Genomic DNA, 72089 nt, shown 5'->3' with positions numbered 1-72089 from the left:
TGCTTATTAGAACTGTGACTTTGACTGTCTGAAAACTATGAGGATTTAAGTGTTAGTAGAAACAATTAAAGTCAAATGCAATTCATTAATGGCTATAATGGAATTTATTATATCAGTTTTCTTAACTCTAGCAGATTTGTGCTGGGCAGTACAGTATGGCTATCTACAGCAGAAAGCCATCACAAATGCATTATTAAGTGACTTGATTATTGGTTGCAACCTGCCCCCTGTCTATTGTGGAAAACAAGCATTTTCGGCACTTTCTGACAGTAATAGTTTCTGACAAAAACAGTCGTTTCTGACAGCAAATACAGCCCGGTATGAACAATTTTTGATGAACAGTTACATCAAAAATGATGATGATGGTGATCATCTTGATGACCCAGAGCTCTGGCACGACTTAACCTTGGAAGATCAGGAAACAGTAGGTGCTGCAATGGCAACAAAACAGCACCTGCAGTGTTTTGCGCACACACTTCAGCTGGTGGCGAGAGATGGGTTGTCAAAGACCAAAGTGGCATCTCCCCTTCAAAGATGTGTTTGAAGCTGAATTTTTTAAACAGAAAGTGATCCCTGCTGCTGTAATCACAAGACGGAATTCAACACTGAGGCAAGTAAAAGCAGTTCCGCAATGTTAACATCTAAAGTTGTTCTTGAAATGCCTGGGCACAAGGAGAGTGGAACCTGTTGAAGGAGATGGTAGACATTTTGAAGCCTTTTGGATTTGACATTACATGAGAACACGATCAGTGCCGTTGTTCCATCCGTGCTGTCCATCAATCACCACCTTGAAAAACTGAAGCCTCAAGTTTGTTTCCTGAATGGTCTGGTCAGGAGTCCCAAGCATCTTTGAACAAAAGATTTTTTGGAATTTTTATCAGTGTGCGAATGGCTAGAGCAGAAGATGGGATCACTGCCCCCTTTTCAGATCCAGTGTACCTGGGCATTTAGTATATCTATATCTATATATATGTATTAGTGCTGTTGTGCGCGGTTATGACGTTAACACCATAAGGCAAACCTACGTTAGCGGGATAGCGCGGATTGCGTGGGGCTGGACGGCATCAACACGTTAGCGCGGTTAGCTCGTTAACGCATTAGCGCCGTGCAGCCCCACGCACAGGGCGATCCGTACCCGGGGCTTAATGGCGTTAATATAATTTTAGCACTAATATAGATATACAGAGATTAAACAATAATACTAGTAAAAATAAAATAAAATGAGTAAATAATTAATTAATCAATTAAATAATTAGTTAGTTAGTTAATACATTAATTAAGGAATTAATTAATTTAATTAATACAATAATAAAAAGAAATCTACTAAAGCCCACATATAGCACTCCTGAGGATCGGAAAGATTTTCTTCCTAAAGATTTTTTTATATACAATGAAAACGTCTGCCCAAAAAGTAAAGCTGACTAGGCCACTCCAGGACTTTCAAATGCTTCTTACGGAGACACTCCTTTGTTGCCCGGGCGGTGTGTTTTGGATCATTGTCATGTTGGAAGACCCAGCCTCGTTTCATCTTCAAAGTTCTCACTGATGGAAGGAGGTTTTGGCTCAAAATCTCACGATACATGGTCCCATTCATTCTGTCCTTAACACGGATCAGTCGTCCTGTCCCCTTGGCAGAAAAACAGCCCCATAGCATGATGTTTCCACCCCCATGCTTCACAGTAGGTATGGTGTTCTTGGGATGCAACTCAGTATTTGTCTTCCTCCAAACACAACGAGTTGAGTTTATACCAAAAAGTTCTACTTTGGTTTCATCTTACCACATGACATTCTCCCAATCCTCTGCTGTATCATCCATGTGCTCTCTGGCAAACTTCAGACGGGCCTGGACATGCACTGGCTTCAGCAGCGGAACACGTCTGGCACTGCGGGATTTTACTACAATTACGTTTGCTTGACTCTGTGGATTCTTTTAAAAAACAGTTAAAAACTCTTCTGTTCAAACAAGCCTTTTGTTGATCTACATATTTTATTTTATTTTTTTTACATTATTTACATTTGATCTTTTACATTGTATATAATGTCTATTGATTTTATTGTTTATTTTAATATTTTAATATTTGTGTACAGCGCTTTGTGATTGCCTGTCTGCGAAAAGCGCTTAATAAATAAAGTTTACTTACTTACTTACTTACTTACTTACTTATTCCCTGCCGTTGTAGTGTGTTACTGATGGTGACCTTTGTTACTTTGGTCCCAGCTCTCTGCAGGTCATTCACCAGGTCCCCCCGTGTGGTTCTGGGATCTTTGCTCACCGTTCTCATTATCATTTTGACCCCACGGGATGAGATCTTGCGTGGAGCCCCAGATCGAGGGAGATTATCAGTGGTCTTGTATGTCTTCCATTTTCTGATGATTGCTCCCACAGTTGATTTTTTCACACCAAGCTGCTTGCCTATTGTAGATTCACTCTTCCCAGTCTGGTGCAGGTCTACAATACTTTTCCTGGTGTCCTTCGAAAGCTCTTTGGTCTTGGCCATGGCGGAGTTTGGAGTCTGACTGTTTAAGGCTGTGGACAGGTGTCTTTTATACAGATGATGAGTTCAAACAGGTGCCATTCATACAGGTAACGAGTGGGGGACAGAAAAGCTTCTTACAGAAGATGTTACAGGTCTGTGAGAGCCAGAGATTTTCCTTGTTTGAGGTGACCAAATACTTATTTTCCACCCTAATTTACGAATAAATTCTTTACAAATCCTACCATGTGGATTCATGGATTTTTTTTTCACATTCTGTCTCTCACAGTTGAAGTGTACCTCTGGTGCAAGTTACTGACCTCTGTCATCATTTTAAGTGGGGGAACTTGCACAATCGGTGGCTGACTAAATACTTTTTTGCTCCACTGTATGTAATCTGCTGGTAGGTTCTTACACGGAAGGCAAGAAGGGTCTGCATCAGAATACATGTCTGGAAGCTCTTAAGAACAAATTGAGGATCCAGGTATACCTCTAAGAATGGCCTCCCATGATTCATCACCAGTTGCTGAACCTATGTCCGCTTCCCACCACCTTTTGTTTTGCTCAAGAGATCATGTCATTAATTATCATTATCGTGTCATTACTTAACCCATACAGGGTGGCAATTAGTCTGTTCTTTGGTGGTGACAGTGATCAAATATTGTCTGTCACCATCTGGTAAATTTGGAAAGGAAGGAAAATCTCCAGATATCTGAAGAAATTTGAGTTTGAAAAATTAAAGGTCACTTAGTTAAAAGAATGGGAAAACATTTTCCCTTAAAAACATTTTAAACAAAAATTTAATGCCTTTTGTGTGCCATAATTGATAATAGGCATCCAAAGAGTAAACATGGTTTACCAAAGATGCATACACATGATGTCCCTTTAAGACCAATTGTCTGTATGATCAACACGGTCACCTATAACATCTCAAAGTTTCTGGCTTCGAACCTTTAACCATCTGGTAGGCAGCTCTGAACACCACATCCAGAAAACCTTGGATTTTGTTGAGAAGATGAGAGATTTCATTATGGAAGCAGATGAAACAATGGTCTTGTGTGATGTTGCATCTCTCTTCACTTGCGTTCCAGTCACTGAAGCAGTGGAGGTAGTTCATAAGGGATTACAGGATGACCCCAACTTCAGCAACAGACCTACTCTCGGCACTGACCAAGTGTGTTTTCTTTTGGAAGAAAAACACCATTTTCACGTACAAGTGTCAGTACTACATGCAGAAAGATGCGTGTTCAAGTCATTGGTTCAGGTATGTGGACAATATCTGAGTGAAAATCAAATCAAGCGAAAATCCTTAGTGATCTCGTATGTGTCAGGAGAATTGGAACACTTGAGGCACATTTTTTTTAAACACTGCGCCTCTCCAAAACACACTGCACAAAATTTGGTCCACCCCAAGGATCGGGTACCCTGACACAAACAGAGTAATATAGTGTATGATTTTAAGTGCTGGGAGGATTGCCATGATTCATACATCGGGGAAACAAAACGACCTCTGGCTATGCAGATGGCACAACACAGAAGAGCTAACTCGTCAGACCCGAACTACAAAGTCTATTTACACCTAAAGACCAGTGACCACTCTGAGGTGGAGGTGTGGTCTCTGGCTCAGCTGCAGGGAAGGGTGGTGCAGCAAGCTCAAGGGGCAGTTCCAGGGAGGTTGGTGGGACAGGTGTGTGGTGTTTTGTTAATGAGATCGCTCTCTTCCTTTATGATTTAGTAAAACTGGAGCGGCGTGTGGGAGAGGAGTGTCGGAGTGCAGCTGGAAAGCTGCATGAGTGGGTGCTGAGCCAAAAGTAGAGAGATAAACTGTCAGTTGTGTCTCACTACAATAAAAGAGAAAATCAGCACAGACAGCATGTCCACCTTTTGCACACACTCTTTCAATGATGATTATGTACACATCCTGGACAGGGAAGAACATTGGTTTGAGCGTGGTGTCACGGAGGCAATTTACACAAAAAAGGAAAGACCACCTCTGAATCAAGGAGGGGGGCCTAAGTTTACATCTTTCCCCATCTTACAATGCTGTGATTGTAACCATTCCCCAACGCTCTGTGAATAGTACTTATGGTCCCTGATCAGTGGTCTTTGATCAATGTGTTTTCATCAGTTTGTTGATCAATGGTTAGGACAGTTTGAATATTAATGATAAAAAAACTGACCTCACAGGCCATTGTTCATTCAGTGAGCTAGTTTCAGTTATTGTGCAAATGTACTGTTTATAATGTACTCAGTACATCAGTGTTTATAAGTCTGAAGAAGTCACTTGGATGAGTGATGAAATGTTTCTCCAACTGAAACGCTACATCCAGATGAACAGAATCAACCTTTTGGGATTTACTTACCTGGATGACTGAGCATGCATCAAGACACGACCATTTCAATTATATTGAGCCTTCCAGCGACAGACAAAGGAAGGTCTTTCCATCTGTCAAAATCAGATTTACATTTCTTTAAAAGAAGAGAAAAATTTTTTGTTAAAGTGTTTGCAATTTACGTGTCACTTCCACTCCAAGATATTTGAAAGAAAGATATTTGGCCAGGGGCTCTATAACAACTGCAAAGAGGAGTGGGGACAACGGGCATCCCTCGCATGTGCCTCCACCAACTGCCACCTGGTTGGAATAAAGTAACTTTATCCATGAAATTAAACCAACCCCAAAGCCAAACTTATGGAGTGTAGCAAGTAAAACTTCCCACTCGGTCAAAAGCTTTCTCTGCCTCAAGAGATAAGATGATTTCAGTGCTTGGATGGGTAACTCCAGCCCACAATTTGACTACATTTTTGTCACTCAGAGCAGATTGGCAGCCATAAAATACAATCAAGGCTTTTGAGTCAAGAAGGATGATATATTTTAGCATGTTATTTCACAAGTCACTAGCTTATCAGTGTGCAGTGTCCTTCAATGTGCAGTGTCCTCACTGTCCCTTGTCACTTATCCAGCATATGACCATCTGCCACATCCAGTTTTAAACACAAAGGAGACAGTAAAAACACTCAACTGGAGTCTTTATAGTGGGAATTCAATAACCACTGGGTGGTTCACTAGAATGACTGTGATGTGCTATGTTTACTCTGTTATTCTAGATCAAAATAACTAGTATGAAATAGCCCTACAGATTTCTGCTTCTAACAAACATTGTTGAGATAACAAATAAGCAATTTCATTGCTTTACTTCTGCCTGATTGAAATTGCATGCACCACTGTGGTGTAGTGATTAGCACAGCAAGAAGGTCCAGAGTTCAATTCCACCATCAGGCCAGGGCCTTTTTGTGTGAGAGTGAGTTTGCATGTTCTCTGCATGTCTGCATGGGTTCTGTCCAGGTACTCCAGCTTCCTACCATAGTCCAAAGACATGCAGTTAGTGGGGTTAGGTTAGTTGGCAATTCTAAATTGCCCTTTGGTGTGAATGTGAGTGACAATGGTTGTCTGTCTGGCAACCTGTCAAGGGTGTAGCTTGCCAGCAATCCTGAGCCAAAAAATAAATAAATACAAGAAAAATGGTGGCACACTACCAAGAACATGCTTGGTAGCTGCAAAAGTCCTGAACCCAATAAAGTAACTCTGGAAAATCCTCAAAATACCTTTCATAGGCAACCTAGTTGAGCAATTTCTACAAGAGCCATCTAAAAGAACAGTGTGCCAAGCTTGAATGATGAAGCTTGAAGCTGTCATTGCCTTCAAAAGTACTTAATTTAAGTAATAATTTTGCTTGCATAAGAAAATTAGGTATTTTATATCTGTCTATTTGTTTTATTCATTTGACTTGAATTGGAACAAGTCCCACTTTATCAACAAATTATTTTTTTAGATTAAGAATGAAAATGAAATGAAAATACTGCACGAATTTACTGTGTCAGTAAGGAAATTTGGCATATAAAATCCTACTAAATAGAATGTACTGATTACAGATTCAGACACCTATTATAATATGCTAATATGAATTCCAATTTGTCACACATTTTTCCGAAGCAAATGTTGAGCTATTCCTCTAACTGCCAAAACTGCTACCTATTTATGCTTCACAACGTGAATGGGCAATCGAATGGAATATAACGTTTGAGAGCCAAAATGACATGAATACACCATACATGTATTAGAAATTAAGAAACCCTTCATGAAATACTAACAAAGTGAAATCTATTAATTTGAGTTGTTGGACAGGAAATTGTCTCCTTTCTTTGATTTGCATAAACAGACCAGGTGGATGAGTTATTTTGCTCCTCACATCATCAACCACAGATTGAGACCCACAATGAACCAAGAAGTTTTACACTTTATTACATTACTTATTATTTTTTTTACATTACATAGTTTGCATTTAGGTTCATTTTTGTTCTTTGTTTGCTTTGGTGTTGAATCCAGTCCTTGGTTACAACAGATAAAAGCTTTTTTCAAAGCTCTCTGTTTTCATGATTCTGGATTCAATTTTATTTATACAGCACCAAATCACCAAATCACAACAACAGTCATCTCTGTACCTTAAAGTGTAAGGTAAAGACCCTACAAAAATACAGAGAAAATCCCAACAATCAGATGACCCCCTATAGACAAGCACTTGGCAAGAGTGGAAAGGAAAAACTACTTTTTAACATGAAGAAACCTTCAGCAAAACCAGGTTAAGAAGAGGTAGTGATCCATCACAACTGGTTTTGGGTGGGAGGAGGAAGACAATACAAAAAATACATACTGCAATTGAACCATATGGTAATAATAACTAATGATTAAATGCAAAGTGGTGTATAAATACATAGTGAGTAAAAAAAGTGAGTGAAGAAGAATCACTGAGTGCATCATGGGAAGCTGCCACCACCCTAGGTCCTTTACAGCATAAATAAACAAGGTTTTTAGGATCACCTGATCAAGATTAAAATAATCAGTTGTCATAACTGCCCAAGTATTTGAAAAAATCCTATTACAATAATTTGTTGGTAGTTTCCAAATGCCTTCAGACTTGAATTCTAAAGACTTTCATTGTGATTGGTAGTAATTTATAGTGAAAGTTACCTTAGAACATGTGTTACTGCTGATTTTATTAAATGAAAGATAGTTCCATAGTTTAGGTAAATAAAGAGTTGAAAGACATGACACACTTACTCCACACCACCATAAGTACAAGTATAAGTACATAGGTATAAGAAAAACTGCAACAGCAAACTCATTTTTCTATTCTGGGTACTGTGGGCAACAAAACTATGGATGTTAAACTATTTGAATGTCATGATAAAAACAAGTCCAATAGCCATATGTTATACAGATACAATTGTGTACTTTGATCATTTGATCAAAAATACCAACCCTTTGGAAAAGAGTTTGGCAGTGTCCACATGCAAACTCTGCAAAGCATGACATCTGTAAAAAGTCCGGTGATGAAGCTGAAATCAAAGACAATAAGAAAATCTCATTGTCATGCATGGTCACAAATGATGCTATTTATCCTTGCATGGGAAATATGCACTCAATAATATATCTGCACAGGATGTTCTTCGTTTTTTTCTGCATAACATGTGTTTCTGATGAGGCCCGCATCAGCCATGTAGTACCACACTTGCCACTGTAGTCAGTCCCTATCTGAATATATGTGAGTAATATGTGATTATAAAGCGAGTAAGAGCTGTATGATCAATGACAATGAGAAATACAATGATGTCCATATACTGTAAACACATTTAGTTATGCTAGCTTAGCCTGCAAGGGGGCTTCACATGATGCACTAAGCATTTTTCTTTTCTCACCTCTTTTACTCAGTATGTATTTACACACCACCTCCCTCACCACCAACTGGTCACGGCAGAAAGACTTTCCCACATTTTAAGTCTGGTCTGCTTCCAGGATGAGGCAACAAACATCCTTGAGTACATCAGGAAAATGTCCATAACTGACCGTGTGCTTAGTGAATACCTCAGGCAGCAGTAATCATGGCAGCACAGGAGCTTTGAGTTCTGAGCACAAGAGATGCAGGCTGTGCAAAGACGCCCCGAGACAATCCAGCACATAACAGCAGGATGCAAGATGCTAGCAGGCACAACATACATGGAACAACATAACCAAGTGGCTGGCATAGTATACAGGAACATCTGTGTCAAGTATGGCCTGAAAGTCCCAAGGTAATGCGATACGCCCCCCCGGGTGATTAAGAATGACCGAGCTAAGATCTTCTCTGACTTTCAGATATAGACAGACAAACTGATGATGACTAACGAACTGGACATAGTATCTTAGAGCATAGAAGCTTGAGAAATATCAAGAGCTGAGAGAGAAGCTCCAGAAGATGTGGAGAGGGAGGGAGGCTAGCTCATGTAGTCTGCAAATGCAAGAGAGATTATAGGACTCTTTTTAAGAAATAATTTTGTCAAATTTACATTTAATTTATCACTGTCAAAAGATCCCTTAAGGTCTATTTGGTACTGGTACAGGTCCACACCACATAAAAAAGCAACAATAACACCTTGAGAACATTTCATACAAAGTATGTTTCAGAACCTGGGCTGAGTTGTGAATCGATTTGTTATGTGTGTGTACTAGAGGACAACACACACATTTTCTGTAAATTTCCAAGACATTTTAGCAACAAGAACAGCATAGTTACATATGTTTGGCACATGCAGATTAAATGCAACATGTGCATTGCTCCTCAAATATGGATCTAGTGAAGAAAACCGTGTCTGAGTGTTTGATCAATTACACAGATTGGGATAATTCATTGTTCCAAGCCCCAGACTTCCAAGTTATTCAGCTGTATTAGGACATTATCAGCCTGTACTTCAGCCAGTTGGCTGTCACTGAAACACACACAACATATACATACATATACATACATACATACATACATATATATGTGTGTGTGTGTGTGTGTGTGTGTGTGTGTGTGTGTGTGTGTGTGTGTGTGTGTGTGTGTGTGTGTGTGTATAGATAGATAGATAGATAGATGAGTATGAACAGGACAATTCTGTGATGTTGAATGTTGAAAAGCACTTCAGTGGCTCTCCCTATTTCCCAGGAGGTCACCACAGTAGATGGATCATCATGTTTGTATTTGTATTGATCAACAAATAAAGATTTTCAAGATGGCGGCGCGCACAGACGCAGCGGCTCACTGCTCCTCACGTTTGGTGTTTTGTTTTTTACTTTTTCTACGTGTATCTCTGTGGATGTGTGTGTTTTTTATTATTATACATCGAGTAGAGTCCACCTACAGTCGTCAGGACCTTCTGAGTTTGGGATTACGCTGTGCAAGGAGCATTACATCGGACTACCGCCACTTTCATGGCATTCCGGAGGACATAATAAGAGCTCCAGGGTCTCCGTGGTTGGTTCTTCCCAGCGGCAAGACAAAGAGGAAACGTAAACAAAGGAGGCAAAAGTGTGGCTGCAGGGCGGGCCCACTAGCTCGGCTAAAGAAAAAGCCATTTAAGCCACCGCTTCCGAGTATTTTCCTCTCCAACGTCAGGTCCATAACCAACAAAATCGACGAACTGAGATTACAAATTGCAGTCAACAAGTGTGTACGGGACAGCAGCATAATATTACTCACAGAGACTTGGCTGCAGCCATCAATTCTGGACTCGGCTATTGAGCTAGCAGGCCGCACGGTCCACCATCACGACAGGAACGGCCACTCCGGTAAGATCAAAGGAGGGGGTTTATGCATCTACACCAATGACAGCTGGTGCAAAAACACAAAGACTGTAGACAGCCATTGTTCCCCGGATTTGGAATATTTGACTGTGAAGTGCAGACCCGTCTACATACCTCGCGAGTTTACTGTTGTCATGGTAACGGCTGTGTATGTACCACCCGATGCTAATGCTAACTCGGCCATGGAGGAGCTGCACAAGACAATAAGCAACCAGCAGAACTCCCATCCAAACGCAGTGCACATTATAGCTGGGGACTTCAACCATGCTGATTTAAGGTCAGTATTCCCCAGATTTGAACAGCATATTAAATGTGCAACGAGGGGGGAAAACGCATTGGATAAAGCCTACAGCAACATCCAAAAAGGCTACAGAGCAACCCCTCTACCACATCTAGGTTTGTCAGACCACATGTCCATGCTGCTGATCCCTGCATACACTCCCATTAGGAGAAGAGCCCCCCCAGTCACAAAAACTATGAAAACCTGGCCAGAAGGTGCATCACATCAGCTGCAGGACTGTTTTGAAAACACGGACTGGAGTGTGTTCAAACATCAGGACCTTGAAGAGCACACAACATCAGTGCTCTCATATATTAACTTCTGTGCCAACAGTGTCACTGTGGACAAACTTCTCCGGGTGTATTCCAACCAGAAACCCTGGATGACTAAAGAGGTCCAGGTCTTGCTGAAGCAACGTGACGCCGCTTTTAGATCCGGTGATGGTATGCAGTACAGTCCAGCCAGATCTGAGTTGAAAAGAGGCATCAGAGAGGCCAAGAGAAGGATCAAAGACCACTTCAGCACCAACAACTCACGACAGGTATGGCAGGGAGTTCAGCACTTAACCAACTACAAACCTTGCAATACCACGTTGACCGAGGGTAACGCGGAGCTTGCGGAGGAGCTGAACCACTTCTTCGCACGCTTTGAGGTGAAGGCACCAGAGGCAGCAGCAGCAAAAACATCGGACAGCAGCAGCAGCCCAAGCCTCATAGTGCAGGAATATGAGGTGAGGCGCACACTGAGGGCAGTGAACCCCAGGAAGGCCGCCGGACCAGATGGGGTAACCGCAAAGGTCCTAAAAGAGTGTGCAGACCAGCTGGCTGGGGTCTTCACTAAGATCTTCAACAGTTCACTGTCCCAGTCCTGCATCCCGCCGTGCCTAAAGTCAGCCACAATTGTCCCACTGCCAAAGCATACTAACATTAGCAGCCTCAACGACTACCGACCAGTTGCTCTAACACCTGTTATAATGAAGTGCTTCGAGAAACTGGTCCGACTTCACATCATGTCCTGCTTGCCACCCACACTCGACCCGCTCCAGTTCGCATACAGAGCTAACAGATCAACTGAAGATGCCATTGCTACAACGCTCCACACCACCATCTCTCACCTGGAAGTGCAGGGCCATTACGCCAGGCTGCTCTTTGTTGACTTTAGCTCTGCTTTCAATACAATACTCCCGGACAGACTAATAGTTAAACTGCTGGAAATTGGACTTCCTTCCACCACCGGCTCTCCACAAGGCTGTGTACTGAATCCCCTACTGTACACTCTGTACACACATGACTGTGTTAGTTCCCACCCAGACAACACAGTCATCAAGTTTGCAGATGATACCACCGTGGTGGGGCTCATCTCAGGGGGAGATGAGACTGCGTACAGAGCTGAAGTTCAGAGGCTGTCAGATTGGTGTGTAGATAACAACCTGGACCTCAATACCACCAAGACAAAAGAACTGGTAGTTGACTTCAGAAGGAGGAAGTCCGAGCTGCAGCCTGTCAGCATCAACGGGCAGTGCGTGGAAAGGGTCTCAATTTTCAAGTTTCTGGGTGTGCACATAGACACAGACCTACAATGGAGCTCTAACACCTCTGCGGTCTTATAGAAGGCCCAACAGCGTCTCCACTTTCTGAGAATCCTCAGAAAAATGGACCCGAAGAAGGAGCTGCTGACCGTCTTCTACCGCTGCTCCATTGAAAGTGTGCTGACATATTGCATCAGTGTGTGGTTCTCCAGCTGCACCACAGGACACAGAAAGGCACTCCAGAGGGTCATCAATATGGCCCAAAAAATCAATGGACATCCTCTTCCCTCCCTGAAGGACCTGTACAGCACTCGCTGTCTCAAGAGGGCACGCAGCATCCTACAGGACTGCACACACCCAGGACACCGGGTGTTTAAGCTGCTGCCGTCTGGCAGGAGGTTCAGGCTGCTGAGGTCCCGAACAAATAGACTCAAGGACAGCTTTTACAACAGGGCAATAGCCCCGATCAATGCAAATAGCTGACCTGACTGGCTACCTCCCTGGACTTTTTTAGGGGGGAGGTAACAGTGTTTAAAACAATAACAATAATAATATTTATATTTATAACAAGATGCAATAATAATTAATGTGCAATAATAACACTGTGCAATACACATACACTTATTCTTCTTTTTTATACTAAGTTAATATACTGTGTTGTGTTGTTTGTTGCGTTGTGATGTGTCATATCGTGTCGTGTTGTGTTATATGTAGTGCCGACGTAGGACAGTTTTCCAATTTCATTGTACTACTGTACTATGTATGACTGTGCAATGACAATAAAGAGTTATCTATTATCTATTATCTATTATCTATTATCTATCTATTAACATGTTTGTATTTGTATCTGATGGAAGCCATCATTCATCCAGACTAGAGACCGGCACTAGGAATGCACTAGTTTGTAAATCCCTAAGGCTGGATTTGTGCCTCTACCTGTTCTTTTGTATTTAAAGTAAATATGTTTGCCATTGTTGACACGAGGTCCGCAGACCGTCACAAGAGAAAGAGATAGCGATTTGCAGAGTGTTTTTCAAACCTAGGTAAGCGACTCATGTTGTAACTGATGTCAGATGCCGGAGATTTTGGCGGAAAATTAAAGCGAATGGTAGTTTACATTTGAACAAATTCCTTTAAGCTTCAGTATTACCAAATACACTTATCAATTGTCTTATAACTAACAACATTTGTCTAAATCATCTCCAACACCCTGGAGAACAACGGGGAGAGTTTAGAGGCTCTCCAACATTACATTGATCAGTGCTTCCAGGATCTCGTGATGAAGAAGGCCCAGAGTGCAGCTTCCCCCAAACCTGACACGCCATCATCATCATCATCATCATCATCATCATTTATTTATTTATATAGCACTTTAAAAACACACCTGGTAGACCAAAGTGCTGTACAATACTAATATGCACATAGTAATAAAACCAGACATAGCAATAAAGTTAAAAAACAATAAAAAATGAAAAAGATAAATAAAAAATAAAAAAAATAAAAATAATAATAAAATAAAAATGTCAGTTACCCACAGAGTTAAAAGCCAGGGAATAAAAATAGGTTTTTAATAAAGACTTAAAAACTGGCACTGATGCAGCCTGTCTAATATGGAGAGGAAGGTTATTCCAAAGCATCGGCGTGGCAACAGAGAACGCTCGGTCTCCTCTAAGTTTCAGCCGTGACTTTGGGACCGAAAGCATCAACTGCTCAGCTGACCGAAGGGAACGAGTGGGGACGTGGGGCTTCAACAAATCAGACAAATAAACAGGTGCCAGACCATTTAGAGATTTAAAAGCCAATAAAAGGACTTTAAAACAGATCCTGAATTCAATTGGAAGCCAGTGTAAAGAGGCCAAAATCGGAGTGATGTGATCAAATTTTCTTCTACCAGTTAAAAATCGTGCCGCAGCATTTTGCACTAATTGCAAGCGTGACAAAGTGCCCTGCCCAACCCCTGTTAAAAGAGAATTACAATAATCTAAACGTGAGGTAATAAAGGCATGAATAACGCTTTCCAAGTCACGCTTGGAAAGAAAGGGCTTAACCTTTGTTAAAGGTCTGAGGTGATAAAATGCTGATTTTACCACCCCGTTTACATGGTCATCAAAGGTGAGTGCAGAATCAATTTTAACTCCGAGATTTGTGATCGAACTCTTTAGTTGGGAAGTCAAAGCTGCAAGATCAACATCCAGAGTATGAGAAGAACGATTTGGGCCAAATAAAATTGCTTCTGTCTTCCGATCATTAAAATTTAAAAAGTTGTTTGCCATCCATGCTTTGACATCAGTAAGGCAGTCAAGCAGAGGTCCAGTTGGGAGACTATCAGAATGACTAAGAGGTAAGTAGAGCTGGCAGTCATCTGCGTATAGATGGAATGGCACTTTATGCTTTCGGAAAATCGCACCAAGGGGCAAGAGGTACAATGAAAACAATAACGGCCCAAGAATAGATCCCTGTGGAACACCCCAAAGCAGAGGGGCCACAGAGGATGAAGCCGACCCCAACTTAACACAAAATGTCCTATTTAAAAGATAGGACTTTAACCACAAAAGTGCCGAACCAGTAATTCCCACACCGTGCTGTAAGCGGGAGATCAGCAAATCGTGATCCACAGTGTCAAATGCAGCTGTCATGTCCAACAAGACCAGCACTGCATATTTACCACGGTCTGTCGCTATCAGGATGTCATTCATAACTTTTACGAGGGCTGTCTCCGTGCTGTGGAATGGCTTAAAGCCGGACTGAAAGATTTCTGACAATTTAGAGTCATTCAAGTAGTCCATCAACTGAGTATAAACAATCCTTTCCAGAATCTTACTAAGAAAGGGAAGCTTAGAGATGGGTCTAAAATTTGATATGACTGAACCTGGTTTCTTAAGTAAAGGATGTATGACTGCATGCTTAAATTCCCTAGGTACTTGACCAGACAAAAGACTAGTATTAATAATGTTCAGAATATGTGGTCCGATGATAGGAAATACCTTTTTAAGAAAACGGGGAGGAACAACGTCATTTGGAGAGCCACACGGTTTAGCATTCAACACAAGTTTCTCTAAATCAGATAAAACAATTGGTAGAAAAGCAGAGAACAGACTTGAGCAAGAACCATGCATGGCTGGGTCAGCAATAGGTAGAGTCGGAGGTCTCAAACTAGCAACCTTTTCCACAAAATAATTAAGAAACTTATTGCACATAACCGCAGAAGAGTGCAAAAGAATATAGCCTTCCGGATTAAGTACAGAATTTATAGTGTTATATAGAACACAAGGGTTATGCGAGCTGGCAGCAATAAGTTGAGAAAAATAGGAGTGCTTGGCAGCCTTTACTGCTCTCTGATAGACTTTCCAGCTAGTCTTAAGAGCTTCCATAGAGACGCACAGCCTATCTTTTTTCCACCGTCTTTCACATCTTCTACATTCTTTTCTAGCGGCTCTGGTAAAATCAGTTAGCCAAGGACTAGCCTTTGGCTTGCATTGTCTGAATATAAAAGGAGCGACAGCGTCGAGGACAGATTTACAAGCAGAATCCAAACAAGAAACTAATCCATCTGAGATGGACAACTCAGGAGGATAAGAAATAAATTGGTCAAACAATATGGAAAACCGCTCGGCAGTATCTGAGCCAAAAGCACGATAACATCGAGCAGGTACAGCACGCTTAAGAACAGGATTAAAAAGAACAATATCACATAAAATAGGCATATGGTCAGAGAACACCGCATCCTCGACAAGTACGTTTTGGACAGATAAACCATGTGATAAAACCAAGTCCAGTGTGTGACCACGTTCTTGAGTGGCACCTTTAACAGACTGAATAAAGTTAAAAGAGTTCACTAAGTCCAGAAAGTCCTTAGCCAGGGGCTTCCCCGGGCAGCAGACGTGTATATTAAAATCACCAAGTAAAAGGATCTGGTCATACCGTGATGCACAGTCAGCAAGAAACTCTGAGAACTCGGATAAAAACTCCTTGTTATATTTTGGGGGCCGATAAACAATCGCACACAACAGCGAAGACGAGTGGCCCAGTTCACACAAACAGAGTTCAAAACTGGTGTGGCGTGTTGATGGGGATAGCTGCTTAAAGTCAAGATGTGCCTTAAAAACAACAGCTAGCCCCCCTCCGCGACCAGAAACTCTCGGAACACTAAAAAAGGCACAACCAGCCGGCAGTAATTCAGAAAAGGCACTTAACTCACCGGGTGGAATCCAAGTTTCAGTCAAGCAAAGAATATCCAGTGCATGGGAAGCGAAAAATTCCTTCAAAATGAATGTCTTATTTGCCACCGATCTGGCGTTAATTAATCCCAACCTGAGAGGAATTGGCTCGGGAGCTTCCGAGGCAGCAACAACCAGATCCACAGGTCGGAGGTTTGTTTGGTCCACTCCACGCCAACGCAGATGTCGGAGAGGAGAGGGTTTTGCAGAACCCTTCTCGAGAGATCCCACAACAGGAACCAAGCAGGAGTCCACCGGGTCCAAAGCACGCAACGGCACCAAGAGTAGCGGGCAGGATCGACAAATTGAGCGAAGCTCATGAGGAAAACAAGAGATCCTGAGTCTCAGTTTGACAAGGCGACCTCCACGGTTACCTCGTCTCCTGCGTCGCTTCCGCACATCCAGTGGCAATGGTAAGGAGCGCCAGTGAGGTGGTGTTACTTCCAAATCGGGAGGCAGAAAGCCTTGGTTGTCATTTCCAAACCGAGCTAAAGCTTGGGTAGATGGGCCTATTTCCAATAATGTCTGGCGATCATAAAACAATGCAGGGCTGACATGTTGCACAAAATTGACTAAAAACAATAAAATAAAACAAATAGAAGAGAGCGATAGACGGCATGCCAAACACACAGGCGCCATCGTCAAAAAGACTTCACCCAGCAGATTCCCCCGGCACAACATCGCCAGCCGGCAAAGATATTGTCGACATACTGGAGTCAATCGACCAACGATTGTCCAGTTTTGATGCAAGGCTGTCCTTGGTGGAGATTCTTCACCGGGAATTTAAATCCTTGCGAGAATCCCTGGAGTTCAGCCAGCAGCAGGTGGAGACTCTCCGTCAATGGTTTAATTGGAATGTTTCAGGGGGTTTTTTTCTTCTCGTTTTTTCCCCCTCTTTTTCCCCGTCTTGTTTTTATGCTGCTCACCCTTGTCCTTGGTTTCTTTCTTTTTTATTTTCTTTCACTGCCTCGATCACTATGGAGTGCCAGGACTGCCATAATGAATTAATTAAATACACAATTAAATAATTAATTAAAAGTGGCAATAATTAATTAAAATTTGAATTAATTAATTAAATATATAGTTATGACACATGTAATTAATTAATTATTTTGATTTGATTTGATTTGATTTTGATTTTATTGATTAGCATTCAAATTCAAATCTCAGTGAAAACAGTGAAAAAAAAACAAACAAACAGTGAAAACAGAACAAAAATTTACCATAAAGAAAGAAAGCATGAGACAAGGCTAATCAAAAGGTATTGGCTGAAGCATTTGCTTATTACGCCAACCCTTTTCACAAAATATCTTTTTGTATGCAGCTCCTGTACACAGGGCTTGAAGAAAATAATAAAACAAAGCAAAAACCAAACAAACAAACAAACAAACAAACAAAAAAACAACAAAGAAAAAAAAAACAACTTTCCACCTTAGATAAGTAACTACATCAAAGCAAAAGAATCAAGAGGTTGTTTTTTTTCTCCTTTTTGCTCTTTTCATTCTTGATTTATATATTTTTCTATTACTCGATTTTTAAACATGTTTTTAAACAAGGAAAATGAACCACACCTTTTTAAATCACTGTCATAACTATTCCACAGGTTAACTCCTCTAACAGAAACACATCTCTGCTTTATATTTGTCCTTATCTTGTTTTTTTTAAAGAAATCTGTTCCCCTTAAGTCATATTGACTCTGTCTGACTTTGAACAGCTTCTGAGTACTGGGGCAAAGCAAGTTATTTTGTGCTTTATACATTATCTGTGCCATTTTATATTCAACTAAATCATAAAATTTCACACAGTTAATTAATTATTTATGTATTTCACATTTTAATTAATTATTGACACATTTAATTAATTATTGACACATTTAATTAGTTATTTAATGATATATTTATTTATTTCATTTTGGCAGTCCTGGCGCCTGGCTCTCATCATGAAATAATTTTATCTGTCAGCCTCACCCATCAAACTCAGGGGGCGGGGTTAACGCTGATCGAGTCAAAACCATTGCTTTGGCCTGGTGGCCATTGTTTCTAGCACACAACAACCGGCATGTGGAAGTTAACAGAACTGAACTTTGATAAACCCTGTTTGTGTGTCACCAAATACCGTTTTAATATTTTTTTAGCCGAGAATGTAGTGGTTTAATCTTCATGTGTCTGGTCGGTTTGTCAAGATACAGCTTCTTTGCAAAAGTGCTTCGATGATTTCGGAGATGTCTGCCCAGTCTCACGGCAAAGCGTGGGATAGACCCGCTCGCCTCGCAAGCAATCCCACCGACAAAGCGCAGGCCCCGGTACACAGCTGTAGTAAGCCCCGCTGACTTCTTTTACTGAGGTTATATTTATCGGTGTTTTATTTCCTGATGTTCTTATGTGTCCTACGTGTTTCAGTCGCCAATTCTGAATTATAACTAACATTAAAAACATGTTTAAGGAGGAGAGAGAGCAAATAAATCTGTTTAACATCTGATCTTTGGGTTTTTGTTCAGTAATCAGCGTGACCTGTGTATAAACGCATAAAAGAGATAACGTTGGTGTTTCTGTCATGTTGGCTTTAACTGTACAAAGGTTGCTCGACACTATGAAACACATACAGACTTCATGATGTTCGGCTAATATTTTTATTGTGAATATTAATCATGCTGACCTCGCTCTGTACACCACGCAGCGAGGTCAGCATATCCACGATATCCTCAGCTAACAGTTAACACAGAGTTTCCCAGCTGACTATCTAACTTCCAACTATTCCAGAGACTTGAAAATATACAGCATAAAGAAAAGTGTAAGAGACTCAGCAGCAGATTAGAATAACAGTTATACATTTAATAAATCACCAAATGAATCCAAGAAACGAGCAAACCTGTTCCGACAATTTGAGTTTGTATTCCCTCAGCTGCAGACTCGATTTTTTTTTTTTTTATATATTTTTATTACTTTTCCAACAACATACAAAGGTAGTTTCCAATAATATGCTGTTGTAAGAGAAACCCTTTTCCCCCACCCTCACCTCCCACTCTGCTCTCTTCCGAACAAAGAAAAAAAAGAACAAGCTCACATGAAATATATATACAATTGTACCATATGTGGCATTTATACATAATTCAAGAAAAAAAAACAAAAAAAAAAAGAAATAAGAAAATATAATCAATAGGAATAAACAATAAAAAATAGCATGCACATGCTAAACAATTTCCTCCTACTCCACTCTCCTACATAAGTTGTTCTATATTTACTACTTTTAAAAAATTTTTAAATGGCTTCCAAATTTCATCAAAATATATTAACTTATTTTTCAGAAAGTACATAATCCTTTCCATTTCCATACACTGTGTCAAGGAGTTTATCCAAGCGCCAATAGCAGGAGGAACTGATGTTTTCCAGTTTATTGCAATCATACGTTTTGCCTGTAATGTACAATAATCCATAAACTTAATTTGATAGGTTGTTAATTTAATATTTTTAGGATACACTTGTAGTAGCATCATTTCTACATCCAAAGTGATCTTTTTATTTAAAATTTGGTTTATTTTGTTCATCACCTCCTGCCAAAAGGCACAAACAATTCTACATTCCCATATACAATGAAAAAATGTTCCACGGGCTTCTCCACATTTAAAACATGTATCTGGTATTCTATTATTATATTTATTCAGTTTCACCGGTGTTACATATGTTTGCATGATCCAATTGTATTGTAGTAATTTTAAGTTACTGTTAATCGATTGTTTTTGTGCTTTTAAGCAAATTAACTTCCATGTCTCCTCAGAAATATTAATATTTAGGTCCTTTCTCCAAGCTTCCAACTTAGAAACTGATGTTTCTGAAGAGGCAGAAACAATCCAATTATAAAATGTTGAAATTAAGCCTTTATTACCACCTTTTTTCACCATAAACTCCTCTAGCTTACTTAACTGGGGAAAATTAAGGGATTTATTTTGCATAGATGAAATAAAGCTTCTAATTTGTAAATACTTAAAAAAGTGTTTTTGGGGGATTTGAAATTTTGAGACTAAATCCTCAAATGAGACCATTACTCCATCACAAAACAGATCACCCACTTTCTTAACACCTTTTACTGCCCAATCCTGAAACCCTGCATCCAACTTTCCTGGTACAAATAAGGCATTTCCCCAGATGGGGCTAAACTGAGAGAGATTGTTCTTAATATTCATCATTTCTTTTATTGTAAACCAGACTTCAATCATGTTTTGAACTATAGGATTATTTGTTTCTTTCTTTAACTGTTTGGATTTCGCAGAATATAAGTACAAATTTAATGGCATTTTAAGAGCATTTGCTTCCATCCCCACCCATGACGGGGTATTTTGGGATGAAAAATAAAATCTTATTGTCCTTAATTGAATAGCCAAATAGTACCAGTAAAAGTTGGGGCATTTCAACCCCCCTGTATCAAAGGGAAGGTACAACAAAGACAAACGAATACGAGGCTGCTTCTTGTTCCAGATAAACTCTCTGATTAGTGATGTTAATTTAGTAAATAATCCAGCAGGAGGAGCCAGTGGGACATTTTGAAACATATACAACAGTCTAGGTAATACATTCATTTTAAGAACACTTATCCTTCCAATAATAGATAGTGGTAGACTTATCCAACGCTCCAAATCTTTGGAAATTTTCTGTAGTATTATATTATAGTTAAGTACCACCACATCTTTTAATGAAGGAACTATTTTAATACCTAGATAGATGAATTCAGAGTTAACAGTAAAGCCAGATACATTCTGATTTACGTTTTGATTGTACCCTTGATTAAGTAACATTAATGATGATTTTGTTACATTAACTTTATACCCTGAGAAAACCCCAAACTGATCTAATAAATCCTTTACAGCGGGCACAGAATTTTTTAATTGCTTTAAAAATATTATGATATCATCAGCAAATAAAGCAATTCTATGTTCCTTTCTACCAATCCTAACACCTTGTATCTGTCCGCTGTTTCTAACAGCTATTGCCAGAGGTTCAATAGCTAAAAGGAATAAAAGTGGAGATAAGGGTGAACCCTGCGGGCACCCTCTTTTAATATCAAATTGTTCAGAGATTATCTCATTTGTCTTAACCTGAGCCACAGAGTGACAATGTAATAGCTTGATCCAATGCAGAAATACCTTTCCAAACCCAAATCTAACAATGACATCAAAAAGATATGACCGCTCAATTCTATCAAAAGCCTTCTCCGCGTCAAGCGAAAGAATGGCTGTATCGTCCTGCTCACTTTGATTATGAAGAATGTTTAAAACTCGTCTTACATTATGAAAACCCTGTCTATGTTTAACAAATCCATTTTGATCATCCCCTATAATAACTGGAAGAATACTTTCTAATCTTTTAGCAAAAATTTTACAAATAATTTTAGTGTCTGTATTGATTAAGCTTATAGGACGCATATTTTCACACTTATTATTTAGTTTTCCAGGTTTAGGAAGCAGTATTATCAGGGACTTCCTTAATGAGTCAGTAAGATTGCCATTATTAAAACATTCTATATACATATCTAAGAGGGGCTGTGCTAATTTATCTTTAAAATATTTGTAAAGGTCAATTGGCAATCCATCTGGACCAGCTGTTTTGCCAGCATTTAAGGAGTTTATTGCATCTATAATTTCATGTATACTAATTTGCCTATCAACATTTACTTTGTCTTTTTCTGAAATTTTTGGTATTTCAAGTTTATCTAGAAATAAAGATTGCATTCTAGTTACATTATTGAGTTCAGAGTTATATAGCGTTTCATAAAATCTTTTAAATGCATTATTTATCTCTAATGGGTCTACTATAGTATTACCATTTGAATTTTCTAATTTTGTAATTGCCTTTTCAGATTCCATCTTTTTTATACGCCATGCCAGGAGTTTGCTGGGTTTTTCACCTTGGTCATAGAATTGTTGCTTTAATCTCAATAAATTAACAGCTGCTTTTTCACTTGTCATTTCATTATATTGCGTTCTCAATAGTAATAATTATTTTACAATATACTCATTGTTTTGACCTGATTGAAAGCTAATCTCTTCTAACTTTTTTATTCTTACTTCCAGATATTTTATCCTTTGATTTCTTTCTCTTGTTTTATTACTAGTATAGCTTATAATTTGCCCTCTTAAGTATGCTTTAAAGGCTTCCCATCTTACACTTGCCGATGTTTGATCTGAGTTATGTTCAAAGTATTCATTAATTTGCTTGCCTAAAAACTCAAGAAACTGTTTATCCTGCATCCACTTCAGTTGAAACCTCCATTCAAATCGAGTCTTGATCAGTTTTGGTTCTATGAGAGTCAAAGTAACGACTGCATGGTCCGAAATTACTATTTCCTTATACTGGCAATCTTTTATAAAATGAACCAACTCATTTGATACCAAGAAGTAATCTATTCTAGAGTACGCTTTATGTGTACCTGACCAGCAAGAATATTGTAACTTGGTTGGATTTTGATCTCGCCATATATCACTTAAATTTAACTCCTTCATGAATTGTTTGATCACCTTTCGTGTTCTATTGTGAGTATTATCCATGCCTGAGGATTTATCCTTCTGTGGATTCAGAGCACAATTTAAGTCCCCAGCAATTATACATTTACCTTGCAAGTCTGAGATTTTAAGAAATAAATTGCTATAAAAGTTTGGATTATCTTCATTTGGGCCATAAATATTAATTAAATTTAGTCTAGTGGAGAGTAGATTTCCTTGTATTATTAGAAAACGTCCATTACTATCCTTAAGCACGTGCTCAACTTGAAAAGGTATAGATTTATGAATCATTATCATGACGCCCCTGGAATTGGAGGAGTAGGACGCTGAAAATATTTGACCTGGCCATCTACGTTTCATTCTATTTGTCTCACTATCTAGCATATGAGTTTCTTGTAGAAACACTATTTTGGCCTTTAAATTCTTAATCCTACTAGTGACTTGTTTTATTTTTACTAACGTGCGCAAACCTCTACAATTCCAAGAAGCACAGTCAATCAAGACTTCTGTCATGTATATTCACTTCTATTAACCTATACTATTAACTAAATCCAATCTCCCGCAGCTTCTTCCTCACACCATCATACTGGCGCTGTTGTCTATATGTCTCTGCAGGTAGGTCCGGCAGGAAGGCTATCTTGTTGTCCTTATACGACAATTTCTTTATTGTCCTAGCGGCTTTCATAATGCCTTCTCGATCTCTGTAGCTTAAGCACTTAATTATAAAGGCTCTCGATCGGTTTGCAATGGAGCTTTGCCTTGTATTTATCCTATGCGCTCTTTCCAGGACAGGAGGGGGAATTTTCAAAGTATCCGATATAAACTTCTCCATGAAAGACCGTGGATCTGTACCTTCTTCTTTTTCAGGAATGCCGAGGATCCGGATATTATTACGCCGACTTCTTCCTTCCAAGTCCTCCACCTTTTTGGAAAGAAATTTAGCCTGTCTTTCAAGACTTTCCATATCATTTTTCAATAAGGTGATTTCGTCCTCCGCGTTGGAGATTCTTTTTTCAGCCTCGTCAATTCGCCCTCCACATTTTTGTATATCAACTTGAACAGCTCCTATTGCTGACATAATTCCGCCCATTTCAGTATGGAACTCTTGCTTGAACAAACGAATAGCGTTCAATAAGTCCAAGGTAGAAGGCATATCTGAATTTGCCGGTTGTTTTTGTTGTTCGTGTTCATGCATAGCGTCTATCTGCCCTTCCTCCACCCCGCTTTCATCTTGTGCCTCAAACGTAGTTTTTTGTTTGTCTTTGTTAAATTTTTTAGGCATGATAGCGTTCTCTTATGATCCCAAGCTAGCTATATTAAACGTAAGTTCTATTTGGATTTATAGAGAGTATTTAAAGAAGAAAAAACAACTGAGCTCGCAAAGCACGGGTCTCCTCACTTTGCCGCCATTACCTCAGCTGCAGACTCACTGCTGTTTAAATGTTTGAAAAGGAAGATTAGATATAAACAAACGTCAAACATAGACTCAGTCTGCCTTCACATTTGATATGAGGCCAGCACGTATAGTGGCTGTGTCCTGTTTTAAGATCATACATGTAAAATTGTTGTCTGACCTCCGTCGATCCAGCCGCTCAGAGTCCGTGGTTACCATGGTTACTGCATAAGCAGCTATAATGTTAACAGCTGGCACTGAGGAAACCTACCGGCAGCATGGGTGTTTATGTTTTTCATTGCAAAAGAACTGTCTGAATGGTTAACTGAAGTTAACTTGGATAAATTATAGTTAAGGAGTATCACAGATAACGCTTACGTGAGCTGTGCGACTGTTCACCACTACACTGAAATCAGCAGGCTATTACTGAAATACACGTGCTATATCATAAACTATGATATAAATAGGGAGGTCCTATTAACATGTTTAGTTTTGAAGGACACCTTCCTGCCTTTAGTCTCCTTCATGGGCAGTATTAGTTTTCTTCTAACATCCAGAAGTCTGCACGATGTGTTTCATAGTTTGTAACAAACCTTTGACAGGTAAACATAACATGACCGAAAAAGCAAAAAAAAAAAAAAAAAAAGAGAGAGCGAGAGAGTGTTGACATAAGAAGAGAAAATGCTCTCAATTATGGAGACAGGCAAATGGTTCATTTATGTTTGATGTGTGTTTATTCCTCCCTAAATATCGTCGGTGAAGTTTGCCATGCACGTCAGATTTTCCTGCGCATTTTTATACCTCTGCCAACAGAGAGAGAAAAAAAAATCACATTCTAACAGACAGCTGGTGCTTAGAATACAGTTAAATAACTATTAAAAAACAGATGATATTTAGATGATAGTTCAGTCTAACACATGTGCCAGTGAACCATTAAACGTCTGTGAAACTATGCAGTTATGAAACGTAACTTTAACCTCAGCCAAACCGATTTGCTCAGTTGTAAATAAAACAGCGAAGTAAACGTGACCCGACAGACAGAACCTGAGTGAATAAAGTCCAGCGTTTAACCACTGAGAGCTAAAACTCAGCTGAGGTTTCAAAGCTGTGTGCCGGTGATTGGACATCAGCCGCTGATGAAGCTGGTTCGCCTATAAAGTGCTCTGTAAGGAAACAAGCTCCAGCAGCTCTGCGCTCGGGGAAAACACTATATTTACTTATCTTGTGCAGAAAAATGCGCTGACATTGCTTTATATCGAGCACCGGCTGCCCAGTTAAACTGTGACTATCACCAGGTAACGTAGGCGTGTTTCTTGAATTAGCAGCAGGTGTTAAACAGCTGACAGATGAGGAGGAGAATGCATGCAGGTAAACTGAGGGTCTGTTGAGCTGATCGCTGGTTTCGTGAGAAAAATGTCAGCTCGTTCTTTATGTTACAGAAGCACAGAGACACAAGACCAGGCGGAAAGAGACGATCGTTCGGTGAAAATGAGAATCTGCGAATGCAATATGTGGAACACGGAGAGTGGAATATGTAAACAAACCGGTTAACGTAACCCCCTGGGTGCACTCTGCATGCTAATTGTTAGCAGAGCTAGTGAAATCTCTGAAAACATCTGAGCACTTTTGCAAACATGTTCTATGTTGACAACCTGACCAGACATACGTCGCGACATTCGCGGCTAAAACACTGTTAAAAGTGTAGCTCGTGACAGAAAAACTACACAACCACCATTGCTGCCTGTGATTTGATCTGCATTCTGGGATACCTGGCTGCCCCAAGTCTACACAAGCAATCGATTATCGAGGATCGACCTGTTTTGACTTACTTTGCACGGCAACCAATCAAATATTAGAGAAGCTGCATGGGCAGCGTTAACCCCGCCCCCTGAGTTTGATGGGTGAGGCTGACAGATAAAATTATTTCATGATGAGAGCCACTGCCAAAATGAAATAAATAAATATATCATTAAATAATTAATTAAATGTGTCAATAATTAATTAATTAAATGTGTCAATAATTAATTAATTAAATGTGTCAATAATTAATTACAATGTGAAATACATAAATAATTAATAAAATGTGTCAATAATTAATTCATTAAATGTGTCAATAATTAATTACAATGTGAAATATATAAATAATTAATTAAATGTGTCAATAATTAATTAATTAAATGTGTCATAACTATTTATTTAATTAATTAATTCCAATTTTAATTAATTATTGACACATTTAATTAATTATTTAATGGTGTATTTAATTAATACATTATGGCAGTCCTGGCGTTCCATAGATCACCTGCTTCCACATTCATCCACAAACATCCTTTATTTCGACACATACACACAGCACGATCATGCACAATCATGCGCTCAATGGCAGCACATTTACATCAGTCAGACAGCGCACACAGACCTATAGGATACACACACTTAAGCCAAGCGTACTCATGTTAGTAAATATGCACACACATAGTCAAACTCAGGGAGCATCTCGCCACACATTTTTTCTCTCTCCTTTCTCTCTCCTTTTTCTCTTTATTTACGAACAAGTGATGTATTCTCGCCACCTGTCTAAGCGACACACACAGCGTACACCCCTAGTTATACACAGACATCTATGGGCGCTGTAAGGAAGAGGACTCCCTTACTGCATTTATTTATATTGTATTGTCTGTATAGCACTTTAGAGCACACCTTTCACTTTATTAAAAGCACCTTATCAAGCAATTTATGAGCATTGCACTTTAAGCATGGATTTGCACACAAGAAGTTTAAATATTTATTGACTATTTATTGGGAATTTTAAAATCAGTTGGTAGCCTTGTTTCAGATCCTGCACAGCTGCTCCTCATCAAGGAATGTGGTGGTTGTCTGTCAGGAGAGAAGAATGGTGATTGCGATTGTGATTAAGGTTTACCAATAAGGAAAACTAATGCAAATGTGTGTGTGAAATCTAGGGATAAAAGTGGTGCAAATAAGTGTTTGTAAGTTAATGATTACTCACCTTTCTTGCCTGTGTCCTCTTCAAGGTGTTTGGGCAAATGTTTCCCCGGGGGTCCAGACACCATTTAAAGGTTCCGGGAGAGACCATTGGTAAAGAGAGTGTGGTGAATCTTTTTGTGCTCGGGTTTCTGGGTTTTTATAATATTGGGTTTGGTGTAACATTAAAGTGTGAAGTATTTATTAATATGTAAATGTGAAAATGTATTTATGTATTTATTTATTCTTATTGATATATTGTATACTGTGGTGGAAGGTTGGGATTTAAGAATTTACCTGAGAGTGGAATAATGGTTTAGTCTGTGACAGCTGAACATATTTAAGGCTGCCAGTTGTCATTAGAGGATGGATTTTTGTGCTGTGAAGAAGCTCGACAAATTAATTGTGGTAAGGAGAGCCATATAGCAAATAAATACTTTGTTCCACTACACTTGCCTTGGTCTGTCTCACTGTGTTTCCAGCCGCTAGGGGCTGCCCTGTTACAGGCGCACTAAAGTTTGTTACATGGAATATAAATGGAGCTGGCTCCAAAGAAAAGAGGTTAAAAATATTTAACCAACTCAAAAAACTACAGGCAGATGTTGTCCTTTTACAAGAGACCCACAGACCTCTTAGAGGTTCGAATGAACTTAAAACACCTGAGTTTCCTAATGTGTTCTCAGCTTGTTATAATTCTAGACAAAGGGGAGTAGCAATTTTAATACATAAAAATATTAATTTCACAGTACTCGATACAGTTATAGATCCAGAGGGCAGATTCTTAATCATTAAACTATCTATACGTGAGAAAAAGCTATGTATTGCAAGTGCATATGGTCCAAATGTTGATGATCCCTCATTCTTTCACTTTTTTTTTCAGTGCACTCTCTGAACACTTACAACAACAACAATCTTTATTTATAGAGCACATTTAAAAGCCTTGGGCATACCAAAGTGCTTTACATAAAACAATAAAAAATAAAACAGTTCACACATTAACATCAAATACATAAAAGTAACGGATTATGTTCACAGATAAAAGCCACCAATAAGAGTAAACTGCAGCACATAGGTTATAGCAAGGTAAGACTGTACCACCATGATAAAAGACACCAATAATGGAAAGATAGCAGAGAAATTAATACAATACAATACAATAGGTCACTGCAAGCAAGCCAGCATTTAACTGGTAGAAAAGGCAAGTTTAAAAAGATATGTTTTTAGCCGTGATTTAAAAGAATGAATAGAATCAGACGCCCGGATGCCAATCGGGAGATTGTTCCACAGCTCCGGTGCAACTAGAGCAAACGATCGATCACCTCTAGATTTCAGTCGAGATCTGGGCTGAACCAACAGTAACTGTGAGGATGACCTTAAAGCCCTAGCAGGAGCATATGGGTTTAAAAGTTCCTTAAGATAGCTTGGTGCAGTGTTATTGGTAATTTTAAAAGTAAACAACAAAATTTTAAATTGAATACGATATTTGACAGGCAACCAGTGCAGATCAGCAAGGACAGGAGTAATGTGGGCAAACTTCTTGGTTTTAGTTAGAATGCGTGCTGCAGCATTCTGAACTGTCTGTAATCTATGTAAAAGGGAAGAGTGGAGACCACAATAAAGTGAATTGCAGTAATCAAGCCTTGACGTTACAAAGGCGTGGATGAGCTTTTCTAGGTCTTTATACGGGATATAGTGCCTGGCCTTAGAAATAAGGCGAAGCTGGTAAAAACTGGATCTGACAACAGCAGACACTTGTTTATCAAGTTTAAATGAGCTGTCAAATAAGACACCCAGATTCCTAACAGTGTCAGAGAAAGAACTAGTGAGAAAACCAAAGGCATCCCGAAGTTTGGCACGAAGAGCATTACTACCAAAAATCATAATTTCAGTTTTCTTATCATTAAGGATAAGAATATTTGCCACTTAGATGGCACACTTGTTCTTGGAGGCGACCTCAACCTTGGACTAAATGAAGAAATGGCTCAACACAGCAGGAACTCAATTGGCAATCCACAAGTAAAATCAAACAGTATATGAGCGACTTTGGTCTTTGCGATGCATGGCGCTCCCTTCACCCCAACAGTAAGGAATATACTTTTTTGTCACATGTTCATCATTCCTACTCTCGTCTGGATTATTTTTTGGTCAGCAGCTCACTGCTGAGTGGCATTTCAGACACTGAGATTCACCCTATAGCTGTCAGCGATCATGCTCCTGTATCTTTAATACTAATGCACAAGAATAATACTATGCCAAGTAAAAACTGGAGATTTAATACATCACTACTTAAAGATGAAGACTTTATTAAATATTTTAAAAAAGAATGGACTTCATATTTAGACTATAATGACAATCCCGGAACTTCAGCATCTGTTTTATGGGAAGCAGGGAAAGCTGTGATGAGAGGTAAAATAATTTCTTTCTCATCACATAAAAAGAAAGAAGAAAACAAAAATATTCAGGAATTAGAAAAAAACATTAAATCACTAGAAGAAGCCTATGCGTCCCACCAAGATCAGGAAACATTGAACAAAATACGCAAAACAAAACTAGTATTAAATTTGATAATTGATTTAAAAAAAACAAAATTCTTAGTACAAAGACTATGCTTACAAAATTATGAACATGGTAATAAATCCGGTCAATTTCTAGCAAACCAGCTAAAAAAAGAAAAAACAACTATATGTGCTGATCAAGATTCATCTGGGAACACAGTATATGACCCGCAACAAATAAACAACATTTTCAGGGATTTCTATAAAAGATTGTATTCACCACAAATAAACCCGTCTAAAAAGGAAATTGATCAGTTTTTAGACAACATAACTCTTCCAAAATGATTAGACACTCAAGCAATGGCACTGGATTCGCCACTGACATCAGGTGAACTCCAGGAAGTCCTGATAAGTATGCCCAATAATAAGGCTCCAGGTTCAGACGGCTTTCCTGCAGAATTCTACAAAGAATTCTGGACAATTCTAGCACCAGTTTTTTACAGAACGTTGTTGGAAATCAAAGAAAAGGGCAGACTTCCATCAAATATGAATTCTGCAAACATTAATCTCCTGCTAAAACCAGGCTGTATATCCCTCAAGCTATCATCCAATATTCCTTATAAATGTAGACCTTAAAATAATCTGCAAAGCTCTCTCAAAGAGTCTAGAGAAAATAACCCCCCTCTTAATTCATCCTGACCAAACTGGTTTCATAAAAGGTAGGCACTCATCAACAAATACATGTAGGTTACTTAATTTGATAGACTACTCAGTAAAAACCTTGAAAGTACAATATTTTCTTTAGATGCAGAAAAAGCATTTGACAGAGTAAATTTCTATTTGCAACTTTACACAAATTTGGTTTTGGATCCTCTTTCATTAACTGGTTAAAAATATTATATAATTCCCCAACAGCTTGTATCAAAACCAGTGTTGGGACTAACGCGTTATTAAGTAATGCGTTACAGTAACTACGTTATTATTGTGGTAACAAGCACGGCAACTAGTTATTATGCCAAAATCAGGAACGCGTTACTCGTTACTGGGATTTAGATAGGGTCGTTACTTCGTGTGGTGGCTATCGCGGAGCTTCCACAGAATCAGTAACATTAGCAAGTGGTGGAGGCCAGCAGGTGGATGAAGGAAAAGGGAGGCAGAAGGAAAAGAGACCCGAGGCGGCCGCCGGTCCAAGTGTGAACTGAACTTCAGGTAAGAAGTTATGACCTGCAGTCTCTCTGGGTCAGATATAAACCAAGTTTAGGTGGAGTTTATTTTTGTTATTCTGACTTTTTCCGTACTGCGTGCTAGCTAGCATGACGGAGTTTCTATACAGCTGGGTGGTGCTATGATGTTAATGATGTTGAACTTTATTTTGTTCATAAGTTATTAGAGTTGCCAACCGTCCCGCCTGGTATTCAGAGAAAACATTACGCTTTTCTTATTGAGATGAAAAGGAACAGTTTGTCCCGTAATTCAGCTACAATGAAAAAGGCACAAAGCTGGAGTTATTCTGTGTCTTTACGCTGCACAGCTGCCTCTTCTTTCATTCTCCCCCCTCCCTCTCCCGTTTCTACTTCAATCATGAAACTGATCAATGATCAGCTGATCGGCTCTCTTGTTTGTTTATCACCCACTTTGCGCTGAAAGAGAAAACCAGCGGATGTCGCGCTAAACAACAGCAGCACGTTTAAGCTTGATCAGCTGTTGTTAGAATTTATTAAATATTAATTTCTAGTATCAGCTGATGTTTGCTGGAGCCACAGCTGCAAAAAAGCTGCTGGTCATGATATGGTTTGGTTATCTGGTGAGAGGGAAACATGAAGATGAAACCAGGAGATGTCCTTACTGGATCATCAGAGCTGAACAGGTGATGGAGAAACAGGTTTACCTTTTAGGTCACATGAATGAGTTGAAGGGAAGTTATGAACTGTTTCTGAGAGACAAATAACACCAGGATCCTTTTTTAGGTAGCTGACAGCTGGTAACTGTGCAGGGGCGGGTCTAGCAAAGTGTTGCCAGGGGGCAGGTAGGACATTAACAGGGAGAGGGGGGCACAAAGAAATACTTTTTTTTTCTTATTCTCATTTAAAATGTCTAGCTTTTAAAAAAATAATTATCTGAATCTTACAACAAACGATTGATAGATTGATGCATATATACCATCAAAACAGTGTTCATCACTGTCACAACAGCGTTTGTTTTCATTCAAAGGCTTTATAATTTTTCCTATAATGGTGGGCCGGTCTCTAGTCAAAATTCCCAGCTCATCTGCAGTCTGGTGTTACCTACATCTTCCTATTCAGAAGGCAGAATTTCCGAGTTCTGAGTACAATTGAAAGCACCATGACTGCAGTTTTTGTGTTGGATGTAAAAGGCGCACATGACGCTGTGACGTAGGCTAGAATCATGGCAGCAGTCAATGACGGTCCAGGCGTGGGATTTCTCTCGTGGAAATATGCACATTATCTTTTCCTTTCTATTGGTCGGTGGCACAGTGCACTTGTGGCAAGTAAGCAAGCTAGAAGACTGGCAAAGTTATGGAAGAAACACATTAACAAGAGAATTCTGAGTAAAACCAGTTACTTTCCCTAGTAACTAGCAGAGATGGGCAGTAATGCGTTACTTGTAACGCGTTACTGTAATCTGATTACTTTTTTCAAGTAACGAGTAAAGTAAGGGATTACTATTGCAAAATCGGTAATTAGATTACCGTTACTTTCCCGTAGGAACGCTGCGTTACTGCGTTACTAAAACCGTGATTTTTTTTGCGAGAATGTCTCATGACAGTGACGTAAGCAAGTGCGACGTTGGTGACAGCAGCTGTGTGCAGATCAACAATGGATAATATATCGAGTGCGGGAGAGAGTATGAGCGTGCAGCGTTTAAAGTGTGGAAGTACTGACCTTACTTTGAGTTTGATTCCATAAAAAGTGACAAAAACATTAGCGTCCATCGTGCGTGGGAAGAAAACTTCTTTTTACAGCGAAAAAAACCCCTAAACTTCCGAGCAAGCACCGAGTAGCTACGATGTGATGGGAAACTCACAGAGACACTCGCGCGGATTCTTCAACTGACCGCAGCACACCTGCACCAGGGTAACCCTCCGCCTACCCTGCTCCTGCTTTACAGGTGAAAATAGAGCAAAAGGACCGCTGAGTCTTTGACTTTATTTATTTTCTGCTGTGTTTTACTTGCATCTGTTTGAAAGAGTGAGTGAAAACACAAAAAATATTTTTATTTTATGTGCTGGAATGTGTAGAAAATAGGTTTAAATGTTAAACTAATTTATTCAAGTCAGAGAATGTTGCATATAATTAAATGTTTTGCTTGATGCATAAAGTTAAAAGATTAAAACTGATAAAACAAGTTTTAAAAAGAGACTTTTCCATTTGATTACATTTTGTATGATGGATTATGTAGAAAAAGTAGAATTGGGCTGAAAGATCTATCACTTTATCACCTCTTCAGGTTGTAAATCGTGTTTTTAAAAAGTAACTAAGTAACTAAGTAACTAAGTAATTAATTACTTTTGAAAATAAGTAATCAGTAAAGTAACGGGATTACTTTTTTGGGGGAGTAATAAGTAATTAGTTACTGATTACTTTTTTCAAGTAACTTGACCAACACTGGTAACTAGTTACTTTGAAAGTAACGAGTAACTTGAAGTAACTGAGTTACTTTTGAGAGAAGTAACTAGTAATGTAACTAAGTTACTATTTTAAAGTAACTTACCCAACACTGATCAAAACAAATGACCAAACATCCTCCAGCTTCTGTCTCCTGAGGGGCACCAGGCAGGGATGCCCACTTTCCCCTTCACTGTTTGCAATTTTTATTGAACCACTAGCAGCAGCAATTAGACCGAATTTAGTAATTAAGGGCATAAAATGCAAGAACGTGGAACATAAAATCAGCCTTTATGCGGATGATGTGTTACTTTTTCTCCAAAACTCACAAACCAATATCTCTGGGGTGACTGAATTGATAAACTCTTTTGCAAGAATATCAGATTACTCAATTAACTGGTCAAAATCTACAGTCCTTCCGATTAATTGCTCCTTCCATAATTTTTCTTCTACACCACTGCAATCGGGAAATATAAAATATTTAGGTATTAATGTTTCTCCCAAGCTTGCAGATCTAACTAAATTAAACCATAAAGAAGGTAGAAGGCGATCTGGCTAGATGGAAATGTTTACCCATATCACTCATGGGAAGGGTTGCCGCTATAAAAATGATGGTCTTACCAAAAATAAATTATTTATTCTCAATGATCCCAACTAAACCGCCACAAGATTGGTTCAGATCTCTAGACTCATACATGTCCACATTCCTTTGGAAAGATAAACCCCCACGTATAAACTTAAAAACACTACAAAAGACCAAGGATAGAGGAGGATTAGAACTACCTAACTTCCAGCACTACTTCTTAGCCAACAGGCTTCAGTTTATCTCAGGATGGCTAAAACATACCTTCATGGATGAACCTTGGCAAGATGTAGAACAAGCACTTTGCAATAATCTAGAGATTTCAGATCTGCCATTTATCAGCTCAAACATCCAACGATATGAATGCTTCAAAAGCGTCAACATCAGCTCTTCTCTGACAGCATGGTGGGAGTTTCTAAGATTGACGGAGTCTTCATTAATCCCATGCAAACGTACACCTATCTGGAACAACCCTGACATATTACAAAACAATAATATGTTCTAAACTTTTCAGATTGGAGTGGTAAAGGAATCAAATATTTAGAACATATATTAGAAGGAACAGAATTTATTTCATTTGACAGACTAGTTACACAATATAGGATCAACAAGAAAAGATTTTTAGAATATCAACAAATGAAATCCATAGTAAGTATGGTCAAGTTGAACTACAAACACCACCAAGTGTGGTTCAATTTCTTACTCTTAAACCCCCCCAAATTACTTTCCAAAATATACAGAATGCTTTCTAAAACAGATGAATCAATATCACTTCCTATTGCAAAATGGGAAGCGGATTTATCAGTTAACTTAGACCAAAACTTCTGGTCTCAGATTTGCTTAAAAACCTTTCATCTAATTAGAAATCCCAGTCTTCAATTAATTGAATACAAAATACTACATAGAGTGCACTATACAGGTCATTGGATGTTAAAGATGGGCATTACGTCTACCAACAACTGCTCACACTGCCAAACCAATTCACCGGACAATTATATCCACGCTCTTTGGTTCTGTCCACCAGTTCAGAAGTTTTGGCGCGAGATATGTGAAGACTTATCGAAGTGTCTGAAATGTAACATTCCAACTTCCCCTTTAGTGTGTTTGTTGGGCAGCTTAGATAATGTCACTACAGATAAGAATATAGCCCATATTGTTTTCACTGCCCTATGCATAGCCAAGAAAACAGTTCTCATGAACTGGAAAAATAAAAATAATCTTAATTCTAACCAATATAGAAATTATCTATTAGATTGATACAGCCTCTGCCACCACATCAGATCAATTGCTCTGGGCTCCTTTGATCAGCTCCATCACCTAGTGGGGGTCATAGTTTGGTCCCACCTGCGCTGTTGTGATTGGTGTGGGGTTAGGGACAGGCTTAGGGTGTCGGGGGGTTCCCCAGGAGCATCTTCCTTGGAGGGCTCAACCCAGGGTAGCGGTCATGGCCTATTAAGGGCTCTGTTGGCTCTTAGGTGACGGTTTCCTCGTGGCTGCGTGCAGTGAGGCTAGGGGAGGGTCTGTGCTGACGGATGTGGGTTACTGACCTGGTAGCCTGGCTGCCCCTGGGTGGGTCCAGGACGGGCGTGAGGTTCTGGGAGCGCTCCGTCTCTGGGCTGGGGCCCTGGCTGGGCCTTGGGGGCTTGGGTCCTGGTTGGTGTGTTGCCGGGGTTGTGGGCGGGTGGGTGTATGCCGCCAGTGCATCAAGCCACCTGGGGGGCTCTTCAACTTTTGGGGGGAGGGGGGGGTTACATCTTGCAGGAGCTCTCCTCTCAGGAGGATACAGGAGAGGTGGAGGAAGATCTCAGCCTAAGTGCAGTCTGGAAGATGAGTGGATGACAGGGTGGGTGCAATTTTCTCTGTGGTGGGGTCGGGTGGGCCGTCCCGGGCTCTGTGGGGCCGGGCGGCGCTGTTATGATGGCCCCCCGGTCCGGATGGGCCTGGGCCCCATCATGCAACCCACCCTTTCTCTGGTGGGTTGCAGAGTATGGGGGTGCCTACTGGCCCCAGGGAGGGGTCACTTGCCCCTCCCTTCCTTCCCTCCCCATCTCCAGCTGCCTCCCTCTTCCCGCTCCACCACAATCACCCACACATGCAGGGCCTTGGGGTAAAGGTGTGTCACCAGGGTGCAGGGGAGGCATCCCCCCCCCCCTCTGTCCCCTTCTGGCTGCCTGTGCCTCAATTTTATCTCACAACTTAGACATTCACATTACTCACACTCTCATAACACATACATATAGGATCTTGGGGGTGGGCACGCTACACGGAATACAAAAGACCATCACGGGCACGTCACTGCAACCCCCCCTGGCTTCTGCTCCGCGGCTGCTGAGTGACCCCTCATCTGAGACTCTCATCAGCTCTTTCTGGGATAGTGGTGCGGCTGCCCCTCTGTTGGTCTTCCTTGGTCTCTTGTGTTCTGAGGGCCTCTGGATGTCTGGAGTTTTGATCTCCTCCATACCTGCTTCATGCCCTGGTGGACGGGGCTGTGGCTCCCTACACCCTCTAGCAGATCATTACATGAAGGAACCTTTTAAAAACAAGCGCGTTCATGCTCACAGGTGTACACACGGGTGCTCACACACACAAAAACGACACCCTTTTTAGCTCCTACCTCAAAGCACACTGTGCGCTATCGATCTTGCATGCTGCACAATAATGTTTAATATTTAGTATTTACTGTTATATTCCCATATATCATCGTGATGTTGTTTATTCTATTGCTCTCATTTTCTTCTGCTTTCTTTCTCAACAGGTGAACCAGGTGATTGATATATGTTTCTTTTTTTTGTCTGCTTATCACTGCGCCCACCTTGCAGGAAGTGTTGAGAATGTTGGTGGGCTCTGGGGCACTGAATTCCATGCCAAATTGGGAAGAGCGGGCGTTTGGTTTGACATTACTGGAACTTGGGCAGTAGGAGATAGAGAAGTTAAATTATGCAAAAAATAGTGACCAGTGAGCTTGATAGGCATTTAACCTCTTGGCTGTCATCAGCAGAGATGGGCAGTAACGCGTTACTGTAATCTGATTACTTTTTTCAAGTAACGAGTAAAGTAAGGGATTACTATTGCAAAAACGGTAATTAGATTACCGTTACTTTCCCGTAGGAACGCTGCGTTACTGCGTTACTAAAACCGTGATTTTTTGCGAGAATGTCTCATGACAGTGACGTAAGCGAGTGCGCCGTTAGTGACAACAGCTGTGTGCAGATCAACAATGGATCACATATCGATTGTGGGAGAGAGTGTGAGCGTGCAGCGTTTAAAGCGTGGAAGTACTGTCCTTACTTTGAGTTTGATTCCATAAAAAGTGACAAAAACATTAGCGTCCATCGTGCGTGGGAAGAAAACTTCTTTTTACAGCGAAAAAAAACCCCTAAACTTCCAAGCAAGCACCGAGTGCGCAACGACATAATGGGAAATTCACAGAGAAACTCGCGGATTCTTCAACTGACCGCGGCACACCTGCACCAGGGTAAACCTCCGCCTACCCCACTCCTGCTTTACATGTGAAAATAGAGCGAGAGGACCGCTGAGTCTTTGACTTTATTTATTTTCTGCTGTGTTTTACTTGCATCTATTTAAAAAGAGTGAGTGTAAACACAAAAAATATTTTATTTTATGTGCTGGAATGTGCAGAAAATAGGTTTAAATGTTAAACTAATTTATTCAAGTCAGAGAATGTTGTATATAATTAAATTTTGCTTGATGCATAAAAGATTAAAACTGATAAAACAAGTTAAAAAAAGAGACTTTTCCATTTGATTACATTTTGTATGATGGATTATGTAGAAAAAGTAGAATTGGGCTGAAAGATCTATCGCTTTATCACCTCTTCAGGTTGTAAATCGCATTTTTAAAAAGTAACTAAGTAATTAATTACTTTTGAAAATAAGTAATCAGTAAAGTAACGGAATTACTTTTTTGGGGACGTAATCAGTAATTGGTTACTGATTACTTTTTTCAAGTAACTTGACCAACACTGGTCATCAGGTATGTTAAATTCTTGTGATTGGTCCAGATCACGAATGGATGTTCTGTCCCCTCTATTAAGTGCCGCCATTCTTCCAGGGCCAGTTTGATAGCCAACAACTCATGTTCAGCTAAATCATAATTTCTCTGGGCTGGGGAGAGGCAGCAAGAGAAGAAAGTGCAGGGTCAGAATTGGAAAATCTTAGAAACATGGTATCTAACCAGACGCTTACTTTGCATGCCAATACCCTGGTCTCCAGTAACACTGTGAGGAATCTTAGTTCAGATATTGGTTCTTAATCAGGATGTGTCCTTCAATATTAAACAAATATGTAGGAATGCTTTCTTCCGTTTGTACAGAATCTCCAAAATTATAAACATCCTGTCTCAGAGTGATGCTTTTCTCTCTTTTCTTTGTATCACCGTAGAGTGTTTACCTTACAATATTAAGTGCCTTGAAGCAACTGTTGTAGTGATTTGGTGCTGTCTAAATAGAATAGAATTGAATTGAATTGAACACCAACTTGGTATATTTTCCTTTTTGCATAATAAACATGGGTAATGGGTAGCATGAAAATACTGAGGAAGGCTCTGGTTTAGTGTGACTTAAAGTGTGTTGTACTGATGTTCCTGAGTGACAGTGCTGTGGTTGAGAAAGAAAGTCTTCTTTTAGCTCCAACTGTGGGATAAAATTAGTGAGAAGACTGCTGCTGGGATGTGAACTGAAGGATTGTCAAATATCGCAGCTAACCCTTTTGCCATTGCAGCACACTGATCAGTGTATTTATGGTGTATAGCTAGTTGCATTCTGATTGGCTGACCGCCTCCCACCCCCACCATGTTGGAAAAGTCAAAGCGTTCAATGTGTGAATTTGTGACTTGAGAGGGCGCAGTAGAGTGCTCGCATTCACTACTTTGAGAAGTTGTGGTTGTAAGTATTACTAATTAAATAAAGAAATAAATATGAGTAAAATCTGACTTGCAATTTTGCAGCTCAGTATAATATCAGTCTACACATTGTGGTCTATAACTGTAAATTTAAAACGTGAATGTGCCAAAAAGATTAAAAGTTAAAATGTAAAAATCCAGTTTCAGATTTCGCACAATTTGCAACATATTTATCTTACCCTCCCTAGCATCTGAGAGTCTCTGACCTCCGCTGATAAATAAATATGATATTTATTATCATAATAAATGAATTAATCGGCGATTAGCCAAGATTGGAATGTTTGGTTTATTTTTCGCAGGAAAGATAAAGCTTTTTTTCTTTGTTATTTCAATACAGAGAGTAATATGCGTATTACAATTTCATATGCTGGTATATGAAACTGCAGCTGTGCGTATTTGTGTTAAAAGTGTTTATGGAATATTGTGATGTTTCAAGCAACTAAATCAAAACTGCATCTTTAACACCAATAGTTGATATTATCTATAGTAATAATCTATTTCCAGTGTGCCACCTTGGCCAATTTGGAGCCATTAGGCCTGTAATGATTTACTTCCAAACACAGAAACATCAAACGCTGGAGAACAATGAGGGTCTGGCTGCTGTCTCTTCTCTTTAATTCTCCATAACAAAAGTACAAAGGCTGAGACGGAGAACAAAGGGTTTACCCCTAAACACCGTTAACACCTCTCCGGGCCGCGGCGCCTCCGCGAGCCGACGCACACGCCGGCGCCCGTCTGGAGCGCCTGGGATAAGGGAGGAGAGGAGCGCTGCCCCGGGGATCATAGATGTTCTGCGGTGGGTGAGGGGTGGGGCAGATGAGACGACTGAAACACCTCATCATCTAGCTCTATCTAAACAGACCTGTGTGTAAGTGTGGTTTCGGGCTGCAAGTAGCATTTGTTGCTAGGGTTGATCTGAAGGAGCACCTAAAGAGATTTTTATTTTACACGGTGAACAAAACAACAACCGATGCGTAAGTAACTTCCCTTTAAAATAGATTTAAAAATTATATATCCATAATTTAACACTTGGTTTTACTTCGTTACACCCAAACTGTCCTTTTAAGATGATAACAATTGCAAAACTTCCTCGTAAAATAGTTTTCTATATACCTGACCGAACTCTGCATGCAGGAGTCAATGGATCGCGTGTTTAGGTCAGTTAGACTTCAGACAGTTCGACCTTCCTTAAGAGCTTTTAGGATAAATGTGGTTAGTAAATATTGTTTAATATGCTGCAGATGGAGTTCACGCCCTAATCAGAATGTGGGATTCACCGAAACCATATCAGCCCAAAACCAGGTTAACAGTAATTCTCATAAAAGCACGAGAAGTCCGTGTTAATTATTACAAGCAAATAAGTTAATAATTCTGTCTCTGAGCTTTTAAAAGGAGACTGGGTTTTCCAGGACCCCTAAAACAAAAAGTTAACGGTGAGGGTTCTGCAGCGATTTATTAGACCCATTTGGGAATTAACAGGTAAGTTATTACTATCCTTACTGTAAAGTGTCCGACTGTGCGTCTGTATCTAAATGTCTCATTTCAGTAGCACAGGGCAGACAGAATCCGGTGGCTGGTACTGCGGTAGTGCACAGTTCCACCGGTAAAGAGCAGCAAGACTCACAGAGCACCTTGTTGGACCAAAGCCGACGGCATCGGACGGCGTTCACGCGGGAGCAGCTGTCTCGTCTGGAGCAGGAATATGGCAAGGAAAACTATGTATCCAGACCCCGGCGCTGCGAACTGGCTACTGCGCTCAATTTACCGGAGACTACAATAAAGGTACCGTGTTTAACTGCAGTCAGTGAAAATAAAGGGCCACGCCAAAGCCATATTTAACAAATAAGCTGTATTTTTGTTCGGTCTATGCTACAGTTGTATAACAGAAATAAACTAAAAATATGGGGAATCTTACTTTTCCTAAGAAAATTAAACACGTTATGAAAGGTGAATGTAAATTATATAACAAACAGATTAATGGCTGTTAATCCAGCTGTTGGTGGCTATAGAGTGACATCACAGACCTAGCTATACGTGTATACCGGAAATAAATTTGCAAATGCAAGAAACCACTGGTGCTCAAAGATGTTTCAGGTCCACTGGGTGACTCAAAAATACTCTTTAGACTGGTTTGTATTGTGAAACAGGATATCCTTTTTTATCTTGCTTCAATCATCTTAACATTGACAATCTAGTTAAACAGTCACAAGAAGGTGGCTATTAACACTATATTTCATCAGAGGTATATTCTCGGGTTATAAGGGCAGCCGTGGGCCCTAAGCAAGATCCTGGGGTGGTTATGTATTGAATGAACTGTTTTGCAAACTGGTGAAAGAAAAAATTCAACTGTTTACTTAAGGTAAAGTGATAATACTATTTCAGTAATTGTACTAAACCTTTTGCATCAAAATATACTTACAAATTCGGAAAGTAAAAGTGCCCATTATGTAGAATCTTATGTACACGGGTATTTTTGAAAACGGAGATCTTCCGTTTTCGTTTTTTTTTTTTTTTTTAAATCCCATCCACACGTAAAAGTCAGAAATGAAGGAAAACGATGCTAGGAACATGCCAAAGCAGCAGGTGGCGCTATATTCCTATCCGTGTAGAAATGTTGGCCAATCAGAAGTCTAGAAGCCTCAGTGGGAAATAGTAAACAAAGTTGGGGCATAGAAGCAGACACGAGTGGTATGTGTGGAGGGACAGTAACTGTGTGTGTATATGTAAGCATTTAAACACTGCACAGAGTACAATTAACAGTAACAGTATTGTAGAAATTCATTTCACCGAAACAATAACCTGGCGCACAGTGTGACGTCAAAAAAGGCGCACACCTTTGATGCTGCGTTTTCTCCGTTTTTCTCGTCCACACTTAAATGCAAAAACTGAGTTTTAGAAAATATCCACCCTGGCAGGCGTTTTTAAAAATCTCCGTTTTCAGTGACCGAAAACGCCGTTTGCGTGTGGACAGAAGGTGCAAACGCATAGAAAAATCTGCGTTTTCAGAAATACCCGGGTAGGTATGGACGTAGCCTAAGGTAACTTGTCATTCTGAGCTTTGACATAGAGAAAAGTAGTAATTAAAAGAAAATTAAGTGATGTGTTATGTAATCTGATTCAAAGTGTTAGTGAGACCCCTGCATTTATATTTTCATGTTTATAGAAATTGTAGCAGCTCCTCTCTAGGTATAGAAATGTTGTGATCCATTGGCTTTACCTTTAGTGTCACAGGCAAGCTGTGAAATGTCTCAAAAATTTTTTAGATGTTTTTGTTAAACCTTAATGTTTTTTAAACGAAAAGAAGGGATTCACAGTTGTTCCTCCTAGGGCCCTCTCTTAATTTTTCTAGTCTTTACAAAAAGTTCTTTGAGAGAAGTGTTGTTGTGAAAAAGCACCATATAAATAAAATGTAATTGAACTGAATAATTCACTTCATCCTTCTAGGTATGGTTCCAAAACAGGAGAATGAAGGATAAACGCCAAAGACACTCCTTGCCTTGGCCTCACCCATTTATTGACCCGCTGGGGGGGCTTCTGATGGGCAGCACATCTCCTTCCTCCATCTTACCATACACCTTCATCCAAACCCACCTTCCACACCTCCCGCTCCACCCCTATGCTCCCCTGGCTCTCTCTTCAACTACATCATCTCACAGCCCATACAGTGCACCAATGAGTTCAGCAGATGCATTCCATCTCTCCCAATTCAACAAAAGGCCTGGGGAGCTGCCTCCAACAACAGTAGCACTCTACCCCTCTGTAAGCATAATGCACCACCCTACTTCATGCCCCTGTTCACTGTGCCTGCAGTGGGACCCAGAACAACTGTACAAAGAAAGAATGGATGCACTGGGACTGGGCCGACCCCGCACTCTGAAGGCTAACACTCATTCTGCTAGTGTAGGGAAGACACAAGAGATGGTGTAAAACTAGATGAAAACATCATCAAACAAATGTTACTGCAAGAAAATTATACCATTTCCAGTGTCTTCTGTTAACACTAGAAGCTTGCCAAGCATCACCTGCAGCAGATGATTAAGCTCTCATATTTTTGTGTAAATCTTAATAGAAATTTAAAAAAAACTCTGCATCTTTACAATAGAAACCCAAAACACTGGCCTTGTTTAAAATAATGCAAATCACATTTGCAATTAACTGAAGGCATTGGGTTATTCTGTTTTGTTTTGATGTATTATATTTTTGTTGCTGTTGTTACATAATTATTTCAAGTAAGTTAAAAAACTATTCAGTAGTAAGGCCACATTTATGCCTATCAAAGCACACCAAATGAAAGCCTTAACCTTTTCTTTGTATTATTTTTAAAAGAGCACACTATTAATTGTACAGTCTGGTTACTGTTCATTAACTATTGCATATCCAGCCTCAATATTAAAACAACCTCTATTTCAAACTTGTTTTGGTGCATTTCAGCAGTTTGGACCAGAGCACTGCATTGTGACATCTATCTTATAGATTTCTTCAGCTGTCAGTGGTTTTAACATCATATTGCTGAGTGTATACTGAGCATACACCAAAATTAAGCTACTTAGAGCTGCCACAAGTGGTTAACACAGTGGGTAGCTCTATATGTTTGATTTGGGAGAATTGTAATCCGGATGGCCTTCATGACACAAACACAACAGGAATTTGTGTCTCCAAATGGAAATCAACCGCTATGCTATGGAGCACCCATAGTATCCAAATGAAAAAATTAAAATACTTGTCAAAACAAAGTAACTTCATTAAATGTTTTAATGGGACATAGCACTATTATAAGGTGTAGATTTGGAAAAGTCAAGCAACTGATTTATTGTTTGGTTTACCGAAATTCAGAGTTCAGAAAGATTTAAGCCAAGCGAAATATCATCATGTTGTTTTGCCTGATTGACAGAATTGGTATAGTTTTGCAAATGTGAGACAAGGAAGATTGTTACACTGGCTTTCTCTTTTATATTATACAGTTTATGACTCTTTTGAGTTATTGTGACAGAGCCTTCCCCACTTCTGTAGTTATTACACAGAATTTGAAATGTTAAATTAGTTTCAATTCCAATGAGTTTAAGTTCCTCGGCTAATTAGATTAAATCCACATCCACCTCCTACTCTAACCTCTACATCTCTTTCATTTTTTGCTCATACACATAAGGCATGCACTATTCCCCAGTTTAACTCCTGAATACTACTTTGGGATTATATTGACTGGCATCAAATCTTCCCTTTCATATATTCCAAATACCTTCTTAATGTTAAAGGCATGTTTGCCTTATGATTGGAAGGCCAGGAGTTCAAATCCACCAAACGGTAGCTGCCCACTGCTTCAATGAGTGAATGGGTTAAATGTAGAGGATAAAGTATGTAGCTTTACCATTAAAATTTATCTCCACACTCTCCTGACCTCTAAGATTATTTAACCCTTCAATTAAACTTTTAAGGCTGATGTATTTTTGAAAGCTACTATTATCTTGGAGCAGAGACACAAAAGGTACATATTAGTTTGTGTCAGTTGGACTGATTTGATTCAGACTTAGCTTAGGTGAAGAAGTGACAGTATACTGGAGCTAAAAAACACACTGTAACATTCCAGAATCATAATTTGCCATATAATAAGAAAAAAAATATTGTTGTGGATATCTTAAATGTACCTAAATGTAATTAGTCAAGAAATAGTTTTAGTATTTAGGTCCTATTCCCTGGCAGGGATAGCTCAGTAGGTAGAGTGGTGGCCCCATGATCGGAAGGTCGGGGGTTCGATTCCCCTGGTACCCTGAGGTACCCCTGAGCAAGGTACCGTCCCTACACACTGCTTCACTGAGTGAATGGGTTAAATGCAGAGAGGGATTTTCCCCACGGGGACCAATAAAGTACACTTTCTTTTTCTATTCAAATAACAACAAAGTTTTCTGGTTCTGTATAATTATACTTTAGAGGGAGTTAGGGTAAGCCTTTCACCCGCCGTCAGTCTTTACATTGACCAAAGCTAACACAAATGGTATTCCACCTGTGCTAAAAAATTAAGTCAGTGTTTCTTGAGTAACGACAGTGGCCACTTGAGGTCAGCTCCAAAAGCATGTTAAAGCACCCAACTTAATAGCAATAACATTTCTCTGGTAACAACTGTGCAAAAGTTATTTATTTATTTTAAAATTCAACTTCCATTTCTATAGTTTATTTATTTATTTTTATCTTTACACTCAGTTTAATTTATAGGCATTCCAGCATATGAAACTATAGTCAATAGCTGTCAGCTAGGCCTCACTTCCTCTTATTCAACTTTTTGAACTAAACCTTTCTACTGTGACTATACTGAAGGTGCCTTGTGAAAACATTTAATTTAATTATTTGACTTGTATGGTTTGCTATGTGGTACTGAAGCCGTATGTGCTTCAGTTTATTAAGCTGTATGGTTTGTGGTTTAAGGACTAGTGATGGGTCGGTTGCGAACGAAATGGCTCTTAGAGCTGGATCTTTGAAGTGAACGATGCGAGCCGGCTCCTTTTTGGGAGTCGTGGTTTTTTTTTTCTTTCTCCTGCCATCTCTTTCACTTTTTTTCGCTTCACGCTCCAAGTAACGTATTTGCGCTGAGCAGAGACCAAACAGAGCCTTGCGTTTGCGCCCCTCCCCCCTCTGCTCAGCGCTGAGCTGAGGGGGCTGGGCGGTAGTTACACTCGCAACAGTAGTAGCACACAACAAGAGCAGCAGGGAGAGGGAAAAAAGAGAGCCGGGAGCAACAACAAGAGACAACATCGTGACATTGGAAAGGTACAGTAAAGAAAATGAGTGACACCAAGAAAAGAAGCAAAGTCTGGAACCATTTCAATCTTGTTGACAAAACAAAGGCAGAGCGTAGAGTCTACAAGAAAAGGATATCATATAGAGCCGGCTCCACAAACAACATGCACAGGCACCTAAGAACTGTCCACCCATCAGTGCAATGGGAAGATAAAACGCGGTCAGCTGAGTGTGATATTGATATTTCTAAAAAAAAATTAATTAAGGGAAAGGTATTTCCAAACTAATTAAAGATCTGGGCGTTCTCCCCCCCCCCCCCTTTTCCCTCATATTTTAAGTTATATTCTATTGTGTTGTGGTTTGCAGTGTTTTGTGTTGTTTCACTTTAAATTTGTTTAAAAGGAAAAAGCTGAAAATTTAAATAGTTAAAAGTTGAACTGTATGAAATGTAAATAGTTGTTTTTTGTATTTTATAATTTATTTATTACATTTTATGTGGAGTGAATAAATACTGTACTCTCGTACATCAGGAACTGCGTTGACAATGTCACCGTCAACAGAAGGGTCAGGGTGTTTCCAAATCAAAAACCCTGGATGAATAGCGAAGTGCAATCCCTCCTAAAAAGCCGCAACACTGCCTTCAAGTCAGGGGACAGGGCTGCGTATAGGCGGCCAGGGCAGACCTGAGTAGAGGCATCAGGAAAGCTAAGGCTGCCTATAGGAGGAGGACTGAAGATCACTTTGCTGATAACGACCCCAGAAAAATGTGGCAGGGATCAATCACATTACCAACTACAGAAGCAATAACCAGGCCAGATGCCTCGCTGGCTGAGGATCTAAACCGTTTCTTCGCCCGCTTTGAGACGACCAGGCCCTCAGCTGTCACACCACTTCCACCTGCCCCCAGCACTGGCACACTAACAATTAGGGAGCATCAAGTGAGGTGTGTTCTAAGGTCAGTGAATCCCAGGAAGGCAGCAGGTCCTGATGGAAAGACTTTCGGCCCGGTCTGCAGGAGGATTCGCAGTCTGGCTTACCTCCCTCTTCCCAGAGTGAGCGCCGCTCACTCAGCCGTCGCTCCGCTTCCTCTGGACAGTCGGCAGTGGTGAGCAACAACTACTGTCTTTCTCATGCTCCTCCTGAACTCATGAACGTAACAAACAATAAATCCACCCCTAAGATTTTGAAGACTATCTGCCATGCAAGTGGATCTAAATCTACTAACTTGAAGGTAGTTGAGTCTGTGTTTGTTAACCCTGTGAACCCCTGCTCTGAGGATTTAAGAACCTGTTTTCATTCTGCACAATCTGAACCCAGTGTTAAAATGACCAAGACTACTCCACTTAAATCTGGGGGGAGAAATGTTCGAACTGCTGTGAAATTTCCGGAGGCTTCAAGTTCTGTTTGCAAGTCAGCTGAAAGGGAGGTGGTTAATGTTTCTAAGCCAGCCTTTCAGCCATGTACTTTTCAGCAAGGGCACAGGCAGTTGGTAGGGACAGAAATTGCAGGCTGTAACTCAGGCTCTCTGAAGGAAAAGGCTGTCTGTTCCCCAAGGACATTTAAGGACTCTAGTTGCACCTCTCTACAATCTATTAAGACTGTGGCTCCTCCCAGGGACTGTTCTGTGTCCCAGTTGAATGTTTCTGAGGTTGCCCACTCTGCTAAGACTATATGACCAGACCCAGTTGGCAATATTGGGCATTTTGAGACCATTCCTGAGCTTCTCTCTCCTGTTTCTGCTCCTAGGGTAGCTCGGGCCCAGCGTTCCCCTCCACCCGTTTCAGTTCCTCGGGTGGGAGGGGTTGGTGTTCAGCTGGTGCCGGCACCCGTTCCTGTGTTAGCTGGAGGCTCAGGTGAGCCCTTCCAGCAGTTTTTCTCGTGTTCAGAAGACTCAAGAGGATTAGCTCAGTCACCATCACAACCACCATCACTACAACCTTTATGGCAGTTCCCAGCTAAGTTTCCAGTATTTTCTGCTCAGCAGCCACCTGTAGCTCAGTGTCCAGTGTATCCTGCTCAGCAGCCGCCTGTAGCCCAGTCACCAACTCCACCACCACCACTTTCACCTCAAGTTCAGTTATCCATGGCTCAGTCGCTACCTCAATCAGACCTTTTGCAGACTTTATTACGGTCCATAGCCCAGTCAGTAGCGCAGCTAATGGAGGAATCGTTAGCTTTTTTCTTCTGCTCAGTCAGCCACTCATCTTCACCCTCAGCCAGGGGTCCCAATTGTCTCTGGCCCTGCATCTACTCCGGCTGGAGGGTCCGAGGAGCCCGTCCAGCCTCAGGTTTCGTCAGCTGGAGGGCCTGTGGAGCCTGTCCAGCCTGAAGTTTCGTCTGCTGGGGGTTCGGGAGAACCCAGCCAGCCTCAAGTGTCGTCAGCTGGAGGGTCCGAGGGGCCCGTTCAGCCTCCTGTCTCCGCTGGAGGGTCCGAGGGGCCCGTTCAGCCTCCTGTCTCGTCAGCTGGAGGGTCCGAGGGGCCCGTCCAGCCTCATGCCACGTCAGCTGGAGGGTCCGAGGGGCCCGTCCAGCCTTATGCCACGTCAGCTGGTGGGTCCGAGGAGCCCGTCCAGCTTCAAGCCAAGTCAGCTGGGGGTCCTGGAGGACCCAGCAAGCACATCCTCACGTCTGCTGACGGTCCGGGGAGGTCTGTTCAGCCGTCATCTGCTGAATTATCCCCCGCGACTTCTACATCACCGCCTGCAGCATCACCGCCTGCAGCATCACCGCCGTCAGGTTCCGCAGCCGTCCCGCTGCCGTCAGGTTCCGCAGCCGTCCCGCTGCCGTCAGGTTCCGCTGCCGTCCCGCTGCCGTCAGGTTCCGCCTCTGTGCCTTCATCCACGCCTGGTTCCGCCTCTGTGCCTTCATCCACGCCTGGTCCGGCGTCTGTGCCTTCATCCATGCCTGGTCCTGCCTCGTCTGGTCCTGCCTCGTCTGGTCCTGCCTAGTCTGGTCCTGCCTCGTCTGGTCCTGCGGTTGCCACACCGCCATCAGAGCCAGCTCGACCTGTTCCGCCTCGCCTCTGCCGGCCGTTTTCCAGGCCGCTAAGTTGGCATCATGGCCTTCGGGGACGGCCTCCGGAAAGAGTTCGTCGCCGCCGCTGGCATCGTGGCCAACCTCCGGACCTGTTCAGTGGCCGCCACTGCCTTCCATGTGGTCGACCTCCTGTTTGGTTTTGCCTGCGCTGCCGCCATTGCCATGTGCATGGTCGGCCTCCAGAACTGTTTGCCCATTGCCGTCATTGCCGTGTGCACTGTCGGCTTCCAGAACTGTTTGCCCGTCGCTGCCGTGTGCACGGTCGGTCCCCTGAACTTTTCATGGACTCCTGGTGAGCGCTAGTTTCGTTTTTGATGTGTTTTCCTGCATTTTTGGACTCTTATGCTCCTTGTTTTTTGTTTGGTTTCTGTCCCTCCGTCCTGGACCCCCTCCGCCCGCCCTGGCCTGGTGCTTTGTTGTGCTTTTTTGTTTGGGGCTGTCGGGGGCCAGCCCTTAGAGGGGGGGTACTGTCATGGTTCTGGGTCCGTTGGACCCAGCAATTGAGTTTATTATGTTTTGGTTTACTTTGGCATCATGGATTATTCTTTATGTTTCTCTGGTACTTTGTGTTTCAGTTATCTTGGTGTTTTGGATTGTTTTCTCATTCTCTTGTTGTGATGATGATGTTTATTATTAGTTTCATGTTTCTGTTTATCCATGTTTTAGGAATTGTGGTTTCATGTATTATTTTCTGTTCGTGCCTTTTAGTAGTGTTTCCTGTTTTATTGTGAAAGCCGTTGTCTTAGGTTAGTGTGTTCAGCTTTGTTCCCCCCTGTCTCGTTAGCCCTGATCTCTCCCAGCTGTGTCTCCCTCCTGTTGACCATTCCCTCATTACTACCCTGTGTATATAAGCCCTGTGTTTTCCCATTCTCGGTGTCGCGTTGTACGCTCAGATTATGCCTGTGTGTTCCTGGTCTCCGGTTTCAGTGGTCACTTCACGTTTGGTTTTCATGTCAGCAATAAAGCTGAGGTTTTGAGTTTCATGTTTGTGTCTGAGTCCTGCGTTTGGATCCTCCTCTCCGCCTGCCCACACACAGAGCCCTGACATCTTCTTTTGTTTTCATATTTTAAGTTATATTTAATTTTGTTGTGGTTTACAGTGTTTTGTGTTGTTTCACTTCAAATTTGTTTAAAAGGAAAAAGCTGAAAATTTAAATAGTTAAAAGTTGAAATGTGAATAGTTAGTTTTTGTATTACATGATTTATTACATTTTATGTGGCGTGAATAAATAAAAGTATATTTACGGTGGCCCCTAGAGACAAAGCACGTATGAACTCCAAAACACGTATGAACTCCAAAACACGTACAAACTCCGGAGCATGTACAAAACACAACAGAAGTGCTCCAGAATGCTAGGCGCAGTGTTGAGCTTTTGTTACCTAGTGGCTACACAAGCAAGGAAGTACCAATGACCGGATTTGGTGTGTGGTAGTAACAGGTAAATGAACTTTTTAAAAAATTTTTTTAGAATATATATGAGTGCCTGTGTATAAATATACAAACAATAAACATATGCTTTCAATTGTGTAATTTAAGTGATCTAGGTAGCTCTGTTTTGAAAGTTCAGTTAATGCTAGAAATGTGTTTTGGACTTTGTACATGCTTTGGAATTTGTACGCGCTTTTTGGAGTTTATGCGTGCTTTGTGTCTAGGTGCCACCACATATATTTATATATAAACATATAGAAATAAAACCACTTTTTTTTTTACATTAGTAATTCCTTCTGTGCATATATTTTATATACAATAATATAAAATTATATTATTGTTAATAATACATGAATTAAAACAACAAAACAACTTGAAGAGCCGGTTGGAAGCTGAAAGAGCCGGCTTTTTTTAGTGAGCTGAGCCGAAAGAGCCGGTTCTCTAAAAAGAGACGGAAATCCCATCACTATGGCACACATCTAACGCGTACATGACTACATACTGCAGGTCTGCTATAACACAGGTGATGTAAACAGCATTACAAAATGTTTAGATGGTGGTTATCTTATCCCCATCACTGTTAAATTACTTAATATCACTGCTGCATATGTTTAAGGTAAAGCTTATTTGAAAAACTTTGTATTTTGTTAAATGTCCAGCATCATATTCTATAATATTTAAAAAAAAATAGATGGCAGTCGGCAGTATATCGTTCAACCTCCTATTTTATCCAAAGATCCATTCTGAGTACAGATAACATAAAGAATATGCTATAGTTGCAGAGCTCACTATCCTCACGTCACAGAAAACAGTGTGGGAATAGAATAGAATGGAACAGAACAGAATAGAGGGCAGCATCGTGGTACGGTGGTTAGCACTGTTGCCGCACAGCAAGAAGGTCCTGAGTTCAATTCCACCATCAGGCCGGGGTCTTTCTGTGTGGAGTTTGCATGTTCTCCCTGTGTTTGCATGGGTTCCCTCTGGGTACTCTGGCTTCCTCCCACCATACACAGAGGGTGTACCCTGCCTCTTGCCCTATGATAGCTGGGATAGGCTCCAGCGCCCCCCGTGACCCTGAAAAGGATAAGCAGAAGCGAATGGATAGAATAGAATTGAATACCCTTTATTGTCATTGTACATGTACAGCAAAATCATGGTGCTTCACGCCAGTTGTGCAGGAATTAAATATACAGTGGGGCAAAAAAGTATTTAGTCAGGCACCGATTGTGCAAGTTCCCCCACCTAAAATGATGACAGAGGTCAGTAATTTGCACCAGAGGTACACTTCAACTGTGAGAGACAGAATGTGGAAAAAAAATCCATGAATCCACATGGTAGGATTTGTAAAGAATTTATTATTATTATTATTATTAAATCAGGGTGGAAAATAAGTATTTGGTCAATAACAAAAATACAACTCAATACTTTGTAACATAACCTTTGTTGGCAATAACAGAGGTCAAACGTTTACTATAGGTCTCTACCAGGTTTGCACACACAGTAGCTGGTATTTTGGCCCATTCCTCCATGCAGATCTTCTCGAGAGCAGTGATGTTTTGGGGCTGTCGCCGAGCAACACGGACTTTCAACTCCCGCCACAGATTTTCTATGGGGTTGAGGTCTGGAGACTGGCTAGGCCACTCCAGGACTTTCAAATGCTTCTTACGGAGCCACTCCTTTGTTGCCCGGGCGGTGTGTTTTGGATCATTGTCATGTTGGAAGACCCAGCCTCATTTCATCTTCAAAGTTCTCACTGATGGAAGGAGGTTTTGGCTCAAAATCTCACAATACATGGCTCCATTCATTCTGTCCTTAACACGGATCAGTCGTCCTGTCCCCTTGGCAGAAAAACAGCCCCATAGCATGATGTTTCCACCCCCATGCTTCACAGTAGGTATGGTGTTCTTGGGATGCAACTCAGTATTCTTCTTCCTCCAAACACAACGAGTTGAGTTTATACCAAAAAGTTCTACTTTGGTTTCATCTGACCACATGACATTCTCCCAATCCTCTGCTGTATCATCCATGTGCTCTCTGGCAAACTTCAGACGGGCCTGGACATGCACTGGCTTCAGCAGCGGAACACGTCTGGCACTGCGGGATTTGATTCCCTGCTGTTGTAGTGTGTTACTGATGGTGACCTTTGTTACTTTGGTCCCAGCTCTCTGCAGGTCATTCACCAGGTCCCCCCGTGTGGTTCTGGGATCTTTGCTCACCGTTCTCATTATCATTTTGACCCCACGGGATGAGATCTTGCGTGGAGCCCCAGATCGAGGGAGATTATCAGTGGTCTTGTATGTCTTCCATTTTCTGATGATTGCTCCCACAGTTGATTTTTTCACACCAAGCTGTTTGCTTATTGTAGATTCACTCTTCCCAGTCTGGTACAGGTCTACAATACTTTTCCTGGTGTCCTTCGAAAGCTCTTTGGTCTTGGCCATGGCGGAGTTTGGAGTCTGACTGTTTAAGGCTGTGGACAGGTGTCTTTTATACAGATGATGAGTTCAAACAGGTGTCATTCATACAGGTAACGAGTGGGGGACAGAAAAGCTTCTTACAGAAGACGTTACAGGTCTGTGAGAGCCAGAGATTTTCCTTGTTTGAGGTGACCAAATACTTATTTTCCACCCTAATTTACGAATAAATTCTTTACAAATCCTACCATGTGGATTCATGGATTTTTTTTTCACATTCTGTCTCTCACAGTTGAAGTGTACCTCTGGTGCAAATTACTGACCTCTGTCATCATTTTAAGTGGGGGAACTTGCACAATCGGTGGTTGACTAAATACTTTTTTGCCCCACTGTATATATATATATATATATATATATATATATATATATATATATATATATATATATATATATATATATAGTAAAGACATCAAGAATAACAGAAGAGATACAGAAGAATGATAACCGATGCAAGAATATTTACTAAACACATGTTGGTAAAATCAGTACAGTCAGTTCCAGCATTCTTCAAAAGTCAGCTAGGATTCTCAAATTGATACCATAGGTCTGTTTGCTATGAGGCTAAGGTGAAAAACTGGCAGTTGCCAGTATTTTTATACTTACAAGCAAGTATCTCAAATAAGAAAAGCTTCAAATACAAACAAAGTTCTGGGTATTAGCAGTGTCACCCGTAACCAATGAAAGGAGTCAATTTCACATGTATTGCAAATAAACTGACTCAAAGTGCTGTCAAAACCATAACATCTTCCAAGGCCGTGGTATGGAACTGATGCGAGTGTGTCCTCATCTCCCAAGTCCAAGTTGTTGACTACAAACCTATGCATACAAAAATCTATTGGAAATGTGAACATCAGTGTTACGGCCCTGGCCATATTTTGAATCAAGGTGTCTGGATATTGTTCTATATGTGTGTTCTGTGCCTTTAAGTGTCTCTGCGGGTCCTATTTCTGATTGGAGAGCTGGCAGCTGCTGATTGGTTCCCATCATCAAGTGCCCCCTTTAAATACCCTATCTCTAGCAGTTGTTCCCTAGCAGCAACTGACAGCAGCAGCAGATTTGTCCTTGGCCTCCAAACCCTCACTGACAAATTTTCGTGTGAGCCTTCAGAGAACTTTTACATTTAGTATATAGTGCTATAGATACTCTTTTCTTCTTTTAAATAAGCACTGAAGCAAAAGGGGGGAAACTGCCTTATCGTTTTCTGCACTTTTTCCCTCGGTTATCAAATTAGGGAGTTAAGGATTGCACTTGTCTTTTGTTTGGTTATTGTTTCACGCAGGGCTTAGGTATCACCTTTCTTATTGGAATAGTCCCGCCTAGGGACCCCAAAGCGCTTTACACACCCAGTCATCCACCCATTCACATACTAGTGGAGGCAAGCTACAGTTGTAGCCTGGGGCAGACTGACAGAAGCGAGACCGCCATATCGCGCCATCGGCCCTTCTGGCCAACACCAGTAGGTGAAGTGTCTTGCCCAAGGACACAACAACCGAGACTGTCCGAGCCAGGGCTCGAACCGGCAACCTTCCGATTACAAGGCAAACTCCCAACTCTTGAGCCACGATCGCCCTGATGGCCGAGCAGCTGATGGATAAGAATGTAGGAGCATTTTCTGAGACCAAGGAGCCAGCGATTGAGTGGATCCCTCATGAAAGGAAAACCATGTAGGTCCCACTACTGAAGAGAGACCGCTCTACAATCCAGTGCCCACTTGTATCAAACCAGGGCTCACCCTGTATGCAGTTTCCTGCATTAGCAGCCTGAGATCTACTTTTGACTTTTTTATAACAAAGGAGACCTTTTAGCTGCTGTGCACCCTTACAAACCTGCAGAAGAGGCAAAGGTGTGAGGATTGGAGGATTATAAATAAAGTAGAGATGTGAGCCTACACCAGAATAAAGCAATACATAGCATGTTGGATGACAACACTGAGAGTTCTCAGGAAGTAAAAAAGGGCAAGGGCTTCAGACTCCAACTGACAGAGGAGCCCCAAGGACAACATCTTTACTTTGGTCATCTGGGCAGAGGAACTCCTCAGATGAAAACTGGCACAGGGGACACAACCCAGAGCTCCCTCCCCAGCTCCTCCAGTTGCAACAGAGGAAGATTTTGTTGTCTGTCCTTGGCTTCACCAAAACTACCACGGCGATATCCCACATGCCAAAGCAACGGAGGAATGTTCTTTTTTTGACACAACACGCAGGGAACTAGCACTCAGTGATGGGGAATAGAGGAAGCCTGGAAGCAAGAAGCAATCCTGGACTACAGTGTGTCACAGTCCGCTGTGGCAGACCGTGTGGAGAGTGCGTGGAAGACTCAGGTGCAGACACAAGTGATACGGGAGTGAACTTAAACCAAAAGCGAGCCTTTTATTGTGGCTGATGAATACAAAAGAAGCAAACAAGAATAAGGGCAGCACAAGAGCAATAACTAAACAGAAACCTAAACTGGGAATAAACTATGGTAAGGCTATGACTTAGAATACAACAGACCGGGCATGGAAACACGGAGGGTGGGAACACAGACGACGCGACACAGACTGCATGAAACACCGAGACTAAATACACATGAAGGATGATCAGGGGAAGTGGCCACACATGGGAGGACAGCTGACACACATGAACCTAACGACAGGACAGGAGAGGTGAAACTAAATACACTGACATTGAATACAGACTTTCAAAGTAAAACAGGAAACATGGAGATTAGACATGACATGAACTAAACATAACCACGCAGACATGACTCATGACAGGTAGACGCACGAACCAGGGAGACGGAGTACAGGGGAAGATGACAGAAGCGACAGCATGAACTTGACAACACAAGACACACAGACATAAACACATGAAGGGCAAGGGAGGCTTAATACAAGGGTCATATAATTACAAATGAGCTGGAATAACTTAACGAACCTAAACAAACAATAAACATCAAAATAGGCTAAACACAAAACACTGGGTCGCACGACCCAGGACCATGACACCACCCCCCCTCCAAGGGCTGGCTCCAGACAGCCCCAAACAAAAAAACAGACCACCGAGCCCGGGCGGGCGGCGGGGGACCAGGACGGAGGGCCCAGAACAGGAAACAAAAAACAGCCGACAGAAAACACTGGAGAACCTGACAATAGTCCAAACATAGTTCAGGGGGTCGGCCTGGAGGGCGGCAACACAACAGCCCACAGTTCAGGAGTTCAGGGGGCCGACCCGGTGGTCGAGGGCACCACAGGTCACGGTTTAGCAGTACAGGCGGCCGACCCGGAGGTTGGCAACTCAACAGGCCACGCCATCTCCCATCAGGAGGCCGTCCATGCGGGAGGCAGTGGCGGTGCAGTTCAGGAGGCCGCCCCCGATGGCAATGATGTCCAGCTGACGGCCCAGAAAGTGGCCGGCGATTCCGAGGGGCAGAACGTGGCTTGGGCGGCGGCAACACAGCTGCAGCACCAGGCGAGGCCGACACAGAAGCAGAGGCTGAAGCTAGACCAGGTGAGGGCGAAGCCGAGACAGAAGCTGGACCAGGCGACGGCGAAGCAGGAGCGGAGGCAGAAGCGGGGACAGGCGACGGCGAAGCAGGAGCCGAGGCTGAGGCTGGACCAGGCAACGGCGAAGCAGGAGCCGAGGCTGAGGCTGGACCAGGGGAGGGCGAAGCAGGAGCTGAGGCTGGACCAGGCGACGGCGAAGCAGGAGCTGAGGCAGAGGCTGGACCAGGCGACGGCGAAGCAGGGGCTGAGGCCGAAGCTGGACCAGGCGAAGCACAGGCTGAAGCCGGACCAGGCGAAGCAGAAGCAGAAGCCGAGGCTGGACCAGGCGGAGCAGAAGCAGATGGTGGCTGGATGGGCTCCTCGGGCCCTCCAGCTGACGTGGCATGAGGCCGGACGGGCTCCTCGGGCCCTCCAGCTGACGTGGAATGAGGCCGGAGTGGTTCTCCTGAACCACCAGCAGACGAGGAAGGCTGCTGGACGGGCTCCTCGTGCCCTCCAGTTGACGTGGCATGAGGCCGGACGGGCTCCTCGGGCCCTCCAGCTGACGTGGCATGAGGCCGGACGGGCTCCTCGGGCCCTCCAGCTGACATGGCATGAAGTGGCGTGGATGCTGCAGGGTGCCGGATAGGCGCACCCGGGCATCCAGCAGCAGGCGCCTGCAGAGCGACAACCGCTCCCACCCGAGTGCCTAGGCTGGGTGTGGAGCTCAGCTGTGTGCTGACTGGCATAACCTTGGGAACAAACCTGGGTGTAGGAACAAACCGGACGGCAACCATTCCCACCTGAGGTGTAGATGCAGGTGCAGGATATGGCTGACCTACGGCTGCCCTGACCCTGGTGGTGGGAACTAGCTCAGGTGCTGGCTGGGTGACCACTGCCTCTACCTGGAGATCAGACGCAGGTGAGAGGTCAGGGAACGCCACAGCCACCCTGGGAGTGAGCACAAAGTTCCGGACATTGACTTTGGCAGGTGTAAGCAGAGGAGCAACGACAGACAAAAACCTTAAAGTCTCTAAGTCCTTGACACAGTCCAGCTTGTCCTTAGTTGCCCTTCTTGGGGAGCTAAACACACCTTCTGTCTTGGAGCACGATTCAAACAACATTTCAGACCTGAAATAAGTTGGCTCAGTGACATAAGTGATGGTTATATTGTCCCAGGAAAAATGATTCTTAAGGCCAAGACTTGAGTCATGAACCCACATAAAACAACCAGGATTATGTGCAGATGATTTTAACACAATAATTTGGCAGTCACATGGGAAATAACTACGCTTATTGGGATCTAAGCCCCCCGTTGGCGAGACTGAGTTAAGGAGGGGTTCAGCCACACACACTAATTGGCTGTAGAAGGCTAGTGAGTGGAATGCGCATGGACTTGACTTTGCACAGAAAACATAGTGGACTGGCTCTGAGCAATCCGGCTGAATCGTCTTTAGATCGGCCAGTTCATTAACTGCCGTCAAAAGGTCCTGGCCCAGGGGTGCAGTTAAAGGGCTAGCTGGTTTGTAATGACTAGCATGGCGCTCGCCCCCGACAGTCTTGGAAACACAAAATTCAGCCTTGTCATTGGATAAAGCGGGAGCATAACTTAAACAGTCCTTCAGTTTTGTATTAGCGGAAGTTGCAATGTCATCCACGGACATAGGGAACCCTGGCAGACCCATAATAATCGTCCCGTGCCGATGGACTGGTGTAGAAAAGCAGTCGCTGATGTCGGGCTCCAAAGCACTCACTCTGGTCAAACCATCAGCAGGGTGAGCAACATGGGGACCGATCAGCACAGGATCATAACAGACATTTTCATGAGCAACACTGGACATTTCTTCTCTCGCTGGCCTAGTTATACAAACAGAACATTTGTTATTTGACTTGGGAACAAGGAAAACAGACTCGGAAAGGGGGGTGCTAGCCAAAGGCAATACAGTCTTACTACTGGTCAGATCAGAAGCTTTCTCACTTAATTTGTAGTTAACGGACAGCAGGGGCTGAGACACGGTCTTAAATAAGGCCCCAGATGCCGTAGCGGTCTTAAAAGAAGCCCTCTCAGCGGAAGATGGATGTTCTGGGTGTGCAGAATCATTAGCACATTCTGTTTCACTAATGCCCCCCTCAGCCTGCTCATACATAATGCCAGGGTTTAACAGTACATCACTTGGTTTAATTCCCAGGACTGGACAGTCTATGGCCGGTTTGGCAGTGTCGGTTTCACAGTTTGGTGCTGGCAGTGTGTCTTCCCCAAGAATAGCGTGCCCAACATCAGAAATTTTAGCTTTTTTGTCAAAACACAACGTGGGCACAAGATTAACACCCTCGACATTAGCAGTCAGAGGCATGGAAAAGGCAGCTTCTTCACTGGCCCCCGAGAAAACAGACCGCGATGAGGTGCATGGGGGGGTGACGGAGTTAACATTACAGGTAAATTGAGTCTCCATCTCCGAGACCTTAATTGTCTTTCCAAGCCGCTCGCCCTCATTACATCCAGGGCGTTTCAGTGGCAGCAGAACATTATCACTGACCTCTGAGTGCTGTGTAGAGCGACGCCGACGCCGCTTCCTCCTGGGAGCGGCCGCGAGCGCAGCAGCGTTAACTGTCGGGATTGGGTCCTCTTCCCCTGCCCACATCCTCGCCAGAAAAGCGGCCGGAGACGAGAAGTCCTCGCGAGGGGGTGAAGGCGAGCGGCCGGCCCGAAGCAGGGCGACAGGTGGGAGCTCCTCCTCGGGAATGAGCCAAGGCTTCCAACGGAGCTCCTCCTCCCGATAAGCCCGTAACACCTGCTGATGCTCATCGTCCCCAAAATCTATGGCCTCCATCGCCTCCGTGTGCTGGTCAGTGCAGCTTGACTGTGGCGGAAACGAGGAAGCTGATCCACGGTGAGGCGATGGTTGAGTGGAAGTGGGCCTCAGCGTTCCACCTCCCACAGCCTCTGGCTCATGAGGCAGCGGCGACGACACCCGTTTACGGGGTGGAGGTGTGGGTGCTGAGGCAGCATTCAGGACCTCTGGGCCAGCGCACGGGCACGAAGCTCCTCCTTAAGGGGGCCCAGGGAGTCAAACGCCTCGATGAGGCGGGGGAGCTGTCGCAACCGTGGCTCCCGCAACAAAATGGCGTCCACGGCCGCCAATCCCGTGGAAACCACTCTTGGATCCGTGCATCCGATGATGCCATCCATAATGCGGCAGAGCCTGTTCAGCTCCTCTCCTAAACAAACAATAAACATCAAAATAGGCTAAACACAAAACACTGGGTCGCACGACCCAGGACCATGACACCGTGGGCACAAATACAGTTTGAATAACTTAGAGAGGATGTTGGCACCTCAAGTTGTTGAAGGAAAAGTAACTGATGGCAGCTTGTTTTTTTTTCTCCAATTTCCTGGATGTCTTGGGATACAATGCCTTTGTAGGAATCAACATCACTAATGTTGGGGCATCCTCTACAATCTGTAAATGAAGAGTGATCCTGGAGGAGCTGGGGCACATGCTGGTGACCTCAACAATTGCAAGACGGCCTTGTCCTCGATTCTCAGCCAGTTCTCCCATTTATCTCAAGATACAGCAGTTTGAACCAGAGTGTGACCCATATCCCACCAACAAAATGAGAAGGAGCAAAAGGCGCACCTCCAGGATTGGAACAGCAGCCCCGTGCACCAGGTGTAGAAAGTGTGCCTACAAAAAAATTTGGTCTAGGCGTATGATTCTCGCTTGGGGTGCGAGAGGTCCCGGGTTCAAATCCCGGACGAGCCCCCACTTGTTACGTTCCCCTGGGGGGGTCTAGGCGATGAGGAGGAAGTAACAAAAGTGACCGGGTCAGAAAAAGGAATCAAGGAGGCGAAACAGTTAAATAAAACAGTTTTATTGAAGTAATTCAACTAAAAGAGACGGACAAGCCGCTATCACCATAAAAGAAACAAAACTCAGGCGTTGGTCAAATAAAGCAAAAAGTCAAAAGGAAAGTGCAGCTCACTAGCTGGAAATCACAATACACAGCTCACTAGCTGGAAACCACAATACACAGCTCACTAGCTGGAAACCACCACAAACACTCAGCTCACTAGCTGTACCCACACAAAATGGCACTCTGGCGCAGAGCTCACCCTGCTCTGGGCTTAAATACCTTTAATTGCTGATGGGAGTCAGCTGTACAGGAGGGAAAGGTGGCACCTCAGGCAGGAGGTAGTGGGACACGCCCACACAGGCACCCTCAGGAGAGAGAGAGGCTCTGCTAGGGCCGTAACACCCTCTACTGTGGTTAGTACATCCTGCTGCTAATCAGGATGCACACAGAAGCACACACAGTGAAATATACATTTTGATCATTCTAGTGGTCATTTCAGTGGTTATTTAGTCATTAAATTGCCTTTCTGTTCCTATTCCTGAATATTGATAATCTGGACTGGCAAAGCTTGTTGTGCATGTCATGGTCCTGGGTCCCCTGACCCAGCGTTTTTAGTTACAGAGACATTACATGAATCGATGACATTACAGGAGAAAACGGGTGATCAAAAGAAACGGCAGCTCACCCCTACCCACTCCACTTCCACAACTTTCAAGCGTATACTGCAGCCAGCGGCTACCACAGGACTACTGCTGGGTGATGAGGGGAAAGGACCTCTCCCGCTGTAGCACTCCAGCCTCCTTTTAATGGGCGGGTCCTCCAGCTGGATCCAATCACGCCGGGGCAGTATATCCACGCACCAATCGGAACAGGGCCCTGGCACAGCTAAATTAACATAGAAAAAAACACAACACCTGCACAAACAAACACATGGACATACAAGTTCGTAACACTCCCTTCCATAAGAATTAAACAATCCTCCTATTGTTTAATTCCTGAACTACAAAATCGCTCTCGACAGGGCGTCCGCGATGACATTTTCCGGCCCCTTCTTATGCTTGATCTGCAGGTTGAAGCCTTGCAAAAGAAGGGACCAACACATAAGTCTCTGATTTGAGTTTTGCATCTGGGAGAGAAATACCAATGGGTTATGGTCAGTGAACACTTGAACAGGGATAGAGCTGGATCCGATATACACCTCGAAATGCTGTAGGGCTAACAACAAGGCAAGGGCTTCTTTTTCAATAGTACTGTAGTTCATCTGATGTTTGTTGAATTTTTTTGAGAAGTAACAAATTGGGCGATCCACGCCGCAATGGTCCTCCTGCATAAGGACAGCTCCTGCACCAGCCGCACTAGCGTCAACCTCGAGCTTGAAAGGGGACATGAAATTTGGTGCCGTAAGAACAGGGGAACTGCACAGTAATGCTTTCGCAGACTCGAAAGCAGTCTGACAAACAGGCGTCCACACAAAAGGCTTCACCGGACTGATCAAATCGGTGAGAGGAACGACAACAGTGGCAAAGTTCTTACAAAAACCTCTGTAATAACCACACATTCCTAGAAATCGGCGCAGCGCCCTTCTAGTTTGTGGGACTGGAAACTCAACGATCGCCTGTATTTTCGCGGTCACCGGCAGTATCTGTCCCTGACCCACCTGTTTTCCCAGATATGTGATGGTGGCTCTGCCAAATTCACATTTGGCTAGGTTTAGCGTAAGCGAGGCTTTCTGAAAACGGCTGAAAACGAGAGAGAGTGTTTGTAAGTGGTCAGACCAGGTGGATGAGTAAATGACAACATCATCCAAGTAGGCATCGCAGTTATTCACGCCTGCCAGTACTTTGGCCATAAGGCGCTGGAAAGTAGCGGGTGCATTACGCAACCCAAACGGCATAACCGTGTACTGGAGAAAATGATCTAGCGTGACAAAAGCAGATATTTCAGAGGCTCTGGGAGTTAAAGGTACTTGCCAGTAACCTTTTAACAGATCAAGTTTGGTTACAAAAGATGCCGATCCCACTCTATCAATACAATCCTCCATTCTAGGAAGAGGAAATGAATCAGGTTTGGTAACAGCGTTAACTTTCCTGTAATCATTACAAAACCAAAGAGTGTTGTCAGGTTTTGGTACTAGCACACACGGTGAACTCCATGCGCTGGCGCTCGGAAAGGCTAAACCGTGTTCTAAGAGATAGTCAACTTCCTTCTGCATTATCGCTCTTTTCACTGGGTTCACTCGGTAAGCATGCTGCTTAATCGGTTTATGTCCTTCCACGTCAATGTCGTGGCACAGGACAGCAGTTTGACGAGGGTGATCAGAAAAAAGTGATAAATTGTTCTCTATCAGATCAGTGATGTCAGCCCGAGTGGGTTCAGATAGGTGGGCTAAATATGTGTCTAAATCATTTAAGATCTCCGAATTTTTCAATCGGCCGCTACCCAGCGCTTCACTTTTCTGGAGTAGCCCGTCATCAGAGGGTTCATAAGGAGAAACAACACTAGCGGCGCACACTGGAGACGGCGCACCCGAAGGACTCCTCGAGTGATACGATTTTAACATATTAATATGACAAACCCTAGACTTTCTCCGGCGGTCTGGGGTCTGAATCACATAATTGCTATCACTGAGTTTCTGTTCCACCACATATGGGCCAGCGAACTGAGCTAATAAACTGGACCCTACCACAGGCAGCAACACCAACACTTTCTCTCCCGGCTGAAAACTTCTACGAACAGCCTTTTTATCATAACGAGCTTTCATTTTTGCCTGCGTATGTGACAGATTTTCTCGAGCTAACTGACATGCAAGGTGAAGCTTTTCCCGAAGTCCGCTAACATAATCCAGAACATTATGCTGGGTTTCAGAAGTTTCTGACAACCACTTCTCCTTCAGAAGGCGGAGGGAACCGCGGACCACGTGTCCAAACACCAGATCCATCGGACTGAATCCCAAGGATTCCTGAGTGGTTTCTCTGACGGCAAACAACAATAACGGCAGACCCTCATCCCATTCTCTATCCGACTCTGCGCAGAACTTGCGCAGCATAGCTTTGAGGGTTTGATGGAATCTCTCCAGAGCACCTTGACTTTCTGGGTGGTATGGACTGGATTTTACATGTTTTATGTGCAACTCCTCCACAACCTGTGCAAACACTTTTGAGGTGAAATTCGTTCCTTGGTCTGTTTGAATAACCTTTGGAAGCCCGAAAGTAGAGAAAAACTTAAGTTTGTGCTTTTATCACCGGTTTTGCTTTCAGCGTGCGTAGTGGAATTGCCTCCGGGAACCTTGTTGCTGAACACATTATTGTAAGTATGTATTGGTGTCCGGATTTAGTTTTTGGCAGGGGACCCACACAATCCAATATTACTTTTTCAAACGGCTCACCTATTACTGGAATAGGATGTAACAGAGCAGGTGGGATGGGTCTGTTAGGTTTCCCCGCCATCTGACATGTGCTACAGGTACGGCAATATGCCACCACATCAGCTTTCAACCCTGGCCAAAAGAAGTTGCGCAACACCCGATGATAAGTTTTGTTCACCCCAAGATGTCCAGCCATGCTGGCATCATGCGCTAAGCTAAGCACCTGCCCTCGATGTGGCTTCGGCACCACCACCTGCGTAGCACCAGGCAAACCACACCGGTCAGGGGACCACCTCCTCATAAGAACTCCATCTTGCACAAAATAAGAAGTGGGAGATTCACTTCCTGCACTCTTAGCTGCAGATAGAAAACAGGGAGCCAGTGATGAGTCATTCTGCTGAGCGGTTGTCAATGCATCCCTATTCAATTTCTCATCCAGCTCTGGCATCAGTTTTGTTACATCATTTCCGCTTCCTATTCTGCCACTCTCACAGCTGGGAAATTTTCTTTCATCTAACGTCGCCCTAAACATGTCAGCAACATCCACAACATCATCAAATTTGCGCGATTGCACACGAGTAATAGCACAAACAGGAAACACGCTTGATAAAGGGGTGGCAGCATCAGTAACAGAAGGAACAGGCATTTCCACCACTTCAGGCGGTGGAAAAACTGTTCCACCAGCCAAGTCATTTCCCAGAATAAATGAAACCCCTTTAATAGGCAACTGGGAACTCACCGCAACTTTAACATGCCCCGGTTTCACGGGCGAATGCAAATGCACCTTGTGTAACGGCGCCCGAAGAACGCTCATCTTAATTCCCCAAACCAACACATCTGAATCACAAGCAGTTTTATCTGACAATGGCAGTACACTATCCAACATAAACGACTGATGCGCACCTGTGTCCCGAAGAATAGTAACAGGCACTTTATCCCTCTCTTCTCCCGTCACAGAAACAAAGCCTTTCGTGATAAATGGTTCAAAACGTGGCTCTATTTCCACATCCGCATGGTGCAAATCACGGGTGAGAGTGGAATGCGATTTAGGCAAAGGGACAACTTTGATGAGACCTACGCCTGCTGGATTTTTAGAGCCTTTGCGCTGCTCTTTCCTCCGGAGTGCAGGACAGCCAGCGATCAGATGTCCGGGTTCGCGACAATAAAAACAGTCGCGATTAACACCATCCTCCTGTCTATCTTTCAGTCCTATCTTTGGGGACTTTATTTTCCTTTCCTGTCCCACCCTGATATTCTGTGAGACAGCGGCCGAAAATATAGTTTTGTGGGTGAGAGTAAACTCATCAGCCATCACTGCCGCTTTAGCAAGTGAGGTCACCTTTTGCTCATTCAGATAAATGACTACTTGGTCGGGCAAACATTTTTTGAATTCCTCTAACAAAAGAAGCTCTTTCAGCCCCTCGAGATCCTTTACTTTACTGGCCTGCAACTATCGTTCAAACAAGCGACTCTTTTCACGGGCAAACTGTCACGGCCCAGCGGCACGAGGGAACAGGGATGGACACAGGTGCAGAAACCAACCCGGAAGCGAGGTGACAGAGAACAAATGATTTATTTCCGCCCACAGGTAAACAAAGGTAAAAAACAAAGCGACGCCACCACACTAGTGGTGCGTAGGATTCGTCGGTGAATAATGAGGGCGACCTAAACACCTCTAGGAGACGGCTGAACAGCGGGGGCAGCGGGGAGGTAGAAACAGGACTAGGTAGGGACCGGGGGCACTGGAATAAGAGGAGATCACGATCAGAGGCGATCCAGCAGACAACCAACAATCCTCCACAGTTGAATTGAATTGCCTTACTTGGTTTCAGATGGAGGGGACAGGTGGAGCGGAAAGCCCGGAAGCGGTCGAGGCGTGGGGAGGCAGGCAGGTGAGCGGTGGGCCGGCAGGCCACGTTGTGTAAGCAGCAGGCGGCCCAGGTCCAGGAGGACGGGAGCGAGGGGAACGAGATCTCCACTCCGGGTGCTATCTCTGAGGACAAGAAAAAACAGGTGAGTCATCACACGGCGTCAGGACAAGGTTTATGATGCTCCACTGAACTAACATGGGGATAGCAGATACTCAGACGATGAATGGTTGAGAGCGCAGGTCTGATATACCGCTGGCACGATTGCTCACAGGTGGTCAGCCAGGGAGGGGCAACCGGACTCCGCCTAAAGGAGGATGAGCCGCTGTCTGAGACCTGCAGGTGCCCAACCAGACCATGACCCAAACTCCACAAATGTCTGATTGGCGGTTTTTTCACACTTCCTAAATCTTTGACGGTAGGCTTCTGGGACGAGCTCATATGCCTGCAACACAGTCTTCTTCATGATGTCATAATCCAGGCTATCTTCAATTGACAAACTGGTACACACCTCCTGGGCTTTGCCAACCAGTTTGCATTGCAACAGCAGCGGCCAAAATTCCTTCGGCCAGCTTAACGCGGCCGCTATACGCTCAAAAGCGTTAAAATAGGAATCCACTTCGGCCTCACGAAACGGAGGAACCAGTTTAACGTGCCTAGTGATGTCAAAACCTGTTGGGACAGCGGTGGACGTACTAGGATGACTAGAGGCAGATGTGGAGGGCTTTCGCTCCAGCTCCAAAGCTCTGACACGGAGGTGCATTGCTTGTACCTCAAGCTCTTTAGCACGGGTTTCCACCTCCCTTATACGGAGGGTCAAACGGAGATCTTCCGTAGACCGCCCCGCCAGGGGTTCCCCGGCCGTACCAGACCCAGCTGCTTCAATATTTGCCCCAGCAGCATCAGAGTCCGCCTCGGCTGCATCAGAGCCCGCCTCGGCTGCATCAGAGTCCGCCTCGGCTGGTAGCACGTTAACAGGCCCTTTGGCATCCGGCCCCGGCTCAGCCTCCGGAGCCACCTTCAAACCCCCGCCATCAGGCTGCTCTACAGCTGCCTTCGGGGCAGGAAGGATGCCTCGCTCCACCAGCTCTGCACACAAAGCGTCCCTAACCTCCACTTTGCGGGCACCATAGGACACTTGAATATCATAACAACTAGCAATAATAAGCAAATCCGCTTTCCTGCACTTCACTATTTTATCCCATGAAGGCGAAGTAACAAAATCATCCAAAGAAAACTCCATAGTTCCACACACCTACCACCCCCACACCCAAGAAAACCGCCAACAGACCAAACACACGCGAAAACCCACAGAAAAAGGCAGAGGACGAGCCCCCAATTCATGTTACGACCTGTCTAGGGCCAGGCCATAACATGAGCGAGGCACTCGCTTCCCCCCCAAGACCCAAGCAGTCACACGAAACAAATCCGTTAGATGTGAGGTGATTTATGTACAATGTGAATAAAGAGAACCAAAACGGGAGTGTCAACACTTCAGGGTGAGCCAAGGCCAAAACAATAAACAAAACAAACCTACACAAATCCCGCACCCCTGACCTTACCAAAACAAAGTCAAAAATAAAGACAGAGTCTGACCTCCTTAACTAACTCAAAACAGGAGAAAACGGGTGATCAAAAGAAACGGCAGCTCACCCCTACCCACTCCACTTCCACAACTTTCAAGCGTATACTGCAGCCAGCGGCTACCACAGGACTACTGCTGGGTGATGAGGGGAAACGCGAGGACCTCTCCCGCTGTAGCACTCCAGCCTCCTTTTAATGGGCGGGTCCTCCAGCTGGATCCAATCACGCCGGGGCAGTATATCCACGCACCAATCGGAACAGGGCCCTGGCACAGCTAAATTAACATAGAAAAAAACACAACACCTGCACAAACAAACACATGGACATACAAGTTCGTAACAATATATATATATATATATTAGGGGTGCAACGATATTCGTATCGATATTGAACCGTTCGATATGGTGCTTTCGGTTCGGTACACATATGTATCGAACAATACAAAATTTTTAATTTATTTTATCAACTTTCCTTCTGACGATGCTGTCTGTGTTGAGCGCTCAGTGAATCTGCGTTCGACTACTCCGCCTAGGCTCGACAGTGCAGCCTAGGCGGAGTAGTCGAACGCAGATTCACTGAGCGCTCAACACAGACAGCATCGTCAGAAGGAAGAGCGCAGGGCAAGCTAGCGAGACAGAAGTTAAGCTCTCCTTGCAACATGGACCTCCCCCACCCTCATTCAGATCTGGCGTTTGGAATTATTTTGGTTTTCATGTGACGTATGACCCTGAAGGTAAGCGAGTCATGCACTAAAGTAAAACAGTATGTTGGATGTGCCATGCAATGCTCAATTACATGGGTGGGAACTAGTGTGTTAGCGCAGTTAGCTCGTTAATGTGTTGGCCGTCTAGCCCCATGCACGGGGCGATCGGCGGTAGCTCGTTAACGGAGATTTGCCGTGTTGTGGCGTTAAGGTCATTTCAACGAGATTAACCTGAAAGCACTAGTGGGAACACAACGAATATGACTGCACATTTACGCCGACATCATCCTAGTGCAAAGACAAGTGGAAGCAGAAAAAAAACAAGCAAGCATGCTACTAACTTTAGCCGAGTCATTTAGACAGCTGTTAGCACATGATTCTCCTTATATGTTTAATATGCTGCTGAGAATATAGCCCAGAAGAAGCGGATAGTATAGCTTTTATTTTGGAAAGAGACATTTCTCTGTAATAAACTCTCTTTTCCAAAGATGAGTGATTCCTCAATCAGATACAGGGCTCGCAATATCGCTAGCCCGACGTCCCGGGGCTAGCGATCTTTTCAGTCGGGCTACCAAAATCTATCTCTGCCTTGCCCGTCGGGCTATTGTAGGAAGGAAAAATATATGTCAATGCTTTTGCATTCTTTCAGAAATGTAGCTGGGTAATTATGTCATTGGCATCGGTGAGCCACTGTCAATATGTGACATATTGAAATCGCGTTTGAATTTGCGCTTGTTTTTTTGCTTTCACTTTGCAATGACAGCACTGATCTGTGAGTGATGATAATTTGTGCACCAGTTCCTCTGACATCGTCTTATTAATTGGTAGCTTACTATGCAAACATGACAAGTGAAATCTCCCGCAGCAAGCTTAAACATGTGAGAGGTTGATCGCGCAGAGAATCGCTGAGCTTATGTGAGTGCGTGTGTAAAAGCAGCAGGATATATATTTGACTACGATGACCTTCACAGACAGATATATATTTTAGTTCTGCTGAGCCAAATAAGACAGGTCAGGGTGAAGAAGTGACAGCCAAAAAAAAGCTTACCACAAAACGGAGAAGTTATGACAAATCAGACTATAAGGCAAAAAGAAAGTGCAGCTTTATGGTTTCATGGACAAAAGAATTTCTGTGGCTGCAATATGACGAGCTAAATAACCAGGGCTGCACATAAGTGGTCCGCAGGTGCGCATTCGCTGTCAAAATAAAAAAACACGCACAAGGGTTAGGGTTAAATTTAAAAACTGTACTTTTGAGTTAAAATATATATTTATAATTTTAATAAATGACAAATTAAAAAGGCATGAACATTTTTTTTGTATCGAAAAAATATCGAACCGTGACACCAAAGTATCGAACCGAACCGAACCGTGAATTTTGTGTATCGTTGCACCCCTAATATATATGTATATGTGTATATATATATATATATATATATATATATGTATGTATGTATATGTATATATATATGTATGTATGTGTGTATATGTATATGTATGTATATGTACATGTATATATATATATATATATATATATATATATGTATATGTATATATGTATATATATATATATATATATATATATATATATATGTGTATATATATATATGTATATGTGTATATATATATATATATATATATATATATATATATATATATATATATATATATATATATATATATGTATATGTATATTTAAACTTTGAATTGCTCACAGTTCTAAAACTGGGCATTTGTAAATCATATGCCTAATCACTATGTGTCACTGTGATCCACAAGTATGGTCACAAATTTGTTTCCAAATCAACAAAATAAAATAATCAAACAAAACAGAAAACATACATGAGTCAGGACACAAAAAGAAAAATGCTGCTACTGAAACAGAGCAGAAGTGTGAGGGAAAAACTGAGCTCACAGACAGCTGCATGTGTTGGCTTTTATGCAGCTTCTGTTCTAAAAACAAATAAATAAAAATAAAAGAAAATGTGTAACATGCTCATCAACTTAGCGGTGTCCACATATTTAATTCAGCTTCTCAATCCTGTAACTTTAGCTGTTGTCTACAGGGTTTGGCTTATTAGTTGTTATTATAGGTGTGCTCTATATCTCAGTAATATTTTACCTAGGATAAATGACAGGTTTTCAAACAGTTCAAGTGCCTCTATGCACTTAATTAATTTAGATAATTTCTTTATTTTCTTCATCTCATATGTCATTATACTGAGTTTGAGCAAACCTTAAGCTTGATGCAGACTACTTCATAACAATCGTCCACCTCACATCATAACTGACTAGGTTGCTTCTTCTTATTAATATTATATCATTATTAATATTATCATCTTTTTCTTTCTATATAATAACAATAGTATATTACAATATTTTATTAGTGTATATCACTATACTACCACTGAGCCAATTTAATAGTTAGGATCATCTTACTCAGCAAACAGATAATTTAGAATTCATCCAATCTGTACAAATTTGTTTTTTTCTCTGAACAGGTTTGTGCTTACTTTTTAGACTGGTCTTCTGTTTGTCTCATCTCAGATCCAACCTTCGGTCACATTCATTCTCTCTGTTGCATGTCGAACCAAGTAATTTATTATTATATATTTTATTTTGTATCCATCAAGGGCTTCGGGTGATCTGCAGTTTCACCCTTTCCCAAGCTGGAGACATTTACCCTTTCACACACTTTCCTTGGCTGAACAATGACACAGCCTTAATGTACCTTATGCATCTCTCTATTTTATCTAATAGGTTTTCGTGTGAATTATTTCCTTTTATTCATTTTATACATTCTGGGCATGATCGTCATGCCAACTATGTTTCATTGTTAATATAAGTTTACAGGTTGTTATCCTTCCTATTATTAGTTTCAATACGTTAAAAATAAGTTCTAATGTAATTTTGTCTTTGTTTATTTTATTTTTGTACTTCTTATATTTATATCTATTCGTTGGGGTCTGTTTCCAACCTTTTTAAACTACTTTAAACTACTTTGATCTCTGGTTTTCACTTAATAAGGGTTTTGTCAGTCACTGCACTGTAGTGTGACCTGATGCTGATTTTACTATTAAAGTATCTTCTGAGAATTGTACTTCCTGTGGTTTTCTGTTCAAAATGGTTTTACATACTCCTGTTTCACATAACATCTGCACTGGTTTGCCATTAACATATACTGTCAGCGTAGGTTTGCCTTTTACTTCAGACACTAATTGATAGACATTAAATACTTCTGCGTCACTTTTGTCATTTTCATTTGGCTTTTTCTCATTTAGTCATTCATTTAAATATTGCCGTTTGTCTGTTTTATGTCTGCAATCTCTGGCGAAATGCCCTTCCTTGCCACAATTCCAGCACGTATTATCTCTTTTTTCACTTCTTTCACGTAAGTCTGTCTGTCCTACATATCTCTGGCCCTTTCCTCTAAGTCCTCCTCTTCCTCTGCCTCTATTTCCTCTCCTCTGTCCCTGTCTGTTACCTTCTAAATCCTCCTGAGAATGCGATAAACTGTTTCTGGATCTAATGTGAAAGTACCTATGCTTGCAGTTTTTTTTATATATATTACAGGGAGAGCGTGCTCGGCATGTTGCAGTGCGTCGGCTAGTGATCCCGTATTCATTGTGACCCAGTGTTTTCCAAAGTGGGATTTCACTGCGGGTAGCAGGCCATTCAGGAATGCATTTTTTAGCTGCTGTTGGTAAGAACCGCCAGGACCTTCATTATAATCCATTCCTGAATGTTGCCTAAAAACCGGACGCAGGCGATCTAAAAAATCGGACGCTGTTTCATTTTCTTTTTGTTTCACTTCACCAATTTTGCCTATCTTTTTGTTACCTCGGCCGGAACACGAATATATTTGGGTTATTATCACGTTGTGCCTCTCCACCTTCTTTACCTTCCCCTGTGGGTTGGCCGTATCTGAGGTTTGGTACTGCTATCATGGGAAAAATGCCGGGAGGACCAGGTGGATCGACATCACCTCCCATATCTCGTCCGTAGCGATCTTTTCCTATTTTTTCCTGTGGATTTTCACCTAGTGCCATTTTATCTAACATGTTTTGTGCCTCTGCATAAAGACCAAATTGAGGTCGAAACAGATCACAGGATAGTTTAAGGGGGGGTCGCAGCAGCGGGAGTAGGGGTTGGCTGTGCAGCAGCGGAAGTGGGGGTTGGCTTCAGTATTGATGCTGTTCCAGGGAGTGGTGCATATGGTGGGGGGGTTGATACTTCTGCCTTTTCTTTTTTCTTTTCTTGTTTCTTTTCTTTATTCTCACATCGTCTATCTGCCTCTCGCTTCCATACTTGGAAATATTGCGTCTACTGGAGCATGCTTCGGCATCCTCCGTGGGCGATGTATTTCTCCCTTTTAGGTCCCCTGGTAGCCCCGGTATTCCCCTGGTATCCCTTTGCTTGGTTCCCCCTAGCTGGCCCTTGCTTCCCCTTGGTTGGTCCCCCTTCCCCGGCATATCGCCTCGAAAACAAAGCAGGCTTATGCGCTGGTCGGACCATGCTGTGCAGCTGCCGGCTAGCGAGTAGCTCGGCTACAGTGTGGAAACACAGCAGGGACACGGCTTCTGCGTTCAAGCTTACGCTGTCGCCTTGGCACTGTGCAGCTCGGCTGCTACGTGTTAACACAGAGGGGATACCACTTCAGCGTTCCAAACGTTCGCTGTTGGCCTGCTTAACACTGTGGAAATAAACAGTGGGGAATTATGCTACGGTTCATGCCTGCTATCATTAGTCGGCCTGCGAGTAGCATTCCAGCCGGTTGGCCTGTCTGGCGTGTTGCCCGCAGCTCGCGGGTTAACGCGGCCAGCAGGGCTCCACTCGTAGCTCGGCTACATTGGGGAAATGTGTCAGAGTTCCAAGCATATGCTTTTACCTGTCAGCACTGTGACACAGGAGCTAATAAACAGTGGAAGGGGA

The 72089-nt window shown here is 42.4% G+C and overlaps 1 protein-coding gene across 1 annotated transcript; it reads right to left on the bottom strand.

Annotated features, from left to right (window-relative positions):
• Nucleotides 1-50450: 50450 nt before the first annotated feature.
• Nucleotides 50451-71219, bottom strand: LOC308410883 (uncharacterized protein). Its single transcript, XM_080904542.1, has 4 exons — nucleotides 71059-71219; nucleotides 64825-64995; nucleotides 60324-60523; nucleotides 50451-50920 (listed from the first exon to the last, which is right to left on the bottom strand). Exons 1-4 carry the CDS (start codon nucleotides 71216-71218, stop codon nucleotides 50882-50884), a joined length of 570 nt encoding a protein of 189 aa, XP_080760668.1. The 5' UTR covers nucleotide 71219; the 3' UTR covers nucleotides 50451-50881.
• Nucleotides 71220-72089: the final 870 nt, after the last annotated feature.

The sequence above is a fragment of the Rhamphochromis sp. 'chilingali' genome (genome assembly GCF_963969265.1).
Source record: "Rhamphochromis sp. 'chilingali' genome assembly, chromosome: 15".
NCBI lineage: Eukaryota > Metazoa > Chordata > Actinopteri > Cichliformes > Cichlidae > Rhamphochromis > Rhamphochromis sp. 'chilingali'.
The sequence above is the reverse complement of the archived record's forward strand: the minus strand, read 5'-3'. Positions and strand labels throughout refer to the sequence as shown.

What these genes read in the sequence shown, in the direction of transcription:
- LOC308410883 (XM_080904542.1), bottom strand. Translation starts at nt 71,218, where the DNA reads ATGTTAGATAAAATGGCACTAGGTGAAAATCCACAGGAAAAAATAGGA. An exon ending in CGGCCAACCCACAGGGGAAG is followed by an intron (nt 64,996 to 71,058) that starts GTAAAGAAGGTG and finishes TCTTGTCCTCAG; the next exon opens with AGATAGCACCCGGAGTGGAG. An exon ending in TCCCCTCCATCTGAAACCAA is followed by an intron (nt 60,524 to 64,824) that starts GTAAGGCAATTC and finishes ATGTTAATTTAG; the next exon opens with CTGTGCCAGGGCCCTGTTCC.